We start from the raw sequence: 72,089 nt of genomic DNA, 5'->3' as shown, positions 1-72,089 counted from the left end.
TATATTCATTTTCGCAGCCAGGCCCAGCGGCCTTCTGACTCACCGGCGGTGCTGCCTGCACTGATTGTATTGGCATTTATATAGCGCACTACTTACCCGTAGGGTCCCAAGGCGCTTCGACCGCTGCGAAACCCTTCCTGGCTTCCCTGAGAAATGGTCCCTTAATGGGTATCTCCAGGGTGAGACCAGGCATCCCCGGCGGTCTGGTGGGGCCGTTAGTGAAGATGAGGCAAGCTAATGCCCAGAGTTGCCGAGTGTGATCGCTGATCAGAGTGGGCACCGAGGCGAGAGAATTATCGAGTCCGCTGACCCTGGTCCAGAAACCTGCTGCGCCGGGAATCGAACCCTGGTCCGGTCCGTCCTCTGCTCTCGGGTCTGCCGCCTCTAACCAGTGAGCCACACTACTTCACTTGCTCAAGTAGTCACTCATGACCTGCTGACTGCTACCTACCGTACGCGCGACACGACCACCACAACACGGCCAGGCCTGACTCATTGACCCCACGGCTATGCTGTTTTTAGTCGTGTGAGTCGTCGTAGTGCTGGGGAGAGGGCAGCCAAGCGGGAGACGGAGTCGGGACTCGGGACCGGACAAGACTCTGTGTGGTGGCACTGGCTGGCTGGCCGGTGGCAGCTGCAGACCAGACCAGTGCTGCAGTATTACTATAATTAAATTATGGGCAAAGGGGCACCAGGCCAGCCCAGCCGACGACACGACACACACAGCCCGACCGTCCCCCGTGCACGCCGAGAGATGGTGGCACTGGTGCGCCGTGCGCGTCACCGTCACTGGCCTGCCCTCCCTGGCCGAAGCACTGCTCCGGGATTGGCCAAGAATGTTCCCCAGGGCCGTCATTGGTAACGCTACTAGTGTGTCTCGCGCACCCCGCTCTTCTACTACACACACACACACAAATAATCTAGAGTGTGCACCGCTCGACTAACCTGAACGCAACAACAAGCATCAGCAAATGCAGTTGCAAACGTCAGCAGGCCAGGTGCGTGCGCTTCACTTCCACAGTGCTGTGCACTGTCTGAGTCCAGACTCCACTGCAAAATGCAGCCCTCATCATTTTGCTGCCCTAGGCGGCCGCCTAGTCCTGCCTAATGGCAGAAACGGCCCTGATTATAAGTGAGACTAATTGTCAGGCTGTGTTCCTTGTGCTGAATTAACATAGGTGTTTACGTGGTCCCTGTTGTACCGGTGCTCAGCTTCACTATCCCTTTTGAGACACTCGTCAATTTTTTCATTCCATTTATTGTCCTTAATATACATACTGTAAAGGGACGGTATATCAAAGGTTTAGGAATTACAACTTTGTTTATTCTCCCCATCCCGTGCTATACACTCTACAGAGTGTTTAAACGACTTTAGTAACATACAGATGTCTAGCTAGTAAAGGTGGTGTAGTGCCACTGGGCCCATTTAAAAACTGTGCTAAGGGATGGTTTATGTTTTACCCGCCAATTTGCATGTTTGAATACTTTTTGCTGATAAGGGTTCCAGCAGCCACCTGTTAAAATTAACCCCGTGTATGGGTATAGTGGCGCTTCAAGGAATGGTGGGGGTTTCTGTTTGATTTTGTACAGTTAAGCAAGGGCGGGGGTGCGGGTGGGGGAGGTGGGTATATTCGTGATTAAATTACAGACTTTAGTAACGTGCAGATGTCGAGCTACTGAAGGTGATGTAGTACCACTGGGACCATTTATAAAGCGCCCTATGGCATGGTATATGTTTTACTCGCAAATTTGCATGTTTTAATACATTTTGCTGATGAGCGTTTCGGGAGACATCTGTTGAAATTAAGCCTATGTATTGCTGGCTCTCTTTCTTTTATTGCGAAAAGTTAAGCAAGGGTGGGTGTGGAGGTGGTGTAGTGGTACTGGGACAATTTACAAACCGCCTCATGATATGATGTATGTTTTATGTGCAAAATTGCAGGTTTTAATACCTTTTGCTGATGAGAGTTCCGGCAGACATCTGTTGAAATTAAGTCTATGTATGGCTATAGTGGCACTAACGGGAGTGCTGGGGCTCGTTGGTTGATTTTGTAAGGTTAAGCAAGGGCAGGAGTGGGGGTTGGGGAGGTGGGTATGTTGCTGATTATAACACAGACATTTGTAATGTGGCCATGTGTAGATAGTAAAGGTGATGTAGTGCCCCTGGGTCCATTCATAAAGCGCCCTATTGCATGTTATATGTTTCATCCGGAAATTTGCATGTTTTAATACTTTTTGTTGCTGAGCATTCCGGCAGACTCTTGTTGAAATTAAGTCCTGTATTGCTATAGTGGCTCTACCAGGTTTGCTGGGGCTCCTTTTCTTTTATTTCGTAATGTTATGCAAGGATGGGGATGAGGGTGGTGTAGTGACAGTGGGCCCATTTATGAACCGCTTTATGGTATGGTATATGTTTTACTCACAAATTTGTATGTTTTAATACCTTTTGGTGAAGAGTGTTCCACCAGACAGCTACGCAAATCATACAACATTTCTGTGGATAGCAAATCTTCGTGCTAACAGACACTCTTGCACTGTGGTAGAAGGCTGCCAGCGTTGATGGCAAATTTTGAAACTTGGTGCCATTATAGATTTAAATAGAAGCTTGAACCATTTCTTTGTTAATATGGTGTAGTCAGGGCTATAAGTGGGAAAAGAAACCTGGTGGTGCTCTAAAAGGCGCAGGACAAACCTCTTAAAGGGGTGTGGGCTATCCAAGTAGGGGCATGGTCTAAATCAAGATAACTAGCATTGTATGCTTAAGAAAATCCCCTCCAATTATCCTACCTTTGGAAAACACACTCTTTAAAGGATTTCCCTTCCTCCTACATTGTGGCTCACCTAGCATGATGTCTCCACTTCTCAGCAGTGACCAAAATGAGCATGCGCACATCGATGTGCATGGTCTCACTGCAGTCCAATAAAAAAAAACTGACTACCTTTGCGAAGTCTGAAAATAGAGCCCGATAGAGACTGTTTTGAGGCCCCCTGAAAATAACTGCCACTTAAAGCACTGCATTCATCCATCCTAAGCACTGCGCCATCCAACCATCTTTCAATTCATCAATACATTCCTACCGACATACATAAATCCATACATCTGTCCCTGCACTCATCCTAAGCATCTATCAGCACACTCACCTATGGTGATCACTGTGCAATCCATTTAGCCATAAACCCATATATCCATACATACATCTGTCCCCGAGCCAATTCTAAGTATCTATCAGCCCACCCATCTATCCTAAGTACTGGTCCATGCATCCTTCCATCCTTCCATCTATCCATACATCCATCCAGCTAGCTATCCATTCATCCATCTGGCCACCTATCCACTCGCTCTTTATTCAAATATCCGTCCTTATTTACATACATCCTCCACCCAATCCTAAATACAGCGTATCATACTCATCCACCCAGCTTCTTAAGCGGCCGAAAAGGCTGGCGATAAGTATAGACAGGCATATATTTCTGATAAAGAAAGCTTTGAGCTGCTCTTTGTGGACCATAGTTCACCACCCTTATTTGGTGGTGTTTTAAACAAAGGTTGACCCAGCGAAAGAAATGTAAAGCAGCTTTTCAGTGTATGATGTTAATTTAGAAACATAACGTTTTGTCCATTTCTATATAGCAACACTGATTTAAACTGGCCGTGACTGACAGATACTGAATACCTGTAGTTCTTACATTTGAGAGAGTATACCAGACAGCTAATTTGGGGGGATGAGAACCTGCACTTCGATATTTCCATGTGAAGCATAGTATAGGGATATAAAGGAAATTCCAAAGCTACTATCTTCATATTAAAGAGGGGATGTGAGAACTAAGTGAGCCAGGCAAAACATGTGCTTTTGTAGCACTGAAACAAGAAACTATGAAAGGTCAGAGCAGGGTCATGCTGGAGTTGTTTGCCTGTGGTCATCTCCAGAGGCGCATCCAGAGCGAAATTTTGGGGAGGCTATAAGCAATAGGCAGAGTGGGGATGTAGGGGCTCTAAAAAGGGGTAAAAAAGAACAGAGCCTCATTTACAAGGAAATGGTCTTTTGAAGACCTGTTAAGTACTCGGTGCGGCTCTGTTTGTGTGCCCGGGAAGCTGTCTCAAGGAGCCTGGGGCAATGGGCATTGCACGCCTGGTTGTCTCTATGCTAATCACCCCACGATGATGTTGCTCCTGTGCTGCAAAAAGAGAAGGGAAATCCTGAGAGAAAATGGCTCTCTGTAAAGGATTTCGCTTCTCGTGCAACGCAACTCACCTGGAATGATGTCTCCACTTCTCAGTAGTGAGTAATGTTCCTGCTCTCACAGTCTCACTGCAGTGCAATAAAAAAAGAAAAACAACGGATTACCTTTGCGAGGCCTGAAAATAGACACCGATAGAGACCCATTTTTAGGATCCCAAAAATAAACTGCCGGAGCTCAGTCCCCTACAGACCCACCCCACTTAACGCTTTGGGTGCAGTGTTATGTTTGCAAAGTTGTAGATAAAATTGTTGGGCTAATAATGGTCATTTTTGTGTGTGCCGTTTGGTTGATAATATCATCCTAAGCATATAGATTACAATTTTTAAAAATACTATCTATAAAGTTGTCTGCAGTGGGCTGCAGATGGAGTGCTGTGAGGTGGTAGGGGTGCGGATGAGAGGTGAAAAGTACGAGGTAGTGCAGTTACATATAAATTGTAAAGGTGTATGTAAATATTTAAATAAATACATGCTGTATGTTGCATGGCACTACCCGTCATCCTACTGCTTCCCTGGCCTGCTCGATCAAGTTGCAGCAATGCCTCTGGAAGCCTTAGGTAGAACTTATAAAATTGTATGTTATTATTTTAACATATTGAACAGATGTAAAAAAATAATTGAATCTATTTTTTCTTTTTCAGAAAATTATTTCGTTTGGATTAAAATTTGAAAATGCCGACAAGAACTGAAAAAAAGGATATAAAAATATATATATTTGAACAAAAGGAAAGATTTTCAATTAGAAAAAAAGGAGAGTACTACACAAACAGTTTCTTCTGGTAAAAACACTAGACAATTTCTGAAAAAAATATTACGAACATTTAATGAAAATAACATCGCAAAAAGAAGAATTTTTCAAGTAAGGAGAAGCAGACTTCAATTTCAAATACCAGGAAAAGAAAACATGATAAAGAAACAGTATGGGGGTCATTAGGATGACGGGCGTACTTAGTCCGCCCACCATCCCATCGGGGGAAGCGACCGCCCACCATAAGGGCGGGGGTCCCGTGGGGGGTATTAGGATGCGCCCACCACAGTGGCGGGCGCATCATGCATGTTTAACATTGCCACAGAAAAGCATCTGCAAAGGCCCATCCTAATATTGCTGGCGGTGTCTGATAGATACTGCCACCATATAAACCCTTTTTCCCCCGGTCGCAAGGTGACGGGGTGGAAATGTGGCGGAAAGTCTTTCCGTCCGTCACGGACCCCTCGGCCATACTAATATTTCGGGGGGGTTATTCCAATGCGGATGGGGGGCGGATTGCCCCCGCCGGGCCGGCGGTGACCACTGCTGGCCTGGCGGGGGCAATCGGCCCGCCATCTTAATCGGCCCCTATGTGTTACCTGGAGACAAAAAGAATTTCAAGAAATTCGTCAGAGACCTTTTCGAACTAGAGTGATTCAAAATTTAATAAAGACATGCTGCATATATATAAAAAGAAAGAAAGTGCTGTAATTCAAACAGAAGCAGCGTATTGAAAATATAGTGGATACTGCTTTCAATTTAAAACAGAAGTTATTCATTGTGATTTTGAAGAGGATCAAAGTGTTGGATAAAATAATGAAAATGTTGAAAGAGAAAAGTAGAAGCAAAAGACTTGTGAACAGAACCAACTTTTTCAAAATCTTTAGTGGACATTGGAAACATACTACTAGTAGTGAGCCTTTTTTTAATGAGGAAAGTTACTTCCAGGAAAATAGTTTACCATTTGCAGTTGATACTGGAGGTCATTGCTACAAAGTTGAGGATGATTGTCACCCTTCCAAAAGAAGAAATAGTTGGTAAAAGTGCAGAAGAGTTAATAGCTGAAGAAGTGCAAGGGAAATGTACACAAGCTCCTGTGTATAAGTGGGGTTGTAGCAGTATTTGTAGTATTCAACAGGAATTTATCGATATAATGCAAAATGTGCTATGAGTATATACACAGAAAAATATTAAACAGAAGATTAAGTTGTTACAAGGACTAGATCCATGTAAGGTAAGAAAATATACTGAGAAGCATGGACATTCTCTGGCTTGTCTTTCAAGAAAAGTGTGTAAAAGGGTTTTTCATCACTTGAGGATGTTAGCAATACACCATTCAGAAATGTGGAAGTTTGTAAGGAAACTGTACTATGTAAAAAGGTATACAGTCATAATATCAAATAAAAAATATCGGGGCATATTACCAAGCAATAGCGCAATAGCGATAATTATCGCTATCGCTTGGTTATAGACAAAAATGTATCGCCGACCTGTGGCGATTTTTATCGCAGATAAACCTTGGTATTGCCAAGGTTTATCGCAAATGTGATAAAAATCGGCCGCAATGCATGAATATCGCTGAAAAATCAGCGATATTCATGCATTACCGAGCTAATGCTCTTAGCCATGTTATCCACCGCCACTTGGATAGCATGGCTAAGAACTGCTCAGGGCAGGTGTTAGCTTTTGGAGATATTCGCGCTTAGCAGTTTTCCTCGGAGGTCACTGTCGGAGTGAACACTCTTCATTTCCAGAGGGGGTCATTTTTGGTACACTCCTCTAAATACCCAGTTAGTACCCATGCAGTCTAGAAATCCTGCTGTCAGTCCCATGCAGTTTTACAATCACCCATCCAGCACTATCTACTTATCCTATCACTCCGCCAATACTTTAGCACTCATAAATTCATCATGCAACATGTTTGCAACACTGTAATCATTCCAGTTACTAGTCATGTACTTATGGAATGGCCGAGTCACTAACAAAAGTACAGCAGCAATATTTTGTGCACTATCTATGCAGAGCTCTACCCAGCTACGTACTATTGGTACAATCCTCTAAATGCCCAGTTAGTACCCATGCAGTCTAGGAATCCTGCTGTCAGTCTCATGCAGTTTTCCAATCACCCATCCAGCACTATCTACTTATCCTATCACTCCGCCAATACTTTAGCACTCATAAATTCATCATGCAACATGTTTGCAACACTGTAATCATTCCAGTTACTAGTCATGTACTTATGGAATTGCCGAGCCACTAACAAAAGTACTGCAGCAATATTCTGTGCACTATCTATGCAGACCTCTAACCAGCTACATACTATCGATTCACTATTCTAAATACCCAGTTAGTACCCATGCAGTCTAGGAATCCTCCTATCAGTGCTATGGACTTCTCCAATCACCAATCCAGCACTATCTTCTTAACCTATCACTCCGCCAATACCTAAGCACTTATAAATTCACCATGCCTTCTGTTTCCAGCACTGTATTCATTCAAGTTACCGGTCAATTACTTATGGAATGGCCTAGCCACTAAGACAAGTACAGCTATAAACTGTGCACAATCCATGCAGACCTCTGACCAGCTACATACTATTTATACACTCTTCTAAATGCCCAGGTAGGACTCAGGCAGTCTAGGAATCCTCCTGTCAGTCCCATGCACTTTTCCAATCACCCATCCAGCACAATCTACTTATGCTATCACTCCAATACCAAAGCACTTATAAATTTACCATGCACTCTGTTTCCAGGACTGTAATCATTCCAGTTACTAGTCATGTACTTATGGAATGGCCTAGCCACTAAAACAAGTACCTCCACAATATTATGGGCACTATGCATACACACCTATAACCAGCAACATACTATTGATTCACTCTTTTAAATACCCAGTTAGTACCCATGCATTCTAGGAATCTTCCTGCCAGTCCTATGCAAGTCTCAAATCACCCATCCAGCACTATCTACTTATCCTATCACTCCACCAATACCTAAGCACTTATAAATCCAGCATGCACTCTGTTTGCAGCACTGTAATTATTTAAGTTACTAGTAATATACTTATTGAATGGGCTAGCCAATAACACAGTACAGCTATAATATTCTGTGCACTATGCATGTAGGACTCTAACCAGTTACATACTATTGATTCACTTCTCTAAATACCCAGTTAGTAACCATGCATTCCAGGAATCCTGCTGTCAGTCTCATGCACTTCTCCAATCACCCATCCAGCACTGTCTATATATCCTATTACTCTGCCAATACCAAAGCACTTATAAATTCACCATGCACTCTGTTTGCAGCACTGTAATCATTCCTGTTACTAGTCATGTACTTATGGAATGGCCTAACCACTAAGACAAGTACAGCTATAATATTCTGTGCACTATCCATGCAGAGCTCTTACCAGCTATGTACTATTGATACACTCCTCTAAATACCCAGTTAGTACCCATGCAGCCTAGGAATCCTGCTGTCAGCCCCATGCAGTTTTCCAATCACCCATCCAGCACTATCTACTTATCCTGTCACTCCGCCAATACTTTAGCACTTATAAATTCATCATGCACCATGTTTGCAACACTGTAATCATTCCAGTTACTAGTCATGTACTTATGGAATTGCCGAGCCACTAACAAAAGTACAGCTACAATATTCTGTGCACTATCTATGCAGACCTCTAACGAGCTACATACTATTGATTCACTCTTCTAAATACCCAGTTAGTACCCATGCAGTCTAGGAATCCTCCTATCAGTACTATGCACTTCTATCCAATCCAATCCAAAAATTCTTTATTTCGGCCATATAGACCATAAAAGATGCAGTAAAAATACAATACATACATTTAAAATACAGTAGTTAAATACATTATGAAAAAGTCTCTTCTCGTCCAGCGAGGAAAAGGGAGTGCAAGACAATACCATGATTCAATGGCTTTTTTTCTTTCTAATTGTCCATACTGCCATTAAGAATTTGGATATGGCAAAAGTGAGCCAGGGGATTTTGCTGTTGCGGTTCAAGCTCATGACATGAATAAGGTCCTGTCTATAGTGGTGTAATTCATTAGTGGACCATAGCCGGTGCCAGAACTTCACTGGCTTTGACACAAGCTCTTCAGCAATAGGGGGAAGACCCATGTCTAATCTCAGTGGCAAGAGTGGCGTGCCTTGCGGGAGACCTAATAGGCGCCTTAAAAAACTGTTTTCCACTCCTGCCAGATCTTTACCTGCCTTATACCCCCATAGCTCACTGCCATACAAGGCCGCTGCCTTGGCTTGAGTCCTATATGTTTCTAGGGCCGGGCTTAAGGGCTTAAAGGTGGAAGTATTTGCCACCTTCAAAATTGCACCCGACAGCTGGGACAGTTTAACCCTAGATCTAGCTATCTGGCGGTCCCATGATAGGTTTTCCTGAAGTGTTACCCCGAGATATATAAAGGTAGAAACCCTCTCAAGGCTAACAGTACCCAGGGTGGGATTAGGTCTGGCTTTGTTAGGTGGATTGAAGATCATAAACTTGGTCTTTTCTGTGTTCACCTCCAACCCGTGCTGTTGACAGAAGAGACCAAATCCATTCAGGATCCTCTGAATCCCCATGGGGGATTTGGAAAGCAGGAGGGTATCATCAGCAAACATGATTGCCGGAACCCTCCTGCCTGCCAGAATTGGGTCATCATTGTCCTTAACGTTATCTAGATGTAGTATAACGCTATTAATAAAAAGACAGAACAGGGTTGATGCCAGGACACAGCCCTGCCTGACCCCTCGACGGACAGGAAACTGGGACGAAAGCTTGCCATCCCTCCCACACCTCACCTGCGCATAGTTGTTCTCATGCAGCCTGGTTATAATGCTGAGTAGCTGAGGGGGTACTCCTAACTTTTCCAGGACCTCCCACAATTTCCTACGCGGGACTAGGTCAAAGGCTGACCTCAGATCCACGAAGACCATGTACAGCCTTCCCCCCTCTAACCTCACCGTCTTCCAGTAAAGGAGGACGAGGCGGAAAATCTGATCCATGGTCGACGTGTTTTTCCTAAAGCCAGCCTGCAGGGGGCTCATAATATCGTTGTCCTCCACCCAATCTAGCATATGGTTAAGAATGAGGCGCGCAAAAAGCTTTTGGGGTACATCTATCAGGCTAATCGGCCTGTAGTTGGCCGGGAGCAGAGGAGACCCTTTCTTATAAATCAGCACTATCTCTGCCCCCAGCCAAGAGCCAGGGACCGCCATACCTCCTAAGATGGCGTTGAAGAGAATATGGAGGTACGGACCCCAGATGTCAGGGTGGTGCCTAAAGAGATCCCCCGGTAGCTTATCCAGCCCCGGCGCCTTTCCCAGCGCTAAGCGCTCCAGAGCAGACACTACCTCACCTAGGGAGAATTCCAGGGCCGTATCCGATGTACTAGTAGGCACTGCCACCACTCCGTCAGGCCATAGAGTGGTATCTTGGTAGAGTGCCCCAAAATGGGCCTCCCAGACAGAGGGGGCGATGTTAGGTTCGACTGCTGATTTAAGTTCCCCTGTCCCATTGTTTACCAAGGCCCAGAATTTCCTGGAATCTTTAGTTTTTAGGGCTTCAGTCAGGTCATGCCAGTGATTCCAATCCCACTCTGCCCTTGCATTGGCCATTACTGCTTTGTACTCCCTACAGTAGGAGGTGTACCAAGTGGGGGTACGAGTCTTTTTCCTTCGGATTTGTACCACCGGATGGAAGACCTCAGCGAGATCCCTCACTAGTCCCTGGTGAATGCTGGCTAGTCTCTCATTATAGTCCAAGGGTCTTGGTTCATTTATGAGGGCATCCACCTCCTTAAACCTGGGGAGAGCCAGGCCATATAGCTTATTTATGGCATCTTGTGTGTTAAGCAACTTTCCCCATTTAACACGACGCCTGTTTGTGGAGAGAAGCATATCCCTCTGATCCTCTCCGTAGGCATTAATGGACGAGCCCGCTGGGGGCAGGGGATGCTGGATCTCCAGACGGAGAGCATTATGGTCGCTATCCGACCTTGGTAACACCCTAAAGTCAAGGACTTTTGGCCACAATGTGATATCTATTAATATATAGTCCAGCCTTGACTCATGGCCCTTTCTGTTGAAAGTGCACAATGAGGGGGTATCGGAGGAGGTATGACCATTGCATGCCCTCAGTGCAAAGTTCAAGGTAAGGGACATGAGTTGTACTGCCAGCGGGGACCAGGCTTTAGGGTGAGGCGAAGACAAGGGTGGGACCCCCCAATAATCATCCTCAGCAGTGAGTGCACCCTCCTTTAGTCCTTCTAGGGGTTCGAAGTGACAATTAAAGTCCCCTCCCATCACTATCTTGTGGTCGCCTGACAATTGACCTAGGAAGGAGGACAGTTCATTTAGGGTGGGGGATTCGTTTGTCGCGGCAACTGGTCGCGAGTATACATTAACAATGGCCCATGATTTTTTACCAGGCCATTTGAGCAGCACGCACTGGATGTCCTGCGAAAATGTATCCATTTTTTCCGCCTGACACCCAATGTGACTCGCTATCCAGATCGCCAGGCCTCCCGACGGCCTCCCCCTCCCGCTCCATTTTGCTGGGATTTCAAAAATTTCGAACCCCCTGCTGGTCTGTGGTTCCCTCGCCCATGTCTCCTGGAAAAGGAGGATGTCGCTATCACTTAACAGGAGATCCCAATCCGGTGTGCCTTCCTTGTTTGTGATCCCTGCCACATTCCAGGAGAGAATTCTCAACCCTGGACCTTCTGGTAGTGATCCTGGCCCTCCAGAGGGAAGTAGTGCAGTGGTTATGTGGGGATCAGGGTCTTGCGGGCCATTTATAATAGCCGGAGTGGTAGATGATACAACCACCTCCGCTGATTGCAAGCTGTGACCAATCGGGATATTAAGAAGTGACCCATCTTGACCCGGGATGCCTTCCAGGGTAACCCTTCGTTCTTTGGCGGTGTCCTGTACCCTATTATCAGTTGCAGGAACAGCTCTCACTTCCCCCCTTCCTAAGACCCCGCACACAGGACTTTCTGGACTCGGTTGGATGTCCCCCTTTTGTGGTCAGTCCACCTGATCAAGACAGGAAAATCTATTATGGTGGATAAAGTTACCAGGAACGGGAAGTGCATAATGATTTGATTTGATTTGATTTGATTTTCGATTTGTATAGCGCGCGAATGCCCAAAGGCGTCTTGGCGCTGAGATTCCCACTGACTCCTAAGGTGTGTAGTTAGGGCTGTTTAGCGAAAAGCCATGTTTTGACTCCCTTTCTGAAGGATTTCAGGGATGGACTGTTTTTTAATTCTAGCGGTAGTTGGTTCCATGTTTTTGCCGTCTGTACTAGGAAGCTTCTGCCTCCCCAGTTTGTTCTTCTGTATCTGGGTACTTTTATGAGTTTCTTTTGTCCGGATCTCAGAAGTCTATTTGGCTCATACAGTTGCAGGTGTGTTTTTAGAAATTTTGATCCAGTTCCATTTATTGCTTTGTATGCCAAGCATAATGACTTAAATTCTATCCTGCTTGCAATTGGGAGCCAGTGCAAACTTTTTAGTTTATGGCTTACTCTTTCGAACTTTGGAATTTCCAATATCAGCCTCGCTGCTGCGTTCTGCAGGCGTTGTAATTTAAGAAGAATTTTCTTCCTTGCTCCGACATATAGGCCATTTCCATAATCTAATCTGGACAAGGCCAATGCCGTCACCACTGTTTTGCGAGAATCATGTGGTATATAAGGTAAATTTTTTTTTATCATTTTCAGGATGTACCAGAGTGACGAAGCTAGTTTGCTTGCTTGAGCGTCAAATGAGAGGTTGGTATCTAGCATTATTCCTAGGTTTTTCACCTTTTCCGACGACTCTGGGCATCTTCCCATATCTGCGGGCCACCATAGAGGTGACCATATGTTTGTGTCACCACCTAGTATCAGTACTTCACTCTTATCGCCGTTTAATTTCAAGCAGTTCGTTTGCATCCATTGGCTGATTTTTGTCATGCAGCATTGGAATTTTGCTGCTGTGTCTTGTACCTCTTTATTTATTGACACCACAATTTGAGTGTCGTCGGCGTAGGATATAGGGGTGAAGCCCTCACTCCTTATTATATGCGCGAGTGGGGCTACATATAAATTAAAAAGCGTGGGGCTCATCGATGATCCCTGCGGAACTCCACATGGTAGGCTGAACAGATTAGACTTTGCTTCTCCTGATTCAACTGAGAAGGTTCTATTTTCCAGGTATGAGGCTATAAGAGCACAGGTTGACTCGTGTATGTTTGCTGTTTTTAGCCGTGTTATGAGGATTTCGTGGCTAACCGTATCGAAGGCCGCTGATAGGTCAAGTAATATCAGTGCGGCCTTCGATCCGTTATCCATTATTGTCCTGAGTTCCTCCACTGCTGTGATCAAGGCTGTCTCCGTCCCATGTTCTGCCCGGAAACCAAATTGAGAATGGTCCAGCCATTCTCCGTCCATCAGATGTTGAGATAGTGTTTATTTAGCAGTTTCTCCAAAATTTTAGCAGCAAAAGGGATCCTGGCTATTGGTCTATAGTTGTTGGGATTTTCGCCGTCCAGATTGGTTTTTTTTAACAGGGGCCTAATGGATATCATTTTCCATTGATCTGGGAATGTGTTGGTAGTGATGATTTTGGAAAATAGTTTTTCCAAGACCAGGCTTAGTTCGATGGAGCAAGCCTGCATAATTCGGGGTGGGCAGGGGTCCGTTGGGCTACCTGAGTTGGTAGTGAGGATTTCTTTCTGTATCTGCTCAACTGTAGGGGGTATGAAACTAAAAGCTGATGTTAGGTCTTGTTGGGTTTCTGAGTTAATTAAGTGTGATGTGTCTTTTTCCAGAGTTTCAATGTTCTGATTTTTGAAGGAGTTGTATACTGATGAGACTTTATTAACAAAGAAGTCACCAAGCATATTGCAGAATTCCGATGACAGTGCTTCCTGATTATTGTTTTCGAACTTTGAAAGTTTTTTGACAGTGTCAAAAAGAGTTTTGCTGGAGTTTTTTGACTCATTAATTTTATTAGTGAAGTATCTACCTTTTTCTTCTATTATTAGTTTTTTATAATTGTTTAAGGTGACGTTATATTCTTGTCTGAGGTGGGCGTCGTAGTTGGTTCTCCATTTTTTCTCTGCTCTTCTACACATTTGTTTTTGTGTTCTTCGCGCGTCTGAGAACCAGGGTTGTGATGGTGTTTTTCTTTTCACAGTTACCTTTTTTTGAGGGACAGCCGAGTTGACTGCCTTGTCTATCCACTCATTAAATTGTTTACAGGCTGTATTACAGTTATCGTCCAATGTGGGGTAAGATGTTTGGAGTTTCTCCTTGAACGCCTGGTTGTCAATTTTAGACCAGTCCTGATATGTTACGTGCTTAATAATTTCCACTGGTCTTCCCGTCTCCTTTTTAACTTCCAGCATAAAAGTTACTAGTTTATGATCTGTCCAAGGAATAGGGAGGGTGTCTACATTGTTTAGGTTCTGGCACAACGAGAAAATCTCGTCTAGTGTATGTCCAGCATTATGAGTTTCGACGTTGACATCAATAAATGCTGCTATCTTGGGGTCTGATTTTTTCTCTAAGTGTAGATTAAAATCACCTAGGATGGTGTAGTCGGGACATGTCACACTAGATTCAAGAAAGGGGCTTAGTAAGTCGATTAGGGGGGTTTTCGCACTTGGTGGTCTATATATTAGTATTCCATTAAAAGTGTAGTTATCTGTGATCTTTATTTGGAATGACAATATTTCGCAGTCTGCGGTATTACCTTTATCTGAGGTTTTTATCTTCAAAAAATCCTTAGCTATAATCGCTAACCCTCCTCCTCGTTTAATTTTTCTGTCAACTCTAGAGAGAGAGTATCCATCTGGAATAGCTAAGGCTAAGTCGGCATCTGATGCCTCGTCTGCCCATGTTTCAGTGACGAATAATATATCTGTTTTCTGTCCTTTTATTAATTCGGACGTTTGTATATTGTGTTTGACCAGTGACCTTGTGTTGATCAGACCGACTTTCAGATTATAATTTCTGTGCTTTGGTACTCCGGTGTTAACCATATTTTTGGCGGGAAGAAAATCGAATGTGAGTGGAGATGACAGACATTTCTTACCCTCTTTATGTGGTTCTATCTTGGAGCATGAGGTGGTAGGTCACCAACGTTTTAGTTCCTCGCTTGAGTATTTCCGTGGCCCTTTGTGGCGGTTAGTTTGTCCAGGGGATGTGGCCCTTGGCCCGGACTCGGCGCGGACGAGCGCAGACGAGCTTGCCTTATGCGCGCCTTCGGCGCGCATTCGTCGCGCCCGCTGCGCTCGTCCGCTGCGCTTCCTGTGCATACACATTGTTGTAGGGCGAGAGGGGGGTGTGGCCTCGAGGGGGGCGTGTCCCTCTGCTCGGCGTGGCCGATGGCGCCTGACAAAGCTCCTATGTACTCTCCTTCCCAGCGCAGGAATCGCTGTTGGGGAGGCTTCTAGCGGTCTAATCAGGTAAAGTGCTATTGTATTAAAATCACAATTATACACAGTTTTAAAAAACAATTTCTCCAATGATCGCTAAAATCTCGCTCCCGGCTGTGCCTCAGGAGGGCTGTGGGTTTCTGGCGCGCTCGTGTTTCAGCGCTGCAGATATACTATCAGCAGATATACTATAATGTTTGGGCCTATAACGTGAGCCATCTACAGCGAAGCCCACTCTAGTCCACCCCTGATCCCTCTCCACCTCAGAATTACAAACATTTGGGTAGAAATGTGAGAGAGACACTAGTTTAATGGTGGACTTATCAGGCCTTACAAGCCAGTTACAAATATAGGGGGCAACCTGTGGGCTTTTAAAGCTAACAATAATGCAATCCCCCGCCCTGTTCTTTGGGGTGAAACCAATCCATGGAATCCTCCTAACCATCAACACCTCGCCTTTTAAGTTCGGAGGGAGGGGCGTGTTGATGTTGAGCCAGCTTATTACCTTATTACATAGCGAGTCCTGCGGCTTCCTTGCATCCCCGGTGAGCTCAGGCACTCCCACCATGATCGCCGTGTAAGGTATTGCCTCGGGGGGCAAATTGACCACTCTGCGCCTAGCGTTAGGGCTAGTAGGGTGGCCGATGCGACCGTTGGCAGAGTTCTCTTCTCTCGTTAGTTGGGAGGATGCAGGTTGCTTAGATCTTCTAGGGGAAGGAACGGGGGGCCTTAACGTTTGGGGTGACAGTGGGAGCATTTGTGGAGCAGAAGCACTGTTGTTACTATGCAAGTCTCCTGACTGGGCTGGTACCACGTTTGAGACCTGGGAAGTTGTTGCTGGGGTCGGAAGTCTATTCCCAGTAGTCTCCCGAGGGCCTCTTTGAGCATTTGGACCCGGACCAAGACTGTTCCTTTTATGAGTATTTTCTAAGGCCATCAATCTAGCCTCTATGGCGTCCAGTTTTACAGACAGAGGGTTCAGCAAGTTCTTAAGAATGTCCGTAAGTGAACTAATGAACATGTCTGAGTTATTAGAAGGTCCCCCACCAAATATGAAAGGGCCTGGACACACTGGTAAGGCCGTAGCTGTTGTAGGGCCTGGGTGGTCCGACCTGATTCCTGGGGAAATGACCTCGGGCGAGATGTCTGTGCTAACGTCCAGATTTTGCTTGGTTGTGTCGACTTTGGCCCTCTTTGCCCCTTTTAGTTTCCTTGACCTTTTCCTTTTTGGTGGTTGTTCCACTCTGCTACTTACAGGATCTGTTGGAACAACAGCCTGGCCCACATCCTGCGACTCAGTTTCCGTACAATCCGCGTTAGAGGAGGGAACTACGACCACAGAGGGGCGTGGTGAATCTCTATCCCTCTGGTGGTTTGACGGGGTCCTTAGTTGTTGCAGGACAGACTCAATAGTCTGGTCAATACTGTCCATGAGTGACAGGTGGGTGGCATCCAACAGTAATGGGGTACTAGCATCAATTGAGGAATCCGTGGAGTCCAGTGACAAGTTTTCTGAGCCCATCTCGGGGTAAGTGTCCAGCACTGGATGGCCTTTATTGGCCAGAGCACTGGCCTTGGGGAAACATTTTTCCAGTGTGCCAGAACACTGTTGTGCAGCTTTACTCCTGGAGACCCTTGTTGCCATATTACAATAGAACACACTGCAGTCGCGAGAAGCACGGCGTCAGAGGGGTGGCCCGGTCCGGTCTCTACCGGCCTAAAACGGCCCGCCCTTTGCCCAGGCTTCGCCCCGGGCTGCGACCCGCGCGCGTCCCGCGTGCGCGTAGAAGGGCGGGGTCAAATAGATAGGAGGGTGGGCGGGAAGAGTCGCAGGTGCGCTGGTGATCGAAGAGCTGCTCCTGCACGGACTCGCAGTCCCGCCCTCACACACAAACACAGCCTTCAGAGCCTCCCCGGTGAATCCTGGCAAGGTACGACGATTTTCCGCTTTTCCCCCGTAGTGAAGAAAACAGCCAAAGTCTCAAATGCTGTCACAAGGCTGCAAGCGGCACCCGCGGAGCGGGGGCCGCAAGCCTCTTTAAGCAGCAGGGGGAGGAGGGAGGGCGGGAAGAGTCGCAGGTGCGCTGGTGATTGAAGCGCTGCTCCTGCTGGGACTCGCAGTCCCGCCCTCACACACAAACACAGCCTTCAGAGCCTCCCCGGTGAATCCTGGCAAGGTACGACGATTTTCCGCTTTTCCCCCGTAGTGAAGAAAACAGCCAAAGTCTCAAATGCTGTCACAAGGCTGCGAGCGGCTCCCGCGGAGCGGGGGCCGCGAGCCTCTTTAAGCAGCAGGGGGAGGAGGGAGGGCGGGAAGAGTCGCAGGTGCGCTGGTGATCGAAGCGCTGCTCCTGCTGGGACTCGCAGTCCCGCCCTCACACACAAACACAGCCTTCAGAGCTTCCCCGGTGAATCCTGGCAAGGTACGACGATTTTCCGCTTTTCCCCCGTAGTGAAGAAAACAGCCAAAGTCTCAAATGCTGTCACAAGGCTGTGAGCGGCTCCCGCAGAGCGGAGGCCGCGAGCCTCTTTAAGCAGCAGGGGGAGGAGGGAGGGCGGGAAGAGTCGCAGGTGCGCTGGTGATCGAAGCGCTGCTCCTGCTGGGACTCGCAGTCCTGCCCTCACACACAAACACAGCCTTCAGAGCCTCCCCGGTGAATCCTGGCAAGGTACGACGATTTTCCGCTTTTCCCCCGTAGTGAAGAAAACAGCCAAAGTCTCAAATGCTGTCACAAGGCTGCGAGCGGCACTTCTCCAATCACCCACCCAGCACTATCTTCTTAACCTATTACTCTGCCAATACCTAAGCACTTATAAATTCACCATGCCTTCTGTTTCTAGCACTGTAATCATTCAAGATACTAGTCAATTACTTATGGAATTGTCTAGCCACTAACATAAGTACAGCTACACTATTCTGTTCACTATGCATGCATACCTCTAACCAGCAACATACTATTGATTCACTCTTTTAAATACCCAGTTAGTACCCATGCAGTCTAGGAATCCTTCTGCCAGTCCTATGCACGTCTCAAATCACCCATCCAGCACTATCTACTTATCCTATCACTCAGCCAATACCTAAGCACTTATAAATCCAGCATGCACTCTGTTTGCAGCACTGTAATTATTTAAGTACTAGTCATATACTTATTGGATGGACTAGCCACTAACACAGTACAGCTATAATATTCTGTGCACCATGCATGTAGGACTCTAACCAGCTACATAATATTGATTCACTCTTCTATATACCTAGTTAGTACCCATGCAGTCTAGGAATCCTTCTGTCAGTCCTAGGCACTTCTCCAATCACCCACTCAGCACTATCTACTTATCTTATCACTCCGCCAATACCAAACAGCTTATAAATTCACCATGCACTCTGTTTGCAGCACTGTAATCATTCCTGTTACTAGTGATGTACTTATGGAATGGCCTCACCACTAACACAAGTACAGCTACACTATTTTGTGCACTATGTATGCATACCTCTAACCAGCAACATACGATTGATTCACTCTTTTAAATACCCAGTTAGTACCCATGCTGTCTAGGAATCCTCCTGTCAGTCCCATGCACTTTTCCAATCACCCATCCAGCACTATCTACTTATGCTATTACTCCGCCAATACCTATGCACTTATAAATTCACCATGCACTCTGTTTACAGCACTGTAATCATTCCAGTTACAAGTCATGTACTTATGAAATGGCCTAGCCACTAAGACAAGTACAGCTTCAATATTCTGTGCACTATCCATGCAGACCTCTGACCAGCTGCATACTATTGATACACTCTTCTAAATACCCAGTTAGGACTCAGGCAGTCTAGGAATCCTCCTGTCAGTCCCATGCACTTTTCCAATCACCCATCCAGCACTATCTACTTATCTTATCACTCCGCCAATACCAAACAGCTTATAAATTCACCATGCACTCTGTTTGCAGCACTGTAATCATTCCTGTTACTAGTGATGTACTTATGGAATGGCCTCACCACTAACACAAGTACAGCTACACTATTTTGTGCACTATGTATGCATACCTCTAACCAGCAACATACGATTGATTCACTCTTTTAAATACCCAGTTAGTACCCATGCTGTCTTGGAATCCTCCTGTCAGTCCCATGCACTTTTCCAATCACCCATCCAGCACTATCTACTTATGCTATTACTCCGCCAATACCTAAGCACTTATAAATTCACCATGCTCTCTGATTACAGCACTGTAATCATTCCAGTACTGCTGATGTACTTATGGAGAGGCCTAGCCACTAACACAAATACAGATACAATTTCCTGTGCACTATCTATGCAGACCTCTAACCAGATACATCCTATTGAATCACTTTTCTAAATACCCAGTTAGTACTTATGCAGTCTAGGAATCCTCCTGTCTTTCCTATGCACTTCTCCAACCACCCATCAATAACTATCTACTTATCCTATCACTCCCCCAATACCTAAGCACTCTTACATTCACCATGCACTCTGTTTGCAGCACTGTAATGATTCCAGTTACTAGTCATGCACTTATGGAATGGCCTGGCCACTAAGACAAGTACAGCTACAATATTCTGTGCACTATACATGCACACCTCTGACCAGCTACATATTGTTGATACACTCTTCTAAATACCCAGTTAGGACTCAGGCAGTCTAGGAATCCTCCTATCAGTACTATGCACTTCTCCAATCACCCACCCAGCACTATCTTCTTAACCTATTACTCCGCCAATACCTAAGCACTTATAAATTCACCATGCCCTCTGTTGCCAGCAGTGTAATCATTCAAGATACCAGTCAATTACTTATGGAATTGTCTAGCCACTAACACAAGTACAGCTACACTATTTTGTTCACTATGCATGCATACCTCTAACCAGCAACATACTATTGATTCACTCTTTTAAATACCCAGTTAGTACCCATGCAGTCTAGGAATCCTTCTGCCAGTCCTATGTACGTCTCAAATCACCCATCCAGCACTATCTACTTATCCTATCACTCAGCCAATACCTAAGCACTTATAAATCCAGTATGCACTCTGTTTGCAGCACTGTAATTATTTAAGTTACTAGTCATATACTTATTGGATGGACTAGCCACTAACACAGTACAGCTATAATATTCTCTGCACCATGCATGTAGGACTCTAACCAGCTACATAATATTGATTCACTCTTCTATATACCTAGTTAGTACCCATGCAGTCTAGTAATCCTTCTGTCAGTCCTAGGCACTTCTCCAATTACCCACTCAGCACTATCTACTTATCTTATCACTCCGCCAATACCAAACAGCTTATAAATTCACCATGCACTCTGTTTGCAGCACTGTAATCATTCCTGTTACTAGTGATGTACTTATGGAATGGCCTCACCACTAACACAAGTACAGCTACAGTATTTTGTGCACTATGTATGCATACCTCTAACCAGCAACATACGATTGATTCACTCTTTTAAATACCCAGTTAGTACCCATGCTGTCTAGGAATCCTCCTGTCAGTCCCATGCACTTTTCCAATCACCCATCCAGCACTATCTACTTATGCTATTACTCCGCCAATACCTAAGCACTTATAAATTCACCATGCACTCTGTTTACAGCACTGTAATCATTCCAGTTACAAGTCATGTACTTATGGAATGGCCTAGCCACTAAGACAAGTACAGCTTCAATATTCTGTGCACTATCCATGCAGACCTCTGACCAGCTACATACTATTGATACACTCTTCTAAATACCCAGTTAGGACGCAGGCAGTCTAGGAATCCTCCTGTCAGTCCCATGCACTTTTCCAATCACCCATCCAGCACTATCTACTTATCTTATCACTCCGCCAATACCAAACAGCTTATAAATTTACCATGCACTCTGTTTGCAGCACTGTAATCATTCCTGTTACTAGTGATGTACTTATGGAATGGCCTCATGCTATTACTCCGCCAATACCTAAGCACTTATAAATTCACCATGCTCTCTAATTACAGCACTGTAATCATTCCAGTTACTACTGATGTACTTATGGAGTGGCCTAGCCACTAACACAAATACAGATACAATTTCCTGTGCACTATCTATGCAGACCTCTAACCAGCTACATCCTATTGAATCACTTTTCTAAATACCCATTTAGTACCCATGCAGTCTAGGAATCCTCCTGTCTGTCCTATGCACTTCTCCAACCACCCATCAAGAACTATCTACTTATCCTATCACTTCCCCAATACCTAAGCACTCTTACATTCACCATGCACTCTGTTTGCAGCACTGTAATGATTCCAGTTACCAGTCATGTACTTATGGAATGGCCTGGCCACTAAGACAAGTACAGCTACAATATTCTGTGCACTATACATGCACACCTCTGACCAGCTACATACTGTTGATACACTCTTCTAAATACCCAGTTAGGACTCAGGCAGTCTAGGAATCCTCCTGTCAGTCCCATGCACTTTTCCAATCACCCATCCAGCACTATCTACTTATGCTATCACTCCGCCAATACCAAATCACTTAGAAATTCACAATGCACTCTGTTTTCAGCACTTTAATCATTCCAGTTACTAGTCATGTACTTATGGAATGGACTAGCCACTAACACAAGTACATCTACAATATTCTGTGCACTATGCATGCATACCTCTAACCAGCTACATTCTATTGGTACACTTCTCTAAATTCCCAGTTAGTATGCATGCAGTCTGGGAATCCTGCTGTCAGTCCCCTGCACTTCTCCAATGACCCATCCAGAACTATCTACTTATCCTTTTACTCCTCCAATACCAAAACACTTATACATTCACCATGCACTCTGTTTGCAGCACTGTAATCATTCCAGTTACTAGTCATGCACTTATGGAATGGCCTAGGGGCCGAGTCACAGAACTAACTTACGACATAATCCTACATTTACTACTTTTGGTATTCATAGAAGGCATTTAGTAGGCTTACGTTAGGATTTTGTCCTAAATTCGGATTTTGTCTTAAATTAGGATTTTGTCATAAATTAGATTTTTGTCGTAAATTAGGATTTAGTCCTAAATTAGGATTTTGTCCTAAATTAGGATTTTCCGTGGGATCTCTTCCGGGCAGAACCAGGCATTTGGGGACCTTATCTGTGGGCTCTATTCAATGCCATTTTGAAGGGCATGCGAATTCCATAAACCTGGGCAGGGGCAGAAATAGTCCCAATTTTTATAAAGGGGTCGCCTCTTCTCCCAGTAAATTATAGACCGATCAGTTTGATCGACGTCATACAGAAACTCTTTGCACGGATAATTCTTGACCGTCTGCAGGGATGGATGGGAGATCATTATATTCTAAGCCCTTATCAAGCCGGATTCAGGAAGAACATTTCCACTGTGGATCAAATTTACAGACTCCAACTTATATTTTGTAAAATGGTGAGATTGGAGGGTGGCAGCCTCTATTTGATCTTCGTGGATCGGAATATAGCTTTTGACTTGGTGCTCTTGGCCAAGCTATGGGGGGCTACATGGAGACATGTGGATTCCCCCTTACCCTTTGAACATACTTATCAGATTGCATGAAGGTAATTTTGCCCAAGTAAGGTGCATAAAAGGAGGTGAATTGACCCTCCAATTCCCACTTGACAGGGGTGTAAGGCAGGGGTGTGTGCTTGCACCTACCCTGTTTTGCCTCTTTGTCAACTCTATGATATCCCACCTTGCAGAGGTCAGGGACTACGATGCACCCAAACTGGCAGGTACCAAAGTTCCCGCAATGATGTTTGAGGATGATACTTTGCTACTGTCAAAGTCTCTGATGGGCATTCAGTGGGTCCTGGACAGCTTTGCCACTTTTTGTAGCAAAAGAGAGTTGGATATTAATACCTTGAAGACAAAGTTTATGGTCTCCAATTCCCCCAACACGAATCGCCTTAACCCTAGTCTGGAGGGTACCATGTTCGACAGGGTGTCAGTGTTTGAAAATCTAGGGGTCACACTGACAGAAAATATGGAGTGGGGCCCACACATTGCTCAAGCAAGGCTCAGGCTAGCCCAGAGATCTGGAGGGATTGCCAAATTACTGAGAAATTCCACCTCAAAACCTGCTGGGCCCATAGTAGAGATTTACAAGGCTCAAGCCAGTGGCGGGGCAATGTATGGGGCTGACCTCTGGGGGCATTGCTGCTGTGGACCTGTGAGCAAGGTGGAAAATAATTTTATGGGGCAGATCTTGGGACTCCCCGCAATTACCCCCCCTTGTTCCCTCAATCGGAATTAGACCGATTGAGAAGGAGCTAGGCCTCAGACCCCTAACTTTTTGGCGTAGAATGTGGGTGACTCCGAAATTGGTAGCATACAGAACAAAACAAAAATAGATATTAAGCCTTCCAAGAGTCGCAAAACTCCTGTGTAAAGTATGAATGCACTAAGATGGGAAAACCAACATTGTGGAGCAACCCTGAGAAAGAATGTGCTGCAACTCCACGCTCTGAAGGTGTAAAAGCTTACCACTCGAGTAAGCTTGCCGCTGTACAGGGATGTTCCTCTGTAGATCAACTGATGGTCAAATACTTATTGTTAAAAGATGATTACAGAACGGAATCCTTTTTAGAAGACATCCAGCCATCTCTGGCTAAAAAACTGTATGTCCAGTTTAGGATGGGCATTTTGTCGCTCACACACTCTTCTCCAAGGGAATGTCCAGCTTCCAATTGGGAGGAAGAGATGGAGCTTCATTTCCTTTTTTTTGCCTGTGTTATACACTAATAAGAAAGCACTGGCTTGTCCATTTGTTCAGGAATTTAGGGTTTGTTCACTGTGCTGAGGTATTTAGAGTTTTGAAGTCTGACACCCTTAAGCCCATTGTTTTAGCTGTGTCAAGATTCCTGACTTCAATGTGGCGTAGGCGTATGACTTTTGTAAAATTGTTACCTTTGTTGCAGCAGCACATCAACGTAATTCTATAGGGTTTTAACTTATATTTTAAAATTTGTAACTGTTTTAACCTTAAAATGTATTTAGTTTTACTTTTTATATGTATGTATACAGTTTGCATTTTAAAGGTATGATTCTGATTGCTGCTCCAATTAACTCCTCTGTATGACCCTATTGAAACTATTCTTACAGTTTAGTTTTTTGGACTTATTGTCCTTTGAACAGTATTTATCTTGGACATGCACTTTATTGAGTCACCGGATTGGAACCATGCTAGTGCCTGACTATAGATCTGGACGTCATTTTATTAGATTACCTTTTTTGTCTATTTTTGGTATTGTATCTATTGTTTGTATTGCATACTTTTATGGTTGTAATGACCGAAATAAAGTTTCTGAAGAAGATTATTATTAGCAGTGTTTTATATCATCTTCATTTTCTACTTGTACCTTCTTGCCTCCCATTGGGTTTCTCATAGTCCCCTAGTACATCGGCTAATATTTAATTTGTTGTTTATTTTTTATTTCATTTTTTTAGATTAGTGTTTATTTATTATTTTTTCGAATTGTCATTTCTTCCAATCTATTTTTCACATTTTCCCACCATCCATCCACACATCACCCCGCCTGCCTTAGGCGCACAGCCGCTCACCAGCATGGATCTTTTAAGTATTATTTAACTTTCACCAACCCTCTGCCTACCATGGAAGCACACACACCAGCATTTAGGATTATTCTATTCCTCCGGGCATCCTTGCCTACAACAGGTGCACCAGCATTCATTTTTTAAGGTTTATTCCATTTTCTCCTGCATACCCCTGACTGCCACAGCTGTCTCCTGGACTTAGAAGCAAATAAAGCAAACATTTACACCTGTATGTTTTTTGTGCTGATTGAAATGAAATATGCAGGCTATGTGCTCCATGAAAGGAGTTGCCAATGAAGCAGCCTTGTTGTGCAATCAATTGTTATGCCGGTTATCCTGGCAAATTTCATATGCAGGCCGTGAGCAGCTCTAGAAATGGATGTGCTGTGCCTCAAAGACGTGTCTCGCACTGCACTAAATAAAGCAAAGGATAACCGGGGTTTAGTGATGACCGGGACTTCACTATACGCAGTGCGTCTCGAGTGTGAGCCACAACCCTCATTTATCGATATCAGCAGGGATTCACTTGATCAGTGCAGCTCATCACAGATTACTTGAGCATTAGATGCTCGAGCCTTATGTTGACTTTTTCTACTTTCCCTTTTACCTCCAATGGCCATCCCTAGCTTGCACTAAGCACACTATCTGCATACCAATTGCTTGCACAATGAGGCTGCGTCATTGGCAACTCCTTTAATGCAGCGTATCACTGATAACTTGAGCATGAGATGCTCAGGCCTTACGTTGGCTTTTTCTACATGCCTTTTACTTCCAATGGCCTTCCCTAGCTTAAACTAGTCACACTTTTTGCATAACAATTAGCTGCACAACAAGACCATGCCATTGGCAAACTCCTTTAATTTTAAAACCTCATGGTTTTATAATATTCTATACTTACCTTTGCAGTTTGGTCCCCCTCGCAATTTGAACGAGTTCACCAGCCTGTCCCTGCTGGAGCATCATTCCAATAATCTTCCGGTGAGTGAAATATGGTGTAAAGAGATTGCATGGTCGACAACAATAGCCTGCAACAATAGTGTTACCATGTGGCGTGTCCACACATTCATGATAATTAATATATGAAGCGTGTGACCCCTTGATTACGTGGTGGTGCTGTGGTATCCCTATAAATTGTTTTGTAAAAGGTTCTCAAAATGTTCTTCTCCTGAAAGCTGATAATGCTTCTCTTAGTAATCACCACCAGGTATTACCACGCCACATTAGCTGCACTTCTAGACAACTACTCAGGGGACACTCACAATGGAGATGCATTGTTTGTCTGCATAATCGTCACAATCACGTAATCAGGTTATACTCTTTTGAGAGTTCTGTTTTTTAAAAAAATGTATGCCATGTGACTTCAATGTATGTTTTCTCTAGGTGCATACTTGCCTTCCCTTCTCCTTTTCTCTCTCCACCTGGGCAAGATACATGCCCACCTCCCTCCCTTATTTCATGACTTTATGAATTTCCTTTTCAGTGTGACCCAGGCCATGTTTCATGTTTTAACTTACAGTATGGTACAGCTTCTTTATCCTCTAGGTGCTACCTTTTTTCGGAAGGTATTTTTGTACCTCACTTATGATTTGTTTTTTCACACACTAAGAATTACTAAGGAATCCTGACATAAGGGGACGTGACTTTGACTTCATTCCTCCCTTACACTACTTGCCGCCCCTTCAGAGTAGATGAGGATTACAGGTCCTGATGAATTGGCGAGATTCTTATAGACTTTTTCATAGGCAAGAAACATGTTGACCCTTTTCACAACTCACTAGAACTGACACAGGTTTAATTTTCCCCTATTAGTTCATGACTTTTGAGTCCTCGAATAAACTCCTTTTAGAGAATCTAGGAGCCATTTTAAAATCACACCCACATAGCTCCACTTCTACTCATTTCAAATATGTTTCCCCTCACATAAATCATTCAGCTTCACGACGGCAAAACCGAGAAGACCTCCGGCAAAGAGCCCCCATGTGGGGCCCACAGGGTATTGCAGCGCCGGAACAATGAGGCTCTGCCCTATGAAGAAGCATGACACCCCTCGGGGTGTGTGAGGGCCCTTGCACTTTATTGGAGCTATTACTCGATGAGCACTAACTACCCTGTCCTGCCAAGCACCTACTAACAACTGCCATACTGTGGTCTGACACCCTTTTGTACTCCTTCCAGTTCCCTAGAAACAGCATACTATTTTTCTTTAGCTTATGGTTGGGGCCTGTATGCTGGACCTACCAAGCCCCCTGTCCCTCCCTGTGAGACTTTATAGCGAAAGTCATGGCAGATGGTAAATATTTCAGAGTCCTGTGTTTGCGGAATTGCATCAGCATCGTTGTGAAGGACTTTCTCATAAAAGAAGGCCTAGTCAACAACTTACTGACCACCTGCAGAAAAATCTGCATTCATTTCAGCCATTCTTTTAAAGTCCGAAAGCAGTTGAGGATCATTCAGCGTGCTAATATAATACCAGTTAAAGCTCTTATACAGGAGGTGCCAACACATTTGATCTTGACCTATTGCATGTTGCAGCATCTATTTGAGCAGCACTAAACAATCAATGAACATGTCATGCAAAGAAGGAATGTAAGTGGGAAAAACATGATCATTGAGATGGACAAATGGGGTGTTATACCTGCTGCTCAGCCAGTGTGAATGTGCTGTGGAATGATTATGTGCATGGTGATGTAATGGAATGTGAGGATACCTGGATGTGGAGTGTCTATTGGAGTATGAGCTGAGCAGCAGGAAGGCTGCTCCTGGTGGGGCTCTACTTTACATCATAACAACTTATCCTGAATAAACCTACTTAATACTTACATGGACTACGAAGCATCTTTCTACATTATCACATATTTTGGTGTGGAGGATGAAGGACAGAATGCCCCCAGCCCCACCAGCGTCCTGCTCCACCGGACAGCCTACCAGCCGGGGCATACTTTGCAGCACTTTCGGTGAGCTGTGTATTGAGTGTGCTTTGCTGGGTTGTTTTACTACATTGATGATATGCACGATTATTCAATGTGTGTGAATTTTGCCTTGCTGAAGAGGATCTCGCTGTGGCAGATCAGACTTGGATTCCAGCAGTTGTGTCGCATGTCTGTTTGTGCCCAGATCTACATGTGCTGCAGATTGTTAGCGGCGCTTTCACACACTGGCCTTGGCACCGGCAGCAAGAGTGGTTCTTTTTAGTCATTTTGGAATATGGTTTCCTATTGCTATCCTCAAGGGCTATAAGGCTGCGGTTCTAGCAGAAAAGAAGGCGCATTTTGCCAAATTGACAGCCTCACTCAGTTCCCCTATGGACCTGTTTAAAATAGTTGACACCTCGTCCCTTCTTCAGGCTCCGGACCCTATAGCCCCCTCCCAAGAACTATGTGATCAGATCTCCACCTTCTTTCACACTTAGATCATGGATATTTACACCGACCTGGAAGCTCTCAACCTTAGTCCTTGCAGACCCGCTCCGACCGTCGCACCCCCTCTGAACAGCCAGATACCCGAACCCTGTTGCCTCCTCATTCACTTTCCCTCCCTTACCCCCAAGCTTCTTAGCCCTCTCCTGGACAAACTTAAGTCCGGATCCCCGCTTGACCACTGTCCCTTGAAAACTCTCAGAGAGTGTAGGGACGTAATATTACCTCCCCTTGCCGAGGTCATGAATCTGGCGATCTCGGAAGGCGTGTATCCCCTTCCCTGGAAACTGGCTATTGTCAAGCCCTTGCTGAAGAAGCCTACCTTGGATCCTGGGACATTGAAAAATTTTCGCCCCATCTCTCTCCTCCCAGCTCCTGCTAAGCTACTAGAGGAACACCTCAACTACCATCTGAGTGCCTTTCTGGATAGCTCCAGCTCCCTGGATCCCTCACAGCATGGCTTCCGGAAGGCTCACAGCACTGAGTGGCGCTTACAGTAGTTGTCGATAGCATCCGCACTAAGGTCGACAGTGGCCAGACTGCCTTGTTGGTGCTGTTAGACCTTACTGCTGCCTTCAACACCCTGTCTCCCTCCATCTTAGCCAGCCGACTCAGTGAGGTGGGAGTGGCCGGCCCGGCGCTCAGCCTCCAAACATTCTTCCTTGACGAGCGGAAGCAAAGGGTGAAACTGGGTGACTTTCTTTCGCCCATCAAGCCTGTGAAGTGTGGGGTGCCTCAGGGCTCCTCCCTGAGCCCCAGGCTCTTTAACATCTATGTGGCCCCACTCGCCAGGCTTGTAAGATCCTTTGGGCTGGAAGTTCTTTCCTACGCCGACGACACACAGATTGTGGTTTCCATATCACAATCGGTGAACATAGCGGCCTCAGACTTTAAAAACTGTATGGAGGCTGTTGCACGCTGGATGTTCAGAACTTCTTCAAGTTGAACGGGGAGAAAAGGGAGGTCCTTGTTTTTGGAGGTAAACACGAGACCTGGTCAACTGACTGGTGGCCTGGTTCTCTTGGTGCCTGCCCCACGCCCACTACTTCGGCCCGTAACCTGGGTGTTATCCTGGACACCACCCTTACTCTTGATAAACAGGTCAGCAGGACAGTTTCTGCCTGCTGTGGGGCCCTAAGAATCTTAAGAAACAATTCTCACTGTCTTTCCCCTGAAGCACGCAAACAGGTTGCGGTGGCTCTTATAGCCTCCCGGTTGGATTGCTGCAATGCACTATATCTAGGCATTAACAACGGCTTGGTCCAACGCCTTCAGACTGTGCAAAATGCAGCAGTCCGATTTGTGGTAGATGCCCCCAAGAGTGCGTCAGGCACTTCCATCAGGAAGAACCTGCACTGGCTACCCATTCAGGCCAGGATCAACTTTAAGGCATTCTGCCTTACGCACCATGCCCTAAATGGGACTGGACCAGAGGACATTTGTCCCCTTGTGTCCTTCTATGTCCCAGGCAGGGCTCTTCGCTCCGCCGATAAAAAGCTTCTGACTGTTCCTCGAGTCCTCAAGGCCAGATGGAGTGGAAGGGCTTTCCGTTCCCTTGCACCAAAACTTTGGAACATGCTCTCTGTTGACCTCAATGGACTTGCCTTTCACCCCCTTTTCCGCAAGGCACTCAAGACCTGGCTTTTCCAAGAAGCCTACCTATGATCTGTACTTCTCTTGTTCATGCAGCTCTACCATCTTTAGCGCCTTGATGCCTTTGGGTTTAGTTGCGCTCTATAAATCCAAATTCATTCATTCATTCATTCATTCATTGATCAACTACCGGTGGGTCTTCAATGGCTGTTCAACTGTTGCAGTTTATTTTTGAAATGTGGCATGAGTCAAATGACGCACAAGCCCGTTTACCTTCAGCTGGGGGATCCTTGTGGTTTTCCATCAGCATTGTCTTGCCACGAGCCAGGGATCTTCATTTGTGAGGTTCCTCGCTCTCCCCGCGTCAGTACAGCAGCACTGCAACGTTTGGTGCATGCTCGTGCTTGGAGCCACTCAGCACACGTCACTCATATGTGCCGCCATCTTTCAAGCATTGGACCTCTTTTGCAGTTTTCATCGGAGGTCACTGTCGGAGTGAACACTCTTCATTTCCAGAGGTGGTCATTTTTGGCAAAGGTACTGTTTTGAAAGTATACTACCTCTGGTCTGCATTTTATATTGCAACACGTCCTGGTGATCCATCCAGATTAGTGTCCAATATGTGCCGCCATCGTCTTTTGACCTCCATCCATCTCTCACTCTACGCTTTCTGGAAGTCATTGGAGGAGTGCTTCTGAACTCCATGGTCAGCCCTGTTGTCTGATCTGCCTGAATGTCATTGTTCAGTATGAGTTTTTATTCTTGATTATTCTCTTTTTAGGAGATTGCCATCTTTGTTTCAGCTCCCATGTTACACACTGGCACTACGCCGCATGTTTACAACCTTGTGCACCAATGTGCATTGTAAAAACATAGATATGGGACTGGTTTCTAGGCTTCTTGTACAAAGGGACTCTAGTGTCAGGCCTAGCAACAAAAGAGAACTTGTAACATGTCTTACACGTTATGCTGAACTGTGTACATAGTGGCAATGACTTTCTTTATTTCAGATTCTGATCTTTACATTCAGTGTCTAACATCTATGGGACCAGGAGTACTTGATGCTTTGCACTTCTTCCACTAGCTTTCAGTATGGAATAATTTGTTGTGGTGCAGGCTGTGTTGTTCTGAAAGGCAATGTGTACATTGTTGTGGGGTATAAAGTGTGGGTTCTAGCCGGCAGAGACGTGTGCATTGTGATTACTGTTGTCTTTCTTGGTGATACTTTTGGATGGTGATACATTGCGGAGTTATTTTTGTGGGGTGTGTTGTGTCGATAGGGATTTGTATAATCTTAGTCGGGTGCATGAACTGTTTAGGGAGGTGGGTTGTGCTAGCCCCCTGATGTTTGCTTGAAGAGTTTTTTTTATGTTCCGTGTGGAGCGCCTTTCCACACTTACCGTCTTTACTTCAGGTTTGGGTGAAGGGCTGGGGTAAAGCCAGATATGCGAAGAGTGTGTGTTTTTGCTAGTGTGTGCTATTTTCTCTTACTATTTGATTGGGTGTAGCATTGTGCACTTTTACATTCTCCGTGTGGATCGTCTTTCCACACATACCACCCCAACCTCGGGTTTGGGTGAAGGGTGAAAGGAAGCCAGATTTTTGAAGTGTGAGTGTTTTGGCTGGGGATTACTGTTACCTCTTACTACTTGATTGGTGTAAAGTTGTACACTTTTACATGTTCCATGTGGAGCATTTTTCCACACGCACCATCCTAACTTCAGGTCTGGGTGTAGGGCAATGTTCATGCCATATGTTTCATGTGGAGTCGTGTACCACATGTACCACCCTTGTAAGGGCTGAGGGCAACATTTATGCCGTTAGTTTGTGTGGATCGATTTTCCGCATTTCTACGTTTTTTTTCAATTGCTCTTGATTGAATGGTTCCCTACCGTGCCTTGCAGTCTGTACCCTTCGTACCACTTTCTTCTTTTTGGTATCAGGGTTTGGTTTGTGTTTTGTGGTGTGGTAGTGTGTGTATTTCCTTGGTTTGGTTAGAAAGGGAGATGTTCTGTGTATATTCCTTTTATTATCTTTATGGTTTACTTTGCCTGTATCATTTTATCAATTGTTGTATACATGAATAAAATGTTTCCATCTTTTATCTGCATGCTTTCGCATCAGCACTCTGCTACAATAATTATTTGCTTGCATTTGTTCTGATGTCTTTGTGTTGCATGTAGTAGATTTATTGTCATCCTTTGCATGCACTTTTTTATTGTTATTCTTTTTAGGACTTCTTTGTCATTTTTTTAAAGATAAGATGTGTTATACCTGCTGCTCAGCCAGTGTGAATGTGCTGTGTAATGTTGGTATGCATGGTGATGTAATGGAATGTGAGGATGCCTGGATGTGGAGTGTCGGTGGAGTATGGGCTGAGCAGCAGGAAGGCTGCTCCTGGTGGGGCTCTACTTTACATCATAACAACTTATTCTGAATAAACCTCCTTAATACTTACATGGACTACGAAGCATCTTTCTTCATTACCACTTGGGGCCTTGTCAAGCTAATTCATATTCTGTTATTTAATTTGCGATCTGTGAACCTGTTTCATCCATTTACATTTTTCTTCCAAACATTCTGCCCCTTTCACTTCGAATCCTGCAGGTGATGTCAAAATGTCTTGTTCTTCTCTCCAGAGCACCTGAGCAAAATATCAAAATACCAGGACACAAGGTGGACACTCTTCAAAATCGGGCTTTGCACACTTTAGAATACAAAATAAAAGGTGGACAAAGCTGAACACTCATTTGCAAAGTAAAGGAGAATATTTATTGTAGTAAGTTCCCATATATTAAATTGCAATAATGCACAAGTAAAATAAAAATGCATATAGTGAACATATATACACAAGAATACATGCATAGAAATATAACTGCATGGACACAATAGTAAATAATTTGACCTTGAAATACTTTACTGGCTGTCTGTTTAGCAACATCTTGCCAGCACAACTGGGGAACCCGTTGACAGTTTCAGGCAGGAGGTCTCAGCCGGACACAAAACCCCCGGTCAGTGCATCCACTCCCAGTAGATTTCCTGTCAAAGCACTAAGAGGTCTCCATCTTTATAGTCTTTACTAACAGAGAGAGAGATTTCTAGAAGCTCCCCCCCACTTCATCTGTGCTACCTTTGCTGGCTACACTCTCTGCGTTGAGGTCACTCAATGGAGCTGGTGAGGCTCTGATGAGAGATGAGGCAGATTTCTTCACCTTCCCATCCTTGAACACTGTATGCATCCCACATTGTTTGTTCTAACAGCTTATCTCTCTCGATCGATGAAGTGAGAAACATAAACAAGTTTGTGTGCACAAGTAACCTGGGGCCTGCCTGCGTTCGTAGCTGAAAGGTAAATGTTACCAACAGCAAAACACATGCAGAATGGGTAGGTGGGGGGTTGTGGGATGCACACCAATAGCACAGCTAGTGGGGAGTAAAGAGCAACAAGCATTTGCAATGCAATAGGTCTCGCATTAGGAAATTTTGAGCTATTAGTATTGTAAATGGCAATTTTTTTTATTTATGTGTTGGTTTTGAAAATAACTAAATTAATAGCTTTGTCATTTACAATGCCAATAATTTTAACTTTCGCAAATGTGACACCTATAGCATTTGTGATGCAATATGTGTTGTATTTACGTGACTTAGATGTATTGCTATTACAAATAACAATGGCTTTTAATTTTTTTAAATAATTAATACTTAAATATAAGTTATTGTAATTTATAATAGCAATAGCTTAAACTTTTGTAAATAACGTTTGTGAAGATTGTGTTCAGTGTATTTTATTGTGACGAAAATCCAAGGACAGAAGTGAAATTTTAACATCTTTCTGTGACATTTGTAATAAAGCTTGAAACATTGAGAGAGCATATTTGTACCAGTTGTTGTTGAATGGTTGCACAGATTGATGCTGTGATGGTGTAGTGATGTTGTGGTGGCGACGAGTGATGCTGTGGCGTTCAGTGATGCTGTGGTAGAGCATAGTGATGTTGTGGGCCCCTGAGTGATGCTGTGGTGGTGCTGAGTGGTGCTGTGATGGTGCTGAGTGATGTTGTGATGGTGCTGAGTGATGTTGTGGTGGTGCTGAGTGATGCTGTGGTGGTGCTGAGTGATGCTGTGGTCGTGCTGAGTGATGATGTGGTGGTGCTGTGGTGGTGCTGAGTGATAATGTGGTGGTGCTGAGTGATGCTGTGGTGGTGCTGAGTGATGCTGTGGTGGTGCTGAGTGATGCTGTGGTGGTGCTGAGTGATGCTGTGGTGGTGCTGAGTGAAAATGTAGTGGTTCTTAGTGATGCTGGGGTAGCGCTGAGTGATAATGTGGTGGTGCTGAGTGACAATGTTTGTACGGAGCAACAATTATAAGGTAGTGAGAGAGACAAGAATAATACTAGCTATTTACAGTGAAAAGTACAGACCTAGTAGATTAATAAGCAGAGTAAGCAGGAGGTACTGCAGCACATGTCTGTGAGCGACGAGCAGCGGCGTACACCAAGAAATTTTAAATCGCGCTTACAAGTATTTTTTAAACATACTATAGTGTAAAATTTGACATCTTTGTTATCACCGAAAATGGCCCTTACCTGAGTCACCAGCAATGAACAGTCGCTTTTGTAAAACCAACCTCATCAAAAGGTAAAAAAAGGAAATATTTTGCTTTATTAGTATGCAGGTTTAAAGAGGAACCGGAGTCGAAAATTCCGAAAAGAGTAAACACAAAGTCGGCAATGAAATAGAGTCACTAGCAATGAACTGGCGCTTTTGTAAATCCTACGGTTAGAACAAGACTCAGAGATTGAGTTGTTTTTTTGATGGAGTGGGATGAAGCCAATCCAAAGTCAATGGATAAAATTGGAAGGAAGAGTCATCAGGACCCAGGAGAAGGATCTCAATTAGAAGCAGGGCCTAGGAATAGGACCTCTTTCTTTGGACCACTGAACCAGGGCTAATGAAGCAGTATCCATCTTATAGCTTAGGTGTGGTCTTGTGCAATCTACTAGTTGCCTCCCGTACCAGGGCTTTGTTTCTGGAACCCTCCCTAAAAGCTTCAGAGCCCGAGGCAGATTGACCCAAGACTGGTTAAGAATATGGCAAACATGAGGCTGAAGAATGGCTCAAGCGGAATTTATTGGTACTGTTGGGGTACTGAAGAGGATGATTGTTGTGAGAAATAAAATTATTTTTCTGCATATTTTGGGAGGGATCGCTAGTGTCAGAGATGAAGGACTGAGTGTAAGCATACAGCTACTGCAGTGGGTGAGGTAATTTGTGTTTTTTACACCATCCAAACTGCTTTAATTCCAGTATTGCCACTGAGATCGTTCTGTAAGTTGCAATTTTTAATGACCTATTTTTGAGAGTATTGGACAATTTGACCTTCTGTATCATTAAATGAACAATGTGGGCAACGCTGCGTGTGTACCATTTTATATTTGGTCTAGGAGATGCAAAGGTGTGCACTTGGGATGTGGTGAAATTTAAGGCTGGAGATGTTTTGCACGAGAGCATCAGCACTGATGGTATTTTCCTCTTGGCCCACAGTGAGGCGGGCCTCACAGAGTTAGGGTTGGCCTCATTGCCACGTGCACCATGAATGTTGAAAACGAGGACATGGACAGACCATGCGAAGAGCTGCCAGTCCCAGATGCGTAGATTGGGTATCTTGAATTCTGAGATGTCAGAGCCCTTCCACTTCACTGGTGAACGTATTGACCACTTGAGTAAATCTAAAGGTGCTGTCATATCTTTGTTTGCCTCTTGTGTGTCAGGTCAGGTGACGAGTTTGCTGAGCAGGGACAGCAGAATGAGATCATCTCCTAGGCTGCTAGGGTTAGAGGTAAAAGGTTAATGCGTTTTCGTTGAAGGTTTATGGACTGACTTACAGGTGACAGATTTTACCAGAAGGCGTCATGTAAACTGTGCATCATCTTTCAGCCGAACTGCGTAAGATTAAGCTTTTTTTCTATATTTTTTAGGATATTCTAGTTAAAAAGTGGTAGCGCTGAGAGTATAGAACCAGATGTGGTTAACCAGGAGTCACTGAGGAGTAAATAGCTAAAGCTGCTATCATAGTTAAGGTTGTGAATCCTTGTGACATGTTGGCAATACCCATACAGTGAAGAGTCCACCTCTGATGAAAAGCCCCGAATTGCATGTGATAAGCGCTGTCAATGGTAGATTCAGCAAACATTGAGCAGAAGCATGCGAGACTGTGGGTCGAACAAATGAGGCTTCTGCTGGGATTGTTGTGCCTACTCCAAGCTTTGTGACCACTTGTGGAAATAGGAGCGCAATTTCCCTCATGGTAAATAGGTCACAACCCTTTTGATTAGGCACTTGTCAGGTTTTCTTGTGCTATCTACTGGTAAAGAGTGAGACGTAAGAGCGTATGGGGGAAGGGAGGTGCGCGTGGCTGCAGCGAGAATATGCCATGGGCGCATGGGAATTGAGCAGGTGTGATTTGATGGTGAGATGCTTAGTGGGTCAGGCAATGGTGATTTCTGGACTTTTTTGCATGACTGTCCATACCTGGAATTGGAAGCTATGTCTTTTGTTTTGGTTGGTGACTTGATGTTTGTGAAGTGGAGAAGCGCTCCCCTGGGTTTGCAGAGTTTAAGAGAAGGTTTGAAGTGGATGGTGGCCTGCAGAAACACAGCCTCACACTCCTTGTACTACACAGGGTTCAACAAAGTACACAGGGTTCCCCATAATGCTTGGTGATAATAATAAACAAAAGCAGCAACGTCACTGCTACGCCCGGGAACAGTTGTAATTCAAGGCGCGTGAACTCGCGTTCTGTGGCTGCCTTACACGGCGCGAGGTCTCTGTGAGGGTGACAACGTTCAACTGGCACGTGCGGTAAAGCCGCGTGCTCGGGCTTGAGTCAGAGCGGGCGGATGGATGGACTGCTGCTGCTGGTGGATGCCATTGAGAGGCAGCGGCTGGAGGCGGTGCCCAAGCGAAAAGCGGCATAGCCCAGTATCCCCGCACAGTATCACAACCCGCCGCTCGCACCCTAAATGCCAAGGGATAGTCACCGCGGCCTCGAACTGGGCTATACCAGTGCCCCACTTTCAGGGGCTACCGTTCCTAGAGGCTGTGCTCGGAGGGCCTGTAGGAGCATAGGGGCGACAGGCAGCCCGGCAGAGATGCCACACAGCGGGAGCCCAGCCTCCTGAGCAGAGCTCCCACCGGGGGAGGGCGGAGGCAGCCGAGCACAGTATGTCTGCGTCGCTGGGGGCCCCCTGGTTTAGGGCCCTCGCCCAGCCCCCGAGATCCCTGACCTGAGCCACCTGACCAAGGAGGAGCGCAGCAGCATCATGGCAGTCATGGACCGGCAAAAGTAGGAGGAGGAGAAAGAAGAGGCCATGCTCAGGTAAGCGCCACCAGCACCGGTGTGTGTGCGTGTGAACAGGGGAATTCTTGTAGGGAAGATGGAAGCTATCGGAGTGCCTTTTGGGGATGCTTTGGGGCGCCATATCGATGGTCTTATATAGCTGCTGAGCAGGCATCTAGGAAGCTCTACCTCCTGCACTTCTATTCCTTCAGGGGAGTGGAGAATAGAGGGTACAGAGTGGACCGAACCACCGCGAGACACTGAGCGAGAGAGCAGCGGCGCGCACACTCGGAGGCAGCCCCCACCGCGTGGGCGGCGCACGCACAGAAAGGAACCCAACACCAGGAGGTGCGGAGCGCACGCACACACGCGGTGCCCAGCACCGAGGTAGGACATAGGAAAAATCCTATTTCTTGGCTCATTTTCAGGACCAATTAAACTATTGCACTGCTTCACCCTGAGGAAGACAACCAACGCTTGGGACTTGAGCAGGCAGGGCACTTTGCAAGGGCAGATGGGAGGGCACTATTAAGTTCACAGTAGAGCTCTTTGGAAGAGATGAAAAGTTGTCTTAATTCAACGGAAGGGGGTATAGAAGGGAACTTTAGAAGTGAGGTGAGGTAAGGAGGGGAGTATGTGCATGCGTGAGTGTGGCTGCGCGCGTGTTTGAGAGAGGCGAGAGGCGCTGTGTGAATGTGGGACAGGAGATGTGCACGGCGCCGGGCTGGACTTGCGCGTCCACAAACCCGAATCGCTGCGCGTGCCCCGGTTTGTCTCCCTTGAGAGGCATCTCGGCAACAATAGGTCTCGAGGGTCAGACCTAAAAACAACATCTGCTCCCTCAACAGCTGAAAATTGACGTCTGCCTCCACAGTATTGCCAAATACAATATTACCCCCTCAATACAAAAAACACACAAATGCCAATTATTTGGCAAATTACAACTCTTCCTCCCACATTAGGTGAAAACACACAACTGCCACCTACACAGGTGATCAATACAGGCCTGATTTTTACTAGGTGAAAAGTAATTGCCCTGTAATCCCATTTTCTTTAGCATGAAAAACCCCAGAATGCTTCCTCTGCAAGAGTGAAGTCCTAGCTGCCATGAAGCAGGTTGAACATGACTGCCACCTTAGCAAGAAAAACACAGGACGACTTAGATGTTGAGGGATAACAATATAACCGCTGCCTTCTAAAGGAACACACAACTTCCTCATCAGTAAGTGAAAATACCAAATCACCTCCTCAACAGGCTAAAAGGCTTTCAATTTCCTTTTCAGACAAAACACGACTGACTTCTGAAAAGGTGAAATGGGTCACACTCTATAATAACTGCCATGTGAGATCACAATCTGTAATAACTCCCTGGCGAATGGTATTGTTCCCTCCTTTTGTAAAACAACTTTAGTCACCCTCTCTTCAAAAAGGATACTTAAGAACCTAATATCTCTTCCAACTATCCTATTTCCGTTCTTCATTTTTGTACTAATATTTTAAATATTTGGATGAATACACAGATCATTTCTTATATTGAGGAAAACAGTGTCCTTAATGCATTTCAGTCCAGTTTCAGACCCTCATTTAGCCCAGAAACAGTGCTAGTGGCTGCAGTCAATGACATCTGTATGATCTTGAAGCAGGGAGCCCTGAGTCTCTACGTGTCCTTGATCTGTCATCAGCCTTTGACAAGATCTCACATGCTGACCTGCTAGAACGATTAAACGTTATTGGTTTGGGGGGACAACGCTCTAAGATGGTTTGAATCCTTTATTGTAAAATTGAACACAGGCTGTTCAGAGGGCTTTATTCCGTGCATATTTTAAAGGTACACCCTGTGGAATCTCTCAGGGATCTGTTCTCAGTCCAACTCTCTTTAATATATATGTTGCTCCATAAGCGTATCGGATCACCTATTCTGGGTTCTAATTTTATGGCTATGCTGATGGCACGCAGATCTCAGACAAGACAGAGGTGCTGATTTTCGGTAATCCTTAAAATTGGTGCCCCCTGCGGTGGCCCCAGGCATAAGGGGAGTGCCCTAAATTGGCAACTACTACCTGGAAACTTTAATATGTATACCATATAAAAAGCTAATGGCCACTTGTTTTTTTAATCATAAAAAAATTATAGATTCATCCATTCATTCCTCAATACTCCAGCAGCTGTTAATACAAGCCTTGATTCTCAGCAGGTTGGACTATTGCAATGCATTGTATGTTGGTCTCCCTGCCTATCTTATGCGGAGACTGGGGAGGCAGTTTTGAGTTTTACTTGCTGTAGACTAGCAGCATGTATCACCTGCTGAGAAGAAATTAATGCCATTTCACTTCCTGAGCTGGAGGTTATTTCTCTTTTAGTGAAGGCTTAGCGATGTTTTTACTTGCTAAGACAGAAGTCTCCTCTATAGTCTGTTTATGGCTATCCACATGCTGGTACTGGTGGGCATGTCGGTGGGTTTGTCATGCTGGCAAGGCAGATATATGTTCTCTCCTTTTGAGGAGGTAATCATATTCTTTTACTTGTTACTGGGACTGTTGGGTGTTTTCTGCTGCTGAGTAGGCCTTTGTGTTTTTAACCTGATGAGAGCGCATTTATGTACTCTCACCTGCTGAGCAGGCAGTCTTGCTTTTACCTGCTCAGGAGATATTTATGTTTTTTTCCACAAAAGGAAGAATTATTTTCGTTTGCTGAGAAAGTTGTGTGTTTTCTTCACTCTTGTGGGCAGTTGTGTGTTGTCATCTTCTGGCGGAGGCCGAGCACAGCCGTCTAGACGAGGGTGCCTTTTAAGCATGCCAGAGATGGAATTGGTTCGAGGTGCTGGATAAATTGCTTTGTGGCAGATGCAGAGAGCCTTCAACCAACATCTTTTCTTAACTGGGAGCCAACATTACCAGTTGCACATAGGCACTATCAAATCTCTGCATGCCAAATATCAGTCTGGCAGCTGTGATGCGTGGAAACATACAACTGCCTACAAACCATGTACACATGTATCCATACTGCGAGTACATATAACATACAAATGCCAGGCAGGGGGCAACCATGTGACTGCATCCCCTGCAGGTTTAAACCTATGACTGCACATCTAAAGGTTGCAAAGGACTGCCCGTCAGCAACAAAAAAAAGACAGAATTGTACAGCATAATTTTTAAGATATCCTCATCAATTATCCGCTATTCCTCATTTATTATTTCCTGAATCATCACTCCTCTTCGATCACCCTCATTAGCCATCCGTCCTCCCTCATCCCTCAACCATCATGTGTCAGTGTCATCATTCTAAGCTGAAGATGAATTTAATGCACGGCTGTTCTCTCGGTAAGTTAAAACACACGACTATCAAACCAAGGGGCAAAAACATACGACTGACTGCTCCTTTGGCATCTGGAAACATAACAGCTCCTCTCCTGCTCCCCTCTCTTTGCCCCCTCAGTGTGTAAAACACACCACTGCATACTTTACTACCATAATGTAAACACTCTGCGCTGCGGAACTGGGCAGGGGGCCTACCGCCGGTCCGCTTTCTTCCTCTCCCCCTTAGCCCCCGCTTTCATTTTAATTTTATTTAGTGCATTTTTATAAAGCGTGGACATTACCCGAAGGTGTCAGAGCGCTGTACAGTAGAGCTAGTTATGTTACAAGAGAAAAGTGGTACAAAATAGAAGATTACAAAGACTAAAAATTAAGGGTATACAAACACAAAATCCACCACAGCACGCAGGGGTGAGGAATGCACAGGAAAAAATACAAATTTACAATGAAGAGCGAACTTCCAAGAGGGGCCTGAGAATGAAGGGTACACAAGCACAAATTGCAACACAGCACGCAGGGGTGAGAAATGCACAGAAAAAAATACAAATTTACAATGAAGAGCGAACATACAGAGTGCAACCACTCTCCCCAAAGACTTTTAGATAACAGGGCACAGACGGAGCCTCCAAAGACCCTCGGAGCAGTTAGATTCACAGGATGGTTGCTCTGGAGCCTCAGAACTAGAAACCACATGAGCTGGGCAGGAGGGCCATTGCTCGGCAGAGGGAAATGGCACGGTGCGCTCGGGGTGGCGCTGGTCACAATAGCACCAACCAGACATGACAATAGACCCAATTCAGGGCAGACACACACAGCCCGTCTGCTCCCACCTCCAGCCCACAGAAAGCCCCCATAGGAGGGCTGGAGGTCTGCCTGTCACTGGGAACGCCACCCATGAACTGGTGATTCCAACTGGGGCCCGTCCCTCCCCTCTCAAAGCATATCCGCTCTATGCCTTCTCCACAGCTCAGACCGCTTCCATCCCCTGAAACTTTCGCAGAGACAGGGCTAGGGGGCAGAGGGTCACAGACAGAGTCCACGTGGGTCTGCTGATCGCCCCACTCCCCTGTTCAGGGTGCAGCCAGAGTAGACGGCCAGGTTAGTTAAGCGCTGTAAAACAAACATATGCCCCACCCTCACCAGAATGTGTCCTCACTAAACTTCAAGGGCCTCGGGCGCAAATGGGGCCTCCTGAAGGGTTCCAGGGGTCTGGGTGATTCCTGTGGACCCCTGGCTGCTCCGGCCCGCAGGAAACCTTCAGAAATGGAAGGCCCGGGCCTACGGGCCGTTTGGAGAGACATCGATGCGCCTGGGACTCATGTTAATAGAACCAACCCCATCTTTTCACACCACATCCAAAGTGGACTTCTCCAGAGCTCAGGCTAGTCCCAGGTCCAGAATCCCTTCAGGGACCCCTCGAGTGACTGGGGGGGGGGGGGGGGGCAGGGGGGAGTGGGGGGTGCTCTGAACCTGGGCAGCGGGCTCTGAACATCTCCCCTCCTAGCAGCGCCAGGCCCAGGGAGAGCGTGGAGTAGAGCCCCTGCAGCTCCACTCTGCCTACTGATTAAAGATTCAGCCCCCCCCTAAATTTTTTCTTAGCCCCCCCCCCCCGGAAATTTGGCTCTAGTTGCGCCTCTGGCATAGGTCATGTTTATTACGGAGGTGGGGGAAGTTACTGGACACCGGTAGACCAGCGGGCTGGGACTAGGGCCTAGCTTCAGGGTTGCTAGGATGACAAATTCCCATAGCAGGGGTTGAGAAAAAGACCCCGGGGCAGCAAGCTCATTTCTAACGAGCATCTTTGTGAGTTTGTCGCTGTGGAGAAATAACTCTCCTGCGCGCTGTGCCAGGCCCTGGGGAATTTTTGTAACTTAAAATTGGGCTTAAATGCGATCACACAACCTCTCAAAGCCATTTTTATCCCTCTGCACCCAAGCCTTCCTGCGCACTCCCGCTGGTATGTGTGTGACCTTCACCCCACCACCTCCAAATTACACTTGAATCTGCGCTGTGTCCTGCATGCAATCTCCGCGTGTTTGTGTGTCACCAGGCCTTTCACTTTTAATTTCGAATCCGGCCCAGTTGTGACGGTGCCACGCCCCAGACAGAGCCGTGCAAAACTGAACAGAGATGACGGTCCTGACTACACTCACCGACAGGGGCTGGAAATAATTAAATGTTGTGCCTCACTCTCTTTCTCCATCGTCGACTCGTCTCTCTCTGGCCTTTGACATCACGAGATGCCTGCCTCCTTGACCTCGCCTCACCATCACGCGCATTTTGCGCGAGCCCAGCCCCAATGCGCATGATCAACCCCCAGACCCTACCCTAAGAGGTGAACTACACCTCGGATTGTCGGCCGCGCGCAGACGCAGGGGCCGGGCAGAGGAGACATCTACGCGCTGCGTGCGTCATGGATCTGCAGCAGCAGCTGCATTTATTTAATACATTATTCATTATGAATTGCCTAAATCGGACACGGCCAGTACAGAAGAAGTTCACAACAGTAAGTACTACTGTACAGCAGGCACTCACATTGATCTTGAGTGATGGTGCACGTAAGCAGGGGAGGATCGCCGGAGAAGACATGGAGCCTGATGCCGAGACTGACACGCGGAAAGAGCCAGGTGAGTGGGGGTGTGTGGTATTGGTGGGGGAATGTGTGTGTGCATGTGTCTGAGTGTGCCGCTTAGTTGTGGGGGGTGGGGGGGGGTTCTGTGCGCTCCTCTGTGTGTGTGTGCGCGTGATTGAGAGGCGAGAGGCTGCCTTGCTGTGCACAGTTGGAGCAAGAGATGTGCACGGCTGGGGGGCGGGGCCAGGGGGCACGTCCACGAGGTGTAATCGGCGCTCGTGGCCAGATCTAGGTCGCTTCACAAGGAACTCGGTAACAATAGGTCGAGAGCTCGACCTAAAAATATTACCCCCTCAATAGGCCCCAGAAACACAAATGTGCAAAGTTTTGTTTTCTGCTTTAAATATACAGCAGCAAATTAGCAATTTGGAGAGAATTAATTGACATTGTGCGAATCGGTTCAATTTCAATGAAAGGTATAGCGTGACTCCAAATGAGTTGTGGCTGATGCAAACAATATGTATATGTTTATGAATGGTGCTATCAAAACAAAAAATAAAATTAAAAATTAAAAGAACAGTGATGCTGATTTCAAACCCTAGTTAAGCAGGTAACAACACTTAAATACAGATAAGCCAAAAAGTCACTCGGTATAAACAGGAAAGAGTGAGTCTAAAAGAAAGCCATGGACGAGAAAAACAGTATTTTGCGCACTAGATACAATATAAATTTTAATTCCAAATAAATCATATTTGTTTACACTGCGAATATAATATTTTTAAAAACGCAGTCAAAAGGATATTTCCACAGATACATTTTTAAATGTTACTAACATCCGGTCAGTTTCTTACCAAGGTATAGAGTGACTGCAAACGCATTGTGGCTGATGAAAATAATATAACGACGCACTCTGTTTCTGAGAGAAAGAAAGTCTTTCAGGCCATTAAACTTGTTGCCGTACCCTATTCACATTGCAACTCAGTGAGGCACTAAATTAAATTAACAGAAGCCAACTGTGAAAAGTTGGCCTGGCATATGCTGTCCACTATTCTAGAGGGCACCTTGCACCAGTCCAAATGACCCTTATTGATGGAAGGTTAAAGACAACCTTCATAGAAAGCTATCCTAGTGGTAGCTGTGGAGAGCAGCCTTCAGGCTAAGTCTTGGAGGAATGTAAAGCAGCTTGTTTTACCAGTCTATAATCTCGTCAATGAGCAAATGAAAGGAGAACCACACCTTGTATATATATAAAATATATGTATTTATTCTAAACACATCCCTCTAGTCTCTTTATGAGGCTAGAGGCAAAAGTACATTCAGTAAACTTAATAAAACAGTAAATTAGGACAATATACGTTGAGCCCCAGGGGCATGCCAAACCATATATTAAGAAAGTGGTATAAGAACCACAACTTGCATAGACACAAGGCCTAGAGCCTTTAGAACCACTGGGGCCACCAGGAACCACCCAAGGTAGTGACACAGGGGACCCACGGGGGACGAGTGCAGTGTGTGAACACAGCTGCGAATCACCATTAACTTCTATGGGGAAAGTCGCTGTTGGAATTTTAAAGATAAAGGACACTTAGAAGAGGACTTAGAACAACACACACGGGAGCACCGGAGTACTTGAGTTACCTCACCCAGGGAAGCCGGTGCATAGGTGTCTGTTGGTGTCGCGTTTCATCGTCGTTTACAAAGGCGATCTGCTGCAAAGTGCTGCTGGTGTCCAAGTGGAAAGTGTCCGTTGTGATCCAAGCCTGGATTGAAGATAAGAAGAACCTGAAAGCAGAGAGGACAGAGTCTGGGTCACATGCCAGTGACCAGTAGCACGATAGGCCGATGCCCACCGATGTCGGATGATTTCAGGTGATTTCAGGTGAAGAAGATGAAGCTTGACTCTTCAGCCACGAGGACCAGGAAGGGTTGACAACAACCAGGTTTTGGAATCGAGCTGTCAGACAAAGGATGTCGAGTGCTACAGTGTTGGTTTACAGGTTAGACTTAACATGCCTTGGCAACAACAACCCACGATGGAAGCAAAGATAGGCTTCGGTGCAGACCAGCAAGGTCAAAGCGACTCACCACTTAGTAGGAGTCAGGACACATCTGGAGCAACCAGGGAATTTCAAGGAAAATCAGAATGGCCTTCGTGGGGACCCACCAGTTGACAGACCAGGGATCATGAAGGAGCCTCATGCGGAAATGTAAAAAGTGGGCTCACGGAACATTCGTGGAGTGTAGGCCCACAATCTTCGGTGCAGATGGTGCTCGGCTACAAGTAACCCAGAGCACAACTTCAGAAAATCTCTGGAAGTTAATGTAATATTTAATTTATCGATGCCATGAACTTTGTCTATGTCTATGATTTTAAAATGTATAAAGGTTTCCATAGGAAGAGGATTATTTGTTTTGCTTATAACTTTGGCGTTGTATGATGACTCTTTATAAAATTTCCCACACTAATTCTTTGTCCATATCAGCTCCTATGTTGAAGGTTTGGGGGTGATTCGTCAAGGGGGAGCAGAGATAAAAGGGGGTCCCAAAACATGTTTTCTCCATGTTAATTTCCGTAGGAAACTTTAGACAAGGTTACAAGTCAAGCGGGTAAACTGAATTACCCCAAATTTGGCAGGGAGAAGGGTCTTGGTCTACATAGCATGCTTATGTTTATTTGGTGTAAATCTGTTCAGTAGTTTTGGAGAAATATTGATATTTACAGATATCAACATTTGGGAATTCTGCCACCTGACTAGGGCGTTACGAGCACCAGCTTGCTGCTTATTGGCTGCGAGCGCTGCGAGCGGTTGCAACTAGGAAGTGTTGGCTGCCATTTTTTGATTCCATTGAAACGAGTAAGGGGAAAAAGGGTGAAAAGAGTAGGAAAGAGGAGGATAGAAGCCCTGTAACCTCTGTGGGGGAGTGTGAAGCGAAGTAGTCACACCTACCAATCTAAAAGTGCGGTGTTGCTCAGAGTGACATGGTGCTGAGATGAGATGCTACTACACTCTGGTATGAAACTGGGAGCCTAAACCCTGAGTTCATTGCTGTAAAGTGATGTGCTCTGGTCTTTGTAGCATACGTGTGCAAGTAGTGTTAGTAGGCATTTCTACCATACAGGGAGTGGGAAGCAAACTACTGACCCCTAATGTGCGTAATACTATACCAGAAGTGGGAAGCGAAGTACTCACGCCTACCAATGCGAAGACTCGGGGATCAAACCGAGTGTGCTCTGGTCTTTGTAGTATACGTGTGCAAGTAGTGTTAGTAGGCGTTTATACCTTACAGGAAGTGGGAAGCGAACTACTGACCCCTACCGTGCGTTTATACTATACCAGAGGTGGGAAGCGAAGTACTCACGCCTACCGATGTGAAGAATCAGGGATCAAACTGAGCTGATTGCTGTAAAGTGATGGGCTCTGGGCGCTGTAGCATACCTGTGGAAGTAGTGTTAGTTTGCGTTTATACAATACAGGGAGTGGGAAGCGAACTACTCACCCCTACCGGTCTCAAGAGACGTGGATGAAACCATGAGCTCATTGCTGTAAAGTCATGTGCTCTGCGTAGTATTTCAATGTAAGTCTTGGAAGAATGTTAGTATGTAATGCCACTAGAATGTAAGTATGTAATGTTAGAATGTAGGGCTGTCATGAGGGCAATCTTGGGGAGTTTGTACAGAGTGCTGGAGAAAGCGGTTGCTTTGCTGTCTGCTCCTGTTTGTGGCTGTTTTAGCTGTCTGCTGTCTGCCTCTTGACTACATAAATTTGGCGACGAGTGGGAGAAGGTAAAAAGAAGGCAGCACTCACTAATATTTCGAGCTTCCTTGCATTCTGCTGAAGACCCATTTTCTTTGTGAAGCTGTTTCTACTCATCCCAGTGTCGTCGGCTCATTTAACTATGTCATTCGACCTCTGGTAGGATTTATATTTTTAGATGTTGCACTTCCTCTGCCTGATGTCATTTGAGATGTCATCAGTGATGTCACTGACCATGTCATGAGTGATGTAATATGTGACATCATCAGCAGTGCATTGCGGGCGTGCGAGTTATAGTTAGCTCAACTAGTGGAAAGGGGAGACCACTCGGTCACCCCGAACGTATGGTTGGGTGCCCCGATCCCCTGGGAAACCGTTGCGTGTCCCGGCCGGTATGCCCATAGCGGCGTGGTCGGAGCATGCCCCCGCTGCCTAAAAGGGTTGTCCTAAACACCCACCCGGAAGTCCGTGCAGCTATGGGCGGGATGGGGTCGCGGCCCCGCCTTACCGCTGCTGGATAAAAGGCGCGGGAATCCAGGGAAGCGTCCTCTTGTTCCTGCGCTCTGAAGGCTGCACCTCTCGTCGCCCGTGAGCCATCAAGGGAACAAGCTGCAGTTTTTTGAACGTGTAATCGTTGTTTTTTTCTGTTTCAGTCCTCAAGGCGTAGCTGGAGTCCGAGTCGCTACTGGACAACAGGCAGAGATAAAGCAGAACGCAGGTATGCCTGGCAAGAAGAGTGGAAAGAGCTCCGAGATGGAACGAATGCTGCGGACACTGGTGAACCGAGTGTCGGCAATGGACAGAAAATTCGGTAAGGTAGACCAGCTGGGTCGCGGCTTGGAGGACCTCCGGAAACAAGTGGAGGCCCAAGCGGGGCCCTCAGGGCGACCTAAGAGGATTGTGGGACCTGCTTTGCCAAACATTACCCCAGGGGGGATAAGGGGAAAAAGAGGAAGGGGAAAGCGTGTCCTAGCGAGGCCCCAGTCCAGATGGAGGTCCCACTGGTCCCAGTAGCACCAGCGTCCAGCCCGGTACCCAAACTGGATGGGGGATTGCCAATCCCTGTGGTTATCACACCGCTGGATAACGACCAAATGCCTCCCGAACTAGCGATTCAGTTGGCGGCTGTGTTACCCTGGTTGAAGAAGGGAGCGGGGGGATCCGCAGCTGTGGAAGACCCGGCCGAAGAAGCTAGGCAGATTATCGAGCAGCTAAGGCAGACAAGGGGTGCTGGGACAGCGAACGTGCCTTCTATTTCTCCTCAGGTGGCGAATCTGGTCACGGTTGAAAACCGGAATAAATCGACGGACACGGCTGGAGGTGTGGCTGAAGCCGTTAAGAGATCACTCCCAATGATGGGGGAGGGCACGGTACCCTCAAGGCGGGAAAGCTTGGCGCAACATATTCCTATGGCAACTAAGGAAATGGTGTGGGCTAATAAATACATATCCAAACACGCGTTGCTTGAGCCCAAGCTTCACACTCACATAGCACTCAGGATTCTTCTTCATACAATGTAAAGTAATTTTTCTTCACATATCATTCATGTTATTGTTTCCTTTATTATTTTTCTTTGATTGTCATTTTTTGGTTAATTATTTCATCATTAACCTCTTTTTATCTCTCATATGTTGGTAACATTTTCTTATATTACATATGCCCAATGCATTTCAAGCAAAAATGCCCTTCCTCAGGGGACTTCGTTCTGAAAAAATATATTCATATGTCGGTACATTATCAAGTTCATTCTGTCAGCCGGCGTAACATTGCAAACATTATTGCACACGTAATCGTCTATGACTTTAACACCTTATAACCCTGTGGTGAATTAATAATCACATTCTTGTGACCCAAATACATTGCATTCTCATTAACAGGGTGAAAGCATGTTATACCTATGTGTGTTCCCTTTAACTAGTGCTATCACTGACCTTCTTTTTAGAGTTCTCAAGCCGTACGCATCTGTAAGTAAACAACAGAGTGCTCTTGTTACTCAAAACTATCCGTTTAGCGTAGTTACAAGATTAAATCTTATCCTCTCCTCTTTAAAATCTTACCGGGTAATTTGTGTATTAGCGCCTATCGCGGTTCCCTCTCCCTTCCGGGTTCGTGTGTGTTCAGCGTGCGTCGCGCTATCTCATTCATACTCTATGGTTCTACCGCGTGATCACGTGGTGCCTAAGCGGGTAATCAAACTAAAAAACGGACTGTGTTTGTTTACCTTATTACGATCATTCGTTTTTCATGTGTGAACCTGCTGCTTGACTTATAACGTAGGTGCAGTGTGTCAAGTCACTCTTCAGGCAACATAAATAGGAATCATAAATTTAAATGGATTTCGAATGCATAAACGAATTTCAAAACGGTAAAATAACAACTACTGTATAATGCTCATGTAAAAACATAATGTGGGTGCATGTGCTTACTACATGTCATCCAGTCCCATCAACCTCATGCACAGTCTGTGTTTATATGAAGCTACTCAGTTCCATCCGTTCATTTGATCCTTTCGGATGTAAAGTACATAGGAAGTGCATCCAAAATGTCTCTCTCCTTAATAGTAAGTTATTAGTGTCTATATCTGCTTTGGGTATTATCATTTCCAGTATGCAAAATTTGAGTTGCGAAGGATTGTGCTTTCCTTCATTAAAATGGACTGCCACTGTGGATTTAAGGTTCTTGAGTCTAATATTGCTCTTGTGCTCTGTGAGTCTGGTTTTTATTTTCCTCTGAGTTTTACCCACATAAGACAATCCACATGGACATTTTAACATGTATATCAAGTTGGTACTATCACATGTTCCTGTTACTTTTAGCTTAACTGCGAAAGAGTTTAATGAAAAACTGACTTGGGATTGTTTGGATAGTGTCTCGTGGCATGCGCAGTTCTTGACGGGATCAGCGGGTGGATCAGGGTCGAGCGCAAACGGCTCCAGGGCCTTTCAACAGAAACATACTCAGCCCTTTCGACCAACCTACGGGGGTGAGTCTCAGCCTAGATCGGGCGGGAATGGAAATAAGCGAGGAGTGTGTTGGGGTTTCAATAAGGGAACGTGTAGCAGGCCGCAAGGAACGTGTAGGTTCAGGCATGCGTGCTATAGTTGTGGTAACACCTCTCACGCCGAAACTAGCTAACGATCCAGAGCGAATGGTACCAGAGGAAAAGGGGGTACCAAGCAGGATTGATACGGTGCCGCGGAAGTCCAAACAATCGCCCGGAGATATTCTGGCTTTGACCCCGTGGCTGAACAAATACCCTGATCATGTGTCCGCTGGGGTCCTGGGAGATGGCTTCTCGTATGGCTTCAGGATCCCGGCGGGTGCTTTTCGGGGGGCCCCCTCATGTAAGTACCAACTGTCAACCCGGCGGTTGTCGCCACAAAGATCGCCAAAGAGGTTGGCTTGGGGCGGGTTGCAGGACCTTTTAGTGACCCACCAACAGCCGATTTTGTGTGTTCCCCACTAGGGGTAGTGCCTAAAAAGGACCCAGAGGAATACAGGCTTATCCATAATTTGGCCGCACCAAGGGGGGCTTCCGTCAATGAGGCGATCGATCCAGACATTTGCAGTGTGAGGTATGCATCGTTCGATGACGCAGTGGTAAGGTTGAATCGCTTAGGCCCCGGTGCACTGTTAGCAAAATCTGATATTGAATCTGCATTTAGGTTGCTTCCGGTGCATCCCCAGGATCAGCACTTGCTGGGTTTTACATTTCAGGGGAAATCCTACATGGATATGTGCATGCCGATGGGTTGTTCAATTTCGTGTGCCTATCTTGAAATGTTTAGCTCATTTCTGGAGTGGGTGTTCTCGAAGGCCACAGGGCACCAACATGTGATGCATTATCTTGATGATTTCCTGTTTCTCGGCCCAGCGGGCTCTCGGGACTGTGCACGGGCATTGCAGGATTTCTGCGTGCTCATGCGGGGTTTCGGGGTGCCGTTGGCGCCAGGTAAGACGGTGGGGCCGACCACCTCCCTGGAGTTTCTGGGTATCGAACTAGACTCCGTGGAGGGTTGCTTCCGATTGCCGGCGGAGAAGATCGCCAGATTCAGGGCTTCCTTGTTGCAGTGTCTTCGGAACGAGAAAGTGACACTGCACCAATTACAGCAAACAGTAGGTCAGCTTAATTTTGCATTAAGGGTTATGCCGATGGCTCGCCCTTTCTCACGATCCATTGCCCAGGCCATGGTTGGCCTCAAGGAAGGGCACCATCGCACGAGACTGTCGGCAGAGGTTCGCCAGGACATGCTCATTTGGCTGGTATTCCTGGCGGATTCTAACGGCCGAGTAGTCTGGAGCAAAGCCCCGGCCTCGTCGGCGGAACTAGGCTTATGGACCAACTCGGCGGGCAGCGTGGGGTTCGGCGCGATCCTTGGAAACCGTTGGTCAGCCCAAAGAGGGCCAGCATGGTGGGAAACAAGCGGTTTGACGAGTAACATTGGCTTTCTAGAGCTATTCCCCATCTGGGTGGCTCTGTCGGCATGACCGGAGGAGTTCAGAGACCGCTCTGTGGTATTTTGGTCTGATAACATGACTGTGGTTGAGTGCATTAATCAGCAGGCAGCACGCTGCAAATGGATATTGCGATTGTTGAAAGAAATTGTGTTGAAATGCTTGAGATTAAACGAACAATTCAGGGCAAAACATGTGCCGGGTGCACTGAATAATGCAGCTGATGCGCTCTCTCATTTCAAAATGCAGGCTTTCAGGCATTGTTTACCCTCAGCGGAGCTAGTGGCAGCGCCATTTCCCGAAGCATTATGGCAAATCGGCGCCCCGGACTACAAAACCTCGTGGCAGCCAGTTTAGCGCCCAAGACAAGGAAAGCTTATGAAGGGGCGTTCCGCTCGTACTGCGCCTTTTTGGGCCCGGCATAGGAGCATAGATGGGGTCAGGAGGGGTCCTTTACCCAATTTTTAGTGGCACTTCATGAGGAGGGCTGGTCGGCGGCAACCGCCAGTCGGTATAAGGCCGCCATATCATTTATGGCCCAGCTCCATGGTATCAGGGATCCGACGGACTCCTTCGTAGTCAGGAAGGCGCTGCGCGGCTGGCAGCGCTTAGAGGGGTGGAAAAGGATACCAGGCACCCAATAGGCTTTGACTGATTGACCTCCTTGTTGGCTAAACTGGAGGAGACATGCTCCTCGCCTAGCGAGGTTGTACTATTCCGGGCAGCGTTCGCGTTGGCTTTCTATGGGGCCCTGCGGGTGAGCGGACTAGTGGCTGCCAACAAAAGAGATACGGAGTGGGGTCTGTGCAGGGATCACACGCAAGTGAGGGGGGATTCTCTGCTGATCACGATAGCCAGGTCAAAAACGGATCAGGAGGCCCAGGGGAATAGAATTGTGTTGCAGCGCGCTCCAGGTAGTCCCTGTTGTCCAGTGAGGCATATTGAGGCCTACCTAAAACAGAGGTTGACAATGTGGGGGGGGGCTTGCTGCGACATGCGGACGGCACCCCGGTAACAAAGTTTCAGTTTCAGAGGGTGCTGGCAATCACAATTGCAGCGGCGGGCTTGAACCCGATTGATTTTGGGACCCATTCATTCAGGATAGGGCCGCTATAGAAGCAACGGCCCTATTGGTCTGCAGGAAGATAATGTTAAACAGTTAGGCCGCTGCTCTTCATCTTGTTTCAAACGGTACGTGCGTCTGCACATGTTGTAAGTTACTGAAGAAGTACACTCACGCTTGTTGTCTTTTGTTTGGATTACAGTTTCTCGAGCCTGTGACGCAGGGCGGAAATTGGGACCGGCCCAGTGTCAGCTAACCACCACTTCAGGAACAAGGAATGGAAGACGAGTGGTTTGGGTCGTGAGCCACTCTTACGTGAGGCGTGCCGGGGACATATTCAAGACAGGTGATGCGATCCACACATCTGAGGAATATGGTTTCAGGGTGTCCTTCCATGGGAAGGGCGGCCTGTGTATTGACCGACTGCAAAGTTTTGTGGAAGAATTATTAGGGCGGCACAGGTCACCGCCATCTGTAGTCATAGTGCACATTGGGGGCAATGACTTGGTAAGGATGGGCAGACGAGCTTTAATTGAGCACATACTTTCTGCAGTTAGTTGGTTAGCAAAGACGCTCCCGGGATGTACAATAGCTTGGTCTCACATGATTCCGAGGAGGGTATGGCGGGGTGGTTTTTCCACAACAGCGTTGAACCATTGGGTAAAGAGGGTCAACAATAAAATGGAGAAATTGTTTCGCTCTGCTCATCTTCAAAGCATATCTCATGGGTGCATCTGGGGCGATCACTGTTATTCTGATGATGGGGTACACCTGTCCAGGGTGGGGAATGACTTATTGATAGGAGACATGATAGCTTGGCTAGTGGGGTTGAAGAGACATGACCTATAGGAGGTGTGGGGGGCCAGATAGTCGGTCAATTATCTGGCCTGTGGCGGTAAGGTCATGATCGGTGAGCAGTGATTTCAAGGTCCCTGGGGGGGCGCCACCCATTATGGATGGGAGCGCCCGGGGGAGGCAGCCATTGGCCCCTCCCACAGGGGGGCAGCACCCATTACAGATGGGTCGCCCAGGGGGAGACGGCCATAGGCCCCTCCCAGGGGGAGACGGCTATATGCCCCTCCCCGGAATTTCCCGGGGCCGGATATCCGCTCCGGTGGAAGAGAGTGCGGGGAAAGGGGGGGAGTCCGCGCTGTCCTTCTTACGGATACCCCGCACGGGAACTCGGACGACCTTAAGATGGCGTCGAGTGAAAGGGGGCCCCCACGACAAGGGAAGTTACAGTTGGCTACGAGGGTAAAGTCCTCTGTGCATGCGCCACTCACACGTGAGGGCGGGAAGTTGGTGATAGGGACCTGACACCGGTTAAGACCTTGCCGTTGGCCCCTAACGTTAGGATGTACAAATTCGTATGCAATGCATTATGTCATGATGTTAGACTCGGTTAGGAAATCTTTGTATTAGAGATTTGTTAAGGTTAGCCTGAATACCTGTCTTCATCTAATGTAATGGAAGTTGAATTTGTACATGATACATGAAACCTTTTTTATTTAAAGTTTTACATTTTGTTTCATACTTTAATAAATATGGCCGGGGGGTCGTGAGGCCCCCTGCCTTCCAAAAAGTTCAAATTGTGTCTGTCTCCTCCCATTGGGATTGGTGGTGAAAGGGGTGGCGGGCATCCCGGCCCATATGGAAAGGGGAGACCACTCGGTCACCCCGAACATAAGGTTGGGTGCCCCGATCCCCCGGGAAACCGTTGCGGGCGGGGGGCATGTCCCGGCCGGTATGCCCATAGCGGCGTGGTCGGAGCACGCCCCCGCTGCCTAAAAGGGTTGTCCTAAACACCCGCCCGGAAGTCCGTGCACCTACGGGCGGGATGGGGTCGCGGCCCCTGCCTTACCGCTGCTGAATAAATGGCGTGGGAATCCAGGGAAGCGTCCTCTTGTTCCTGCGCTCTGAAGGCTGCACCACTCGTCGCCCGTGAGCCCTCAAGGGAACAAACTGCAGTTTTTTGACCCACCCACCAGCCCCTGTTGCAAAAATTTGGGAGTAAAACAAAGTTCTAAGTTGCAGTTTGATTATAATAAAACATGTCTTGTGGGAATCGTTGCCTTCATCTTAAGTCGATGCCAAGAATATGCATGTAACTGAATACTTGCTTATAGGCCTTTTTTCCTTTGTAGAAATGTTAAGGAATGTATGCAATAAAGAACGTTCTGTGCTATAGGACCTTTTTCCTTTGTAGCAATGTTAAAGTCATTGGATATATCGAGCTGTACTTTAAGAGTAATCAAAGGTTTTTCTCCCTAGTAGGTAACTAACTGTCATATTTATTTAGTCTTTGGTCGGGCGGTAAGGTCATGATCGGTGGGCAGTGATTTCAAGGTCCCTAGGGGGGGCACCACCCATTATGGATGGGAGCGCCCGGGGGGAGGCGGCCATTGGCCCCTACCACGGGAGGGGCGGCACCCATTACGGATGGGTCGCCCAGGGGGAGACGGCCATAGGCCCCTCCCAGGGGGAGACGGTTATATGCCCCTCCCCAGAATTTCCCGGGGGCTGGATATCTGCTCCGGCGGAAGAGAGTGCGGGGAAAGGGGGGGAGTCCATGCTGTCCTTCTTACGGATACCCCGCACGGGAACTCGGACGACCTTAAGATGGCGTCGAGTGAAAGGGGGCCCCCACGACAAGGGAAGTTACAGTTGGCTACAAGGGTAAAGTCCTCTGCGCATGCGCCACTCACACGTGAGGGCGGGAATTCGGTGATAGGGACCTGACACCGGTTAAGACCTTGCCGTTGGCCCCTAACGTTAGGATGTACAAATTCGTATGCAATGCATTATGTCATGATGTTAGACTCGGTTAGGAAATCTTTGTATTAGAGATTTGTTAAGGTTAGCCTGAATACCTGTCTTCATCAAATGTAATGGAAGTTGAATTTGTACATGATGCATGAAACGTTTTTAATTTAAAGTTTTACATTTTGTTTCATATTTTAATAAATACGGCCGGGGGGGTCGTGAGGCCCCCCTGCCTTCCAAAAAGTTCAAATTGTGTCTGTCTCCTCCCATTGGGATTGGTGGTGGAAGGGGTGGCGGGCATCCCGGCCAATACTATAACAGGCGAATTGCTCTGGTTTTATATGAGTCAAATGTCCAACTTATAACGTCCCTGAAACCTATGTTTTTTTTTGTGAATTTCAAAGGTTTTTTTAAATGCTAATTCCTAACAATAATGTCTATAAAACCTATGTTTTTTTAGTGAATATATATGCACCGTATCTACCTCAAATTTAATTAATCCTTAATACTGCCCATCGTAAAGTTTGCTTTATACATTGTCATTATGTCTGTAATCCATGCACTCGCTGCTGTAATAACGCTGTAAAGCACTGTATATGCAGTTTCCTCAACAGTTTCTGACATCTTCCCTATATATATTTTTTTTTTAAATTATGTATTCATATTTACTACAAATGTAACTCACGTAATTGGTGCTATGCCAACTCTAAAGCGCTCTGATACCCTTGGGTCACCTTTGCAGTTGTACAGCGGTACAATGCAGGGAAATACATTGCATGCTTTTACCACGTATTTTTTACCATGCTTGTTTTTACCATACACATGCTTTTACAATGCATGCTATTACCATGCATTGTTTTTATAAATAAAAATGATGCATTTGTGGGGGGAGACCCCCACACCCCCCACCTTACCTTAAATGCCTGGTAAAGACATGCACTGCAAAGGGATGAACATGGTAAAAATATGCGTGCTAAAAAATGTGTGGTAAATTTACAATGAGGTAAAAAGCTCGCTGTATAGTCTGATTGCCATGTTTGCACTATAAAACTCGCTAAGCAAATAAACAACTAAAAATCCATACTTCCGCTCACATATTTAACCCTCTGGCTTCATGCCTTCACTAACATCTTACCGCTTATTTTATTCAGCATGCTCTTCAGGACAGACTTTAAATTCAACAATTCCTATTCCAAAAAAGGCATTCACTACTGCCTCGCTTTTGTCTCGAATAACAATTGTTAATGCTTTCATTGTTCATTATAACTTTGTGGAGACACTACAGTTGATTATTATGGAGTTAATTCAAAGACTGTTACTGGGGTTGGATGTACATGTTTCTCTCTGCATTTCAGAGCGTTTTACTGAAATGGATGAGGAAGATATTTGAGAACTCACAAAAAATGTGTCCTAATTTTAGGTTTCTAGATCACTAACCATAATTTCTGTGACAAAAAGAAACTCCTCACTTTGTTTATTTATTCCAGTATTCTCTCTAGTTATCTTCTTTCAGTTTTACATCTGCATCAAGATGGCATTCAGATGTTCCACACTTTTGTCATAAATTCAGAATGTTAATGCTCTAGTGGGTCATTAGTTGTCTGAAGGTCATGTGCGGTGGGGGATGGGCACTCGTGGTGGCTGCATACAGGGACTGGCCAGAGGCAGTGGAATTGGCTGAATGTGACCAAAAATGTTGGAATTGCACTGAAAAAAGACAAAGATTAAAGTGACCTCATTGTTGTGTATGGTAATAAGATCTTACCTAAAAACAGAAAATCACTGAAAAAACAAAACTTAAAGTAACATATGTAAGATGATATCTTACCTTACATTAAAGAAATACAATGTAAATTAATGCAAATACAAAGGTTACAGTTACATTCTAGTTAGATGTTGAAGTAAAATAAAAACAAACAGTTAAATGTACAAAAACACTGAAATAAACCACTTGTAGTTTAATGAGCTTTGTTCCTTTAAAACAACTATAACTTGTGACACCCCCATGCATTGCTTACTACCTCGCATATTACATAACTGATGACATTTTAAATGACATCATTAAAGAAATCACTGATGACATCTCAAATGATATTATTAATGACATCACTGACAACAGCAAAGTCATTTACGGCATAGATTTACTGAGTGAACATCTGTGGTCCTAGAGCATTCATAGTATAGGTAGTCTCGTTCATGGCATATTGGCAACTGCAATTTGTCCACTCTATTAGATATTATTGCTGCACGTGTACTTATTTTTACAGTTTTAAATAATGTATATTCGGCTCAACGGCCTTGCATCACTTTATAAGAGTAACACATCACATTGCAATTTTTCTTTTTTATGAAGTACAATGAGATTAATTGATTTGCCAAGAATCAAGATATGCTGAGCAATGACGAGATTTAAATCTAGTTCCCCAATCAAAAAGTTGGCAAGTCTACCCCTTAGCTGATATCTCTTCCTGTCTTCCTAGTGACTTGAAGACATATCCTTAAAAGTGTTAAATGGCTGAAATTATTTTTGAACAGCAAATCTTTTTAGGAACAATTAAATGTCTATCTGCGATGACAAGGATATGATATTGTTAACGAGATGTTTTTAATTGTATTCCCTTGTCCATTGTTCTGAATGAGGTTTGAATCCAATCCACCTGAGAGATCCAGTGATTGCATCACATTTCGTTATTTTGTTCTGTGCCTCTCAATTATACCCACTGAAATGTTTCTTAATTAGCCACAAAGTTATCTATATTAATGTAAAGGATGCACAACTCAGGGATGCTCTACAGCACATATTGAGATACCAGTGAACATGTCATGCGACTTTAAGGTTTGTGCTCAATATCAATTCCGCCTGAGTGATCCCCTTTACAGGCACATTTTGCCTTCATCTACGCTTATTACCAAGGTATTTTAGCCACCTTCTGTAATTCAAATGTTTATGTATCTATCATGTCACAAGAATGGTTGTCAATTCCTTTCCCTCTAATAATTATATCTACGGTAGTCTGGAATTAGTGTATATATTCACTGTATTTGTACATAACGATGTATGTGTCCAATCACAATTAGCAAAAAGCAGAAATGACATTCATTTATTTGGTTTTGCTCATTCGAACAATGCCACATGCCGCTCCTAAGGCTGTAATACTTGGTGTTTGTTTTGGTTCTGGCAACATCTTCTAAACTAGTTGAATGCAAAAACATGAACAAAACACACTCCTGGTATAGTATCCTAAACACTGATAAGATTTACATGGAAAAATAACAGTGAATCAGTAAGCATTGTTGTATGGGTGATAAACATAATTGCATAAATATTCCATACATTATGCAATACTTTCAAATAAAATCCGAAAGGGTCACTTCTTAAAAGCGACAATTATGGGTAGGGGATGAATTGATGTAGGAGCCAGATAAAAACAATGCTTAAAAATACATTTTATTTGTTGGATTAAACTGGTTTGTATATGTGCCAAACAGTATTCAAGATACAGAAGGAAAATGAACAGTCATTGGGCTGCAAGCAGACATAAAGCATAATGCATGTTTCTAAAAGAAACTGCATTTTTTAATGCGTTTGAGAACCACTCAGACTCTGAATCAAAGCTTGTCTGAAGCTGCTTATTTGTATGGTGTTAAAGTGTTTTCAAAGAAACTGTCTACGCCCATCTAACAGAATTGGGCACACACAAGAGATGTGCAAAGCTGTTTCCTGTTTGCATCCCCAGTCTGAAGTGACCCGATCTTTGTGTGCATTGTGGGATTAGTTACTTTCTTAGAACGCTGCCCGTTCTATAAGAAAATAACTTTGAACGTTTTATGGGGTGAATAGCTTGTCTTCAGATATTGTTGTTAGATTGGTTGATCACATGAATTTATCACCATCAAGGCGTGGGCTTTAGTGGCAACCTGATGCGTTTCTTGTAAAAAAAAAAAAGCTTCTTCGAAGATATATTTACAAGCTTTTTTTAAATTGTCTGTGTAGATGATAGATCCGACAGGTCATTGAGTTTTAAAGAATTTAGGGGCATATTATCAAGGGGGTTTATCTCCGCTTTTTTGGCTTTAAAAGCCAAGAAAGCGGAGATAAAATTATCTCCCTATTACCTAGCTGCCGCTAACACCAGTTAGCGACAGCTAGTAGGAGATAGCGACCATCTTGGGCCCCACTTTGCATGTCAGTGATATTTATCACTAATGACATGCAAAGTGAACGTGCCAAGATGTTAGAGACTGAAAACAGTCGCTAACATCGCTATCTCCTATTACCAACTTTTGGAGATATTCGCGCTAAGAGCAAATATCTCCAAAAGCTAACACCTGCCCTGAGCAGTTCTTAGCCATGTTATCCAATGGAAGGTGGATAACATGGCTAAGAGCATTAGCTCGGTAATGCATGAATATCGTGGACTTTTCAGCGATATTCATGCATTGCGGCGATTTTTATCGCATTTGCGATAATCCTTGGTAATACCAAGGTTTATTTGCGGTAAAAATCGCCGCAGCTCAGCTGTAAATTTTTGTCTCTAACCAAGCAATAGCGATATTTATCGCTATTGCTTGGTAATATGCCCCTTAGTACCGTATGCAAATATACTAGCCACGAGTTTACGTTTTTTTGTGTCGTACTTTCAGCCCAAACATGGGTTTTACAGGGCAAACTGAAGGTGGATCTGTGCCTGTGAAACTAAAACAACCGCCTGTAGATATTTGCTTGTAAGGCATCCAGTGCCTTTGCATCTCTCCCCTGCATAGTTTTGAAACCATAGGAAAGTGCAAGGGTTATTTATGAGAGTCTTGCATCACTTTTGTTCCATGTGTGAAGCAGTGTTCTGAATCAGATTTATGAAGCCACACACAGCCACCCTGCATGGCTTTAAGTGAACTCATAGATCTTGAGTAAGATGACTCAAGGGAAATTGGTGTCTCGCCTTACTCTGTGCTGGGAGGCGTACCATGGGAGGAGCAGTGGGTGTTTCCTCGCCACACCCATGGATTTTGATATTGCGCCAGATTTACAAAATCATGTAAACCCGAAAATATCTTTCTTTTTTGTCTTTTCCTCTTTCTACGTATGGTTGGCTATGCAGCACACATAGAAAGAGGAAAACACCCCTTAAGTTTGTTTCTGTACAAGAGGATGCCCCATCCTGCACCAAAACAATCCAGCATACAATGGAGGCAGCCTAGCTCCAGGATACCGAAATGGCGCCAGTGCAGGTAGAAAGGCTAGGAAAGAACTGTATTGGATAAATACGGTGCATTCCTACCCTTTCACTTTGGCATAAGGCAGCACAGCAAGGTGACTTGCTGCGCTGCCCTATGATACAGTCAAAAAATGAGGGCCACAGTTTGTTGTACAACAATTTAATAGCAAACAGCAAAGATCTTGCTTTTGCCCTTATTGCTTGTAAGTGAATCCTAAAGTTATTTCGGTTAGCAATGGTCACCTCTAGATATGTATATGCTGTAGTAGTGACAAGCTTCTCCTCTAAAAACCAGTTGGCTGCTTATTTAAAGCTATACTTTCACCTTTTAGTGATTATTTCCATTCTGGCTTTTTTTATGTAGCGTGCAAAGGCAGTGATTAATCTCTGTAATCCAATCAGAGTTTTACTTAGGAAGACAATATCGTCCATATACTGTCAATTTGCTATTGGCTTGAAATCCAAATGAGGGGGATTAGAATCTACTCAACCCAGTGGTTGATTTAGAACGGATATAAATAAACTACATTTTGTTTCTTACAGTAATGCAGGAATGGGATGGCCGCCCCATCCTGCTCTAATGTATGCAGACAACACAGTCTTAATGGTAGGTACTGCCAAAAGCCTGAACAAGCTTCTTTCTCTTTTTATTAATTTTATGAACAGTCTTGACCTATCCACCAACTTTTCTAAATCAAACGTGATGAATTTCAGCCCATTGAAAACGAGAACCATGAAGTATGTAATAGATGGCCAGCAAATTAGGAAGGTGGATCATTTCAAGTATCTGGGGATACAACTGAATTCTGAGCTCAGTTGGCACTCGCTCATTAATCAAAATGTTTTCTCTTTTAGAAGGGCGATATTTGGTTTTGGGGATTTTTCTCGCCGATTGGGGCTTAATCATATCCAATCGGTTTTAGAGATCTACAGGGCTAAATGTATCTCCTTGGTATGTTATGGCAGTGAAATCCGGGGATACGGCCAGGTGGCCTTACTCCAATTTGTAGAAAGTACGTTTTGAGGAGTCTCCTAGGTGTTGCTCAAAACACACCTTACAAAATCATTCATGAAGAACTAGGTGCAGATTATTTAACTGATTGGCTTTGCCTTAATCCATTATAACTCTTGATCTCGATTTGGACAAAGGAGGAGTGGGGTTTTAGCAGGCTGATCCTACAGGACAGCTTACTATTTAATAAGCCCTTACAGATTCCATGGTTGGCATATGTGGCACATAGCAGAGGGTTATAGGGAGGGCGGATATGTTTGTCAACACCACAAGCATAACTTGCATCAATGGTAAATGGGTTGAATCTGCACTCCTTGATAAACTCAAGTCAGAACGCGAAGATGTCGCTCTAACAAAACATTCTATGCGGCACGGGTTGCTGGTGAAAACAGTTAGTAATATTGAACCGTATCTGACTTGGGATATACCTCGCCATCATCGCAGTCTCTTGACTTATTTTAGATTAAATGTATTTTACTGACTGGTCCCTTTTAACTGTGGCTGTTTTAAACACTCAAGTTTGGCCCCCTGCAACTATGATAACAAAGAACACCACAATCAACGGCACATTACATGTGGTTATGTTTTGCTCAAAATATAGTTACCTGTGACATAATTTTATACGCCCAAATTTATTACCGCTCAATTTTAACCAAGTTAGGCCAGCCTTACTTTTTTTTTACAGGTGTTTAATTCACCTTTCAATTGTTTTTCTCTTGTACTTTTTCTGGTGGGAGTTTTAAAATACGAAGGACTATGATACTGAAATTCTGTATGCCATTTTTAAATGACTTGTCTTTCGTGATTTTATCCATAAAATCGAATAAAGATTATGATGATGATGATGAAATAAACTACATAAACGAGGGGCCAAGAAGCAATCTTGTTTTAAAACTTCTTCTGTAGGAATTTTCTTTGTAGTTCCTTCACTCAATTTTACACTCATCAAGGTATTGGAGTAAAGTAGTTTGATCGCACATGAGTTTTGGCGGTTTTGCCCAATTATTTCAATTTCATCCCAAACATTTCCTAGATGCTGTGTTGAACTTGAAGGCAGACTTTCAATCCACAAAACATGCATCTAGTATAATTTTTTGGCTAAGGCGATCTTGCGATTAATAATGATAGTGCTGAGAAATGGTGTTAGTACCTTACACAAGAATTCAGTATCAGATTTAAAGGGACCTGTTCGTACACTGTTTCGACCTGGAGCACCGTCAAACAAGGATTAATTTATTACCAAACACAGTTGATTAATGTTCTAGTTAAGGTGAGTTGTAGCAGATAGAAGGGGATGTGGCTCTTGCTGCGTGTTGAGTTGAAATGTAGTGCCAAATAGCTGAGTTAAATATTTGTCCCAGACTGTCTCACTAATATTCACATTGTTTACCATTGATTTTCGAAGTGAAAGTTCATTTATAAATCTCCAGAAACGTTTTGAGGTGTTATTTTTGCAGCTTTGAAACAAGTAGGCCCACATCTGGTTTTGACTATTTGATTTCGCTCTCCCAGCTGTTTTTTATATGAGCACCTCAAATGTTGCGCTATTTCAAATTGGGCAGCTGTCAACAATTCTCTATTCTCTACTTAGTTTATTTTCCCCTGGACTAAGGATTTAGAGATCGATACATTTCTTTGTGATGAAGCACCAAGGGCCATATGTACACGAGAAGTGATTGAGCGTGGCGTTAGCCTCCTTAAGGACACACTCCGCCACTTTTGAAACTCAGGACTGCACCATATTTACAAGAATATGGTGCAGCCCTGTGTTTCCCCCTGTGCGGCGCTAAGTTTAGCAGCTTAGTGCCAACGCAGGCACCCTTGCACCATGCTGTTTATGTAGAGGAAGGCCCCCCTTCCTGCACATATCTTGAAATGCCGTTTTGTAACTTCGGTGTATGCTGCTTAATGCAGCACACACAGAAGTTGCAAAATGGCATTTAAAAAAAAATGAATGTTTATATGCAGGAAGGGTGATCTTTCTCTACATACACAATCATTGTCCTTTTGCTATTTTCATGAGTGCTGCACACCGCAGCATACATGAAAACAGCAAAAACGGGGAGAAATGAAACCTTTCTCCTCGCTTCGCCAGGTTAAGACCAAGTTTATCCTGGTCTCAATTTTGGCACTGTCTCCCATTTACCCCTCCCTTGTAAATAGGAGGCAGCGTCAGAATCACTGGATGTTGCAGTTGAACGCCCACTGCAACATCCATTGCCCTCCCCTTTCACGCTAAGCATAACGTGAAAGGGAGCCTTATTTACAAGGCAGCATGGCTTAACACTGCCTTGTAAATAAGGCGAAGCCCCTATCGCCACTGGAACGTCGAAAAAAGTGACGTTCCTCTGGCGATAGGGCCTTGTACATATGCCCCCAAGGTTTGTGCCCTTCTTATTAGATGAAGTAGTGAATACTGTTATCAAATCCTTTCCGAATCCTGTCCATTCCAAGACACAGCTGGGTTGTACTGCCGATTTATCAGCTTTCTCAACTGGCCCCCTGGAGTGGAGAGCCCTCGATGACAATTGACTGATCGGTTTTAGATTCAGGACATTCCATTTTAACCTTTTTAGATTAGAGGTATACAGCTGCGTCGTTATGCTTGTTCCCCTCAGATGTAAATTCTAATCATTTTCAAGGCTGATAATTTCAAAGAAGGATTAATTTGCCATATGCAGTTCTATTTCAAAATCTTTTACCCTACGGAATGTATTTAAACTTACTGGGGAATAGTCTATTCTTGAAATAATGAGGGATGCTGGTTGATCTCTTTTAAAAGCGACCACCGAGGAGCCTCAGGTTAGCAGAGGGAAATAAAGTAAAATAATTTGTTAAGTATTGTTGGACTTCATTTTCCCTCAGTGGTTTAATTTGCAGGAATTAAGTTAAGTCACGGCGAAGTGGAGGTAAGAAAATCTCTTTATATGGGGCATTCAGTTCTCCAGTAATACTTATCTTCTGATTGGCCAAAACTTGCTCTTTTTAACCGCATGCGCGCTAGCGCAATTCCGCTCCTGTGCTGAGTTTTTTAAAACCGCACTTTACGTGACGAGCTGGGCTCGTCATCAGCGTGCGAGGAGGCTACGCCATGACGAGCAGGGGTTAATAATAGCGTGTTTTCTGTTTCCTATGAGTCCTAGATTACTAAAGTTGCTTTATTCTCTTATAGTTGTGTTCAGAGCTGGAATCTTTAGCTGCTATATGAGCTGGGGTTAGGCGCAACAGCCCCTTCCTTGATCCGAGAAGTTTAAGTATGTTACTTCAATTTAACACGCTCAAATACATACATACATACATACATTCATACATACATACATTTTAAGATAAAATAGTCGTTTTTTGGTAATCATGAGTCCATTAAATATTGGTGTAAATTTGGGTTATGACTGGGGATTTTGGTTTGGCATGTAGACAGTACCAGGTCGCCTCCTATATTTTTTGTATAATCCTGTAAGGGTAGTATTTCCCTCGGTGGGATTGTATTACATAGGCTGATTCTTCTAATTTTTTGTATATGACACTAGTGAGTTTTTTTGTTTTTTTGTGGTAATTTTATGTTAGTCTATATTTTTCCTTGCATGATCCTCTGAGTATTGATGGCTGGCACATAACTGGCAATTGCAAAGGAGTTCGCAGAATTTTTAAAATTCTTCAGTTTCTTTAGAGTTACTCAAAGGGGTCTCATTGTGTAGTTCTTGTTGGCTATTTTGTGGGATTATCACCACTTTTTCCAATGATGACTCCTTTTTAGGTCAAGCCTCGACAGCGCTTGCGCTGTCTGGAAGACCTGTTGTATTTCTTTATGTGCTTGTAGCACACCTCTCAATTTGTTGTTATGGGTCCCATTTAAAAATGTTGGCTTATTATTGGTGCATTTGTGGAAATGTCTCTTCTTTGTGTGCTGAGTTCCCTCCCTGGCGATTTCACTATGAGAATGTTTTTGTTGACCATCGCACTGTACAGTGTGTGATGGTTCCTCCTCCCTCCTCCTGTCTGGTTTATATATAGCTGGTTAGTGTCTGCACAGCCACTTGCATTTATGAAATAACTGCAGCAGCTGTTGTGGCTGGCGCATGTGAGTGCCCTGCTTGTGTTTTTAGTGTACTTTTTTATTTTATTTATTAGTTTGCTGCTCATTTTATCTGTCTGGTTATTTTAGGGATGGAGCGAGTCTAAATGAGAATGGCATTACTTTGAAAAATAGTGGGAGTTGAGTTAGTTTCTCATGGTATTTTGCTAAACATGCACCATGGAGAAGTACTTTGGGGCACATCAGCAGGGAAGGGTCTCTTTCTAGAGGTCCCCTCTCTTCAGAGCAGGCCCTGAAAGCACGGCGCGCCTTGGAGGTCGCTTTTGGCTGCTGCTGAGAAAGGGGAACGAGAACTGTGCAGGGCCAAATAGGAAATCTTAAAAAAGGTCCTTAACGATGTGGTGACTTTTTCGGCTTGTTTACAGATGTCATAATGCAGCTTCCAATATATCCTCTGTGTATTTTGCACAGCAGAGGAACCTGGTCGGTCCCTAGTCATTGGTCACAAAACAGGACCGGTTTAATCATTTTTCAGGTAGGGTATGGCGTCCTTCGTGCACAAGACAGCTGAGAGACCATTCTTAAAATGGCGAGTGCAGTCCTGCCAAGCGTCACGCAACAGGTGTGACGCTCACGCATTTCAGTGCGGTGATCCGCATCACCGTACTGAAATGCCAATATCATGCATTTTTGCCACCTGTGCCAGGCGCGCCAGTAGCTCCCGTGCCTGGGCTCTCTCTGCTGTTCTGAGAGGTGCTGCTCTGCCCGACAGAGTGCCTAAACAGTTAACGAGACTGCAGCTGAGCTCTCAGCTCTCTAGTGTCAGTGGCGCGCTACAATGTATCTCTCTCTGCTCTGCGGAGCTGCCTGCTGTCCCGACTCCTGTTGCCCTGGAAACTTAGTGCTGCAAATGGTGTGGCGCCGGTGTTCCGATATTCACTGTATCCCCGTGTGTGGCTGCACCCCCTACGTCACGGGGTAGAGAAGGGCAGAGAGCGCCCGCGGGGTCCTTGTGCCAACATTGTTCACAGCCTCGAGCCGCCAGCAGCCTGAGGCGGTGTACGAGCCTGGAACAGTTCTAAATTCATGTTAATGAATGTCATGTTAATCACCATCTATGATGGAGACTTGATTACAGCAGGAAAGGGAGAGGGGTCTGGGAAGAGGCGCGCTGATGTTGTTGTACTGCAGGCAGCTTAGCATCGCAACATGCACTGTGATCATTTGTATAATAATTTGTTTAACACGCTTCCCGGGTGCACAGTTTACATTTTAAATAAATATGTAGCAGCTTTAATGCGGGGCAATACCGGCCTGCAGGTGGGGGGTCCTGCTTGTATGGAGACGGGCTGTGTACAGAGGTCGGCACAAGGACCCCGCGGGCGCTGTCTGCCCGAGACGCGAGCCATGTTCGAATAGAGCATGCGCAATGGTGATGACACGGAATGATGGTAGGCGTGGTACCACGTCATCGGCCGTAATATGCGCATGCCTACGCATGAGCAAAACAAGGGGGGCCACTGCCACACGGGGGGCAGCGGATTATGGAACACCGGCGCGGCTACCTCAGACTCCTCATCACAGTCTGCAGGGGGGTGGGGGCGGGCTGCCTGTCGACTGGAGTCCGAGAGTCATAACTAATAAGTAAGTGTCAGTCACTTGTCCCCATGCTGCGCACGCGACGCCGGGTGTCTGGTAATGATTTTATTTATTATTTACTTTCTATGTTATGCGTTATTTATAGCGCGACTTTACCTCGGGGTGTAGTGTTTCACAATTGAATAGGAACAGACTGTAGTAAATGATGAGGAGAAAAATGATAAGACAACCCATATTACACAAAAGCAAACGTTAATTACACGAGGCAATACTAAAGTGACAATTGTGAGCAAACAAAATACAAGATATATCAAACGGTGCATTACAGGAGGAAAAAGTGGCATGCGTGCAAGTAGAGCCTTATACTGCACTAAATAGCAGACAGCAAGCACTCAAAGAACAAACGTTACGTAGGCAATGGTGGCACTTGTGCATATCTGAAGCAAGCAAAATGTACGAGGTAGGCAGGATTGAAGCAAGTGATGTACTAAAGACTAAGGCCCACATGCATCATTGTGTCATTTTGCATTTCTTAATTTGCGAAAAATAAGGAATCGCAAATTAAGAAGTGCAAAATGCTATGCATCATTTTTTTCGGTATTTCTTTGTGATTCGGTAAAAATCGCAATTTTTACCGAATCCCAAAGAAATACCGAATTCTTAAGTTAATTTTCGCAATTCCCATTGATTCCTATGGGCCAAAAGGCCCATAGGAGTCAATGCAAATTGCGAGTGGCACTTAGAAAATTTCATGGGTGCAGGGGGGGGGTCCAAAGGACCCCCCCATGCACCCCTGAAATGTATTTTTCGCATCATGTTGCACACACACATGTCCTAAGGACATGTGTGTCCGTAACATGAATGTTGAAAAAAAAGCATTTTCAACATTTTAAACACTTTTTCCAAATTTACCGAGTGGTTCAACCACTCGGTAAATTTGGCACCCTATTTGCGAATTTTCACTTTTTAAAATAATGATGCATTGCTTTTGAGAAATCGCATATCTGCGACTTCTTAAAAGCACCCGCAATTTTAGAATTCGCAAACATGTTACGAATTCTAAAATTGCTTCATGCATCCCAAAAAGCACTTTTGCATTCGCAAACGGCCGATTTTAAGGAATCGCACCGTTTGCGAATGAAAAAGTGCTTGATGCATGTGGGCCAGTGATCGGTGTTGACATAATCACCATGCAGTATTCCGCATACTTTCACACTGACGTCACTATCAGTGCCTGCCAATAGACAGCGGGCGGGCGGCAATTGAATTGTGCACTGTAAACTAGCCTACTGAAAAATTAGTTCTGCAGTTATTAAGTGCGAGTCCGCCCCCGAGGACCCCATAGGGGCCACCGTAGTCTGGGTCACGTGCCTACTGCGGTGCCGCCTGTTAAGTACTATTCATTTCCAGCCCCAGAGTACGTGACCCCAACCCAGGACTCCTGACAGAAGCACAGCAGACGGTCACCAGAAACAAGTGGGGGCCGCAGGCGGCCGATGTGGTAATGAAGCTGCTCTTTTGGCCATCAGTGTATAAAGAAAGTGTGTGTCCAAGGGAAGCCCTGGACTCATAAAATAATTAATTGAAGAAAAAAGTTGCAGAAAAAGTTTAAAGTTCAAAATGTTTTAATTGCCTTGATTTGCAGCCTCTGCCTGTCAGCAGTTTATGATATATTAATTAAGCACACAGACTACAGATGATTAAGGACTCGAGTCGGAGCGGTGGTCCGAGGGAGCGGCGACTAACCAACAAATACAGCTCATTCACTGTGTCTGCAAAATCAGCACCAGCCACGTCACGTGTCTGCACAGGGTGCAGCTTTTATTATAGCACAAATGACAACATACCTCTTTTTTTATTTAATTTCTTTAGAACTATACATAGCTGCCAAGGTTTGAAATTACATTAACTTGCTCTGCGCACATCCTGAAAGACTCTGCCTGGATCCACGTGCGACAGGGAGACCCTGGAGTAGACTGATGCTACTTGATTGGTTGCAAGGTAGCCTGACATTTACAGCATGTGCTTTATTTATCTAAGACATCTAGATACACAAACTGCGACCTTCACTTCAATATTCGTGCCCTGTCCTGAGTGTAGACACACACTGTACACAGCCTGTATACACAGCACACTTGCATTGCTGAGTGCAGACACGAGGCAGAGATACAATCTCTAACCACTAGGCTACTTTTTTATTTTTCTATGTTGTGCGCAGTGCAAGCTAATGCACAGACAGGTTGTACCTTGACATTATTGTATGGTAATGCGCTTCTCCATGGGATTGTATACGGTTAAATCTTGGGGGCATATTACCAACAACTAGCGATAATTTTTGTCTCTAACTTGTTTAGAGACAAAAATTATCGCCGCACATCGCCGATTTTTATCGCAGATAAACCTTGCTATTAGCAAGGTTAGCAAGGTTTATCGCATATGCGATACAAAACGGCCGCAATGCATGAATATCGCTGAAAAGTCAGCGATATTCATGCATTATCAAGCAAATGCTCTTAGCCATGTTATCTACCTCCCATTGGATAACATGGCTAAGAACTGCTCAGGGCAGGTGTTAGCTTTTGGAGATATTCGCGCTTAGCGCGAATATCTCCAAAAGTTGGTAATAGGAGATAGCGATGTTAGGGACTGTTTCCAGTCGCTAACATCTTGGCACGCCCACTTTGCATGTCATTAGTGATAAATATCACTGACATGCAAAGCGTGGCCCAAGATGGTCGCTATCTCCTATTAGCTGTCACTAACTGGTGTTAGCGACAGCTTGGTAATAGGGAGATAATTTTATCTCCGCTTTCTTGGCTTTAGAAGCCAAAAAAGCGGAGATAAACCCCCTTGATAATATGCCCCTTGGTTATTTGTAGCATTTATTCAGATGACGCTCCTCTCCCTTGCTTGATTTTGCTCGCGAGTGTCACTCATAGTTGTTGAAATGTCACTCATAATTACACTGAATTTGTGAATATGTCACACATGGCAATTTCAAACCTTGGCAGCTATGCGAGTGGGAGGCTAGACTTTAGATTTCAGCCATTGGCAGTGAGGCCCCCGTTCCCAGGGCCAGCTTCGGAGAGCTTGCCTACATGTGTGCTGATTTGATTCCATTTACTCTGTTGCTTTATTTCATGTGTCAATCTTTATTGCTTTTTGTTTTCCCTTCGGTTTTATGAAAAATCATAAAATATTTGGAACAAAAAAATATTATTGTATTTTTTGCTCTCCTCGTTTGAAGAATGGAAATGAGATCTCTAGATTTCTAAACACCAGAGCCTTGACTTGAGCCAGTGAGAGCTGAGACATGATGTCTCTAACAATCGGACAGAAACAAGTTATGTTGTACAATGTTTTTTATTCATTGAAGATGGTTTAGCTGCTGATTGTGAAACCAGGCAAACCAAGCTAAGCACATTAGTTCCCCTGTGTCTTGGTTCCTTTAGCTGCCAAAAATGCGAGCTTTTCGAAATAGGCTGCGCATCAAGTGTTAACTTTATATAAAGCAAGTAGGCACGTTTAATTGTGATGAAAATGTGTCCTGGAGCATGCCAGTTTTTGTTATGGTTGTTAATTCTGCGTGCTCCTAGCCCTTGCATACACCCAAGTGAAGATGTTCACCAGTATCCAGTGAAGGATGTATAATGTTTGTTTTCCTCAAATAGAAAAGAGAATGATTTATTTCTTAAGAATGTAGATCCCAAGATCACAAGTGGTATCTGCAGCAGAGTCTGATGCTTTCCATTTTAGGGCTTTGCATGGAATATGTAACAGCCTTTCGTAAGCCATAAATTAAAATCGCCTGAAACACACTTGGGAAAATATTCAATAATCCCAGCCCTCACTTGGCAGATTGCATTGCTTCGAAGAAATAAAAGCGTTTTTTGGCCTTTTTTTGTGTTAAAACTATGAGAGACTAATAATTGTTAATAGAATATTTTTTAACATGTCTCGCTTAGGCATGCCAGAATTACATTTCTTGCACTTAATATTCATTTTGGCTATTAAACCGTTTTCAGACCATCTTTTGTATTGGAGTAGTACACCCCTCAGTGGGATTCAAGATGTCTAGAAAACAAGATGTATCTCTCATAGTGAATAATCTCCAACTAGTTTAACGTATGCAATTGTTCCAAGAGCTACTTTCCTCTACAGCAGCTTTGAGGTGTAGTTTACTGAGCCAGCTATTCGCTTATGGTTCCAAATGCAGTAATGCTTAGTTATGGCAAGTCAATTCTATCACATAAGCAGCTGGCCGGAATAAGCAGCCTGGAGGGTTGAAGGTTTTTTAATTGCACACTCAGGGTAGTTCTGTGTGTTGGGAAAGGTGCCTACTGTAAAAGAGGACTCCTAGACCAGAGAATTGATTGAGTTAGAGAAGAGTCAGTGTTGTTGTTGCCTACCTCGGCAAGTCTTACTGGTTTGGTACAGATTGTAACAATTAGATCCAAGTGCACTGGAGATCTAGAACTAAGGGATGGATCCACTAAAGATTTCTTCACATGTTCGATAATTCCTATTGACCAGATATTTATGTAAAAGTTCTTCCCCCTCCCAAGAAGAAGGTTAGTTTATTGAGGTTTATGAATGGGGCTCCCAGTTTTATGATATCTATTTGTTGAACATTTCTATTTGGATTCATCCATATGTTTTGACGATCATATTAGTATGTATCTATATTTATCTTGAGTTTTATGAACATAGGAAGTTACAACTTACGTATACCCACATTTATTTAGCTGATAAATATGCCCTCATAGTTTAATGCCTTTCATGTTTTACCATACTACAGAGCCAAATATAATTAACAATAAACACACATGAAGATATAAGCTTTATACCACAGAGATTGAGATTTGGATAAGGCTCCCATTTTTCTGTTTGAATGGATTTTGCATATAAATACAGGCGTAAAAATATTTTTCCTTTGTCTGTATTTATAAATAAAAATGG

Source organism: Lissotriton vulgaris, chromosome 2_1, assembly GCF_964263255.1.
Source record: "Lissotriton vulgaris chromosome 2_1, aLisVul1.2, whole genome shotgun sequence".
Classification (NCBI taxonomy): Eukaryota; Metazoa; Chordata; class Amphibia; order Caudata; family Salamandridae; genus Lissotriton; species Lissotriton vulgaris.
The sequence above is the reverse complement of the archived record's forward strand: the minus strand, read 5'-3'. Positions refer to the sequence as shown.